The sequence below is a fragment of the Pongo pygmaeus genome, chromosome 15 (genome assembly GCF_028885625.2).
Source record: "Pongo pygmaeus isolate AG05252 chromosome 15, NHGRI_mPonPyg2-v2.0_pri, whole genome shotgun sequence".
Taxonomy (NCBI): domain Eukaryota; kingdom Metazoa; phylum Chordata; class Mammalia; order Primates; family Hominidae; genus Pongo; species Pongo pygmaeus.
In genome coordinates, this window is record NC_072388.2 from 26790253 (window position 1) to 26862341 (window position 72089).

The 72089-nt window shown below is 34.9% G+C and overlaps 1 long non-coding RNA gene across 1 annotated transcript; it reads left to right on the forward strand.

Moving 5' to 3' along the window:
- The first annotated feature begins 11583 nt into the window (after positions 1-11583).
- On the forward strand, positions 11584-47905 carry LOC134738104 (uncharacterized). Its single transcript, XR_010123646.1, has 3 exons — positions 11584-11838; positions 42168-42290; positions 47316-47905. It is a non-coding gene; the product is annotated as an uncharacterized LOC134738104 (long non-coding RNA).
- The last annotated feature ends 24184 nt before the right edge of the window (positions 47906-72089 follow it).

Genomic DNA, 72089 nt, shown 5'->3' on the forward strand with positions numbered 1-72089 from the left:
GTCACACAGAGGGCTACCCTCCCAGGTCCCTTCTCATTGTTGAGAGCTTTTCTGTTGCTCAATAACATTTTTCTCTGCCTTCCTCATACTCCAGTGTCTGAGTACTTCATTCTTCTTGATTGTGGGACAAGAACCCAGACCTGAGGGAACAGCAGGTGTGAAAAGAGCTTTAACACTGTAACCCTCCCTCCTGCTCACCAAGCAGCGGGGGAGGAAAAAAAAACTGGTGGGCACCATAAGCCCTCATTCACTGACCTGTGGGTAGCAGGACCAAACAATCTGTGACACACCCTGTTCGTGGAAGCTGTGGGAACAAACAAGATCTGTAACACTTGCTGGGAGCTCAGACCTCAGGACTCTTCTAGCAAAGGCTGTGACACCCCTCGGGCTCCGCAGTTGGTGGCATCTCTAAATTTCTGGGCATCGCTACGCACCCCCCTCATCCAGGCACTGGTGCCCAAGGTGGAAGCCATCTGCGGCATGTCTGGAACAGCTGTGGGCTGAGCACAGAGCTATGGAGGGTGCAGAATGTGGGCTGGTGGAGCGAGTCAAACACAGTCCCCCAGGCGGAGTGGGCAAAGAGAGACCAGAGGGCCTGAGCAAAACCTGGGCAGAGGTGCCACAAGCTGCAGAGATTTCTGGCTGGTGAAGTAACACCAAAAGAATCTTGTGTCACATGGGTTTCTAGAATTGGAGTGTGGATGGAGGATGTGGTAAGACCAAGTTATAAAGCAAATTAAAATATAAAATTTCATTAAAAAATAAGTAAATAGGCCAAGTGCATCATTTATGCCTGTAATCTCAGCACTCTGGGAGTTTGAGGCAGAAAGATCACTGGAGCCCAGGAGTAGTGAGACCCCAATCCTATTATTTAAAATATAAATAAATTAATTAAAAGTAAATAAATACATCTTTAGAAAAAGTTTATATGACTTTATCACATTCAGATATTTTGAATATGTTTATTACATATGTTGTTAAAAACTAATTATATCAAACAAAAAAGAAATAATTAATGTTTGAATACATCATCTTTATTTTCCTTTTAAGTTGTACTTTACCTTTGAGTGCAGAGGCTGCAGCATTCATGGTCTGCCTTCCAACCTGGAAAAAGAGAAGCTATGCTTTAGTCATTTGCCCACTGAAATGCCCTAAATGGTCCTTTGTGCATGATTATCTCTTCTTGAATATATTTTTAATCAACTTCACTTAATAATATGTATATAATGCCAGCTGAGTAGGCATAGCTTTAGGACCTGAGGATAAAGAAATAAATAAAATAAGTAGAGATCCACTAGAATAAAATAAATACAAATAAAACTGAATAAAGAGGCAGTAGATAATCCAAAATAAGTAAAATAAAAACCAAATAAAAAAATAAAATTACCCAAATGATTTTTAGAAAAGATAGATATAGAAAACATTTCTGAATAAGTTGGTATTACTGAAAAGACACAATAAATAAAAGAAAACATACTGCTAAACAAAAGAGAAGAAAACTTTCCTGAAACAAAACCTAAGTCTGCCAATAGAAAAAAATACCATCTTATTGGAAAAATTAGCACAAAATGATTAATACCAAGCTCTAACTTATGTGATGTTATGTGATGTTCTAGAAACATGTAAGCATCCAAGTAATAACATAAACTTACTTATAAAGAGGACAAGGAGAGAAAAATTTTATTGTCCTATGACATTTCCAGAGACAGCTTTAATACTAGAAGATAGGTATCAATGTCTACAAGTTCTGATGATGAGGATACAACCCACAAATGTAATGTGCAGCCAAGTAATGTTGCAATTATAAAACCAGCGGAAAGATAACCTTAAACACACAAGAACTGCAGGAATATGTCCCTTCATAAAACAAAACAAAAATAAACATTCAAATAATAACCAAAACCACTTACTGAAATCTAGTCAAACAATAAAGATTCAATATACGGAATGCAAGAATAGAGAAACTATGCCTAAATGATTGGAGACAAAAATTAAATCAGGTTAAGAATTGATTTATATCTAGATAAAATGAAATCGACTGTGATAATTATAGTTTCACAACCAAAGGCAAGCAGTAAAGAAGTTCTTAAAAGAAACTGCAGATTAAAATGGCTAAAATTTAACAATCTGACAGTTCTGAATGCTGGAAAGCATGCAGAGCAGCATGATTTATCATTCATTTTGGGAGAAGGTACAAAATGGTACAGTCGCTTTAAGATACGGTTTGGCAATTGCTTACAAAGCTAGATACAGTCTTACATGATCCATCAATCACACTCCTAGTTATTTTCTTGAATTGGAAGTTCTGTCCACAAAAAAAAATCTACACAAGAATAGTTATAGCAATTTTATTTATAATTGCCAACACTGGAAACAACTGAGACATTCTTCAATAGGGGAATGTATAATCAAATACTATTTAGTGAAATAAATAAATGAACTATCAAGGCACAAATATACATGGAGAAATCTTAAATGCATATTGCTAAGTGAAAAAAAGCCAGTGTGGAAAGGATACATACTTTATGATTCCAATTATATGACACTCTGGAAAAGGCAAAATTATAGAGACAGTAAAAAGAGAAGTGGTTTTGGGAGCTTAGGGAAGAGGGGAGGGATGAAGAGGAGAAATATGGGGCATTTTAGGGCAGTGAAACATTTATGTAAGATACCATAAAAGTAGATATATGACATTATTTTTGGTCAAAACCTATAGAATTTTACAACACAAAGAGTGAAACTTAATGTATGCAAAGTGAAAAATAAATAATTTCGAAAGTCAGGGCATCAAAAGAAGGACCATGTTATGAGAATCTAACTGTATTACAAGTGTATAAAACAACTCACTGAAGACAGTGAGGAAAAAGGGCTGACCTAATTAACTTGGTGTATGAATGTAGTCTGTAAGACTGAAGGACAAAGAAACTCCCTGTAAGTCCTACACTTCAATCAATAAAATTTGTTTTTCACATGGATATCATTTAATAATTCTGATATTGCTATAGGTCTATGCCAGAATTGAATAATTAAGTAAATGCATGGCAGATGGTAGGAGCCAAACTTCTCACTCTTGGAATTTACAAGTAAGCAAGGGGGAGAAAACTAGAATGACTTGTGTGGTAATGGATTAAAATTGAAGAAGAATATGAACAAGAACTCATGTTTAACTTAATATAGATAGATGCTTACATAAAGAAATAGTTACAGATGTGTCTATATACATGGGTTACTACACACATATATATTTATTTGTTCTGTTACCTGAGAGGCCCTAAAAGAAACATCTCAGTAGCAAAAAGCAAAACTAGCATCCAGATAATGGGTTTAATACCATTCTTCAATTAAAAACATTCAGAAGGGTTTGGAGAAATAACTGATTCTAACACTGGACAGATATTATAACAACATAAACCTATACAAATAATATATTTGATAAAGGATTAATGTGCAAAATATATAAGGAACTCCAATAATTCAATAGCCATAGAAACAAGTAACCTGATTTTAAAATAGCCAAAAGACCTGAATAAACATTTCTCCAAAGAAGATATACGAATGTTCAACAGATACAGGAAAATGTGCTCAACATCACAAATCATCAATAAAATGCACATCAAAACCACAATGACATATCACCTCACACCTGTAAGGATGGTGGCTGGGCGCAGTGGCTCACGCCTGTAATCCCAGCACTTTGGGAGGCCGAAGCGAGCGGATCACCTGAGGTCAGGAGTTCAAGACCAGCCTGACCAACATGGAGAAATCCCGTCTCTACTAAAAATACAAAATTAGCTGGGTGTGGTGGTGCATGCCTGTAATCCCAGCTACTCAGGAGGCTGAGGCAGGAGAATAGCTTGAACCCAGGAGGCAGAGGTTGCAGGGAGCCAAGATAATGCCATTGCACTCCAGCGTGAGCAACAAGAGCAAAACTGCGTCTCAAAAAAAAAATTACTAAAAATAGCATGTGCTGTTGAGTATGTGGAGAAAAGGAAACTCTTGTGTACCATTGGTGGAAATGTAAATAAATATAGCCATTATAGAAAACTGTATAGAGCTTCCTAAAAAATTTAAAATAGAACCATCGTACGATACCAGCAATCCTACTTCCGGGTATATACCAAAAATAATTGAAATCAGTATCATAAAAAGATTTTCTGCATTTCTGTGTTCATTAGAGCATTATTTATAAAAAGAAAGACATGGAAACAACTAAGATATTCATTGACAGATGAACGAATAGAGAAAATGTCATGTGTATTTAAAATGGAATAGTATTAAGACTTAAAACGGAAGAAAATCCTTTCATTTGTTACAACAAAGAGGCACTTGGGAGACATTAACGCTAGGTGAAACAAAACAGAAAAAGCAGAGAAAATAGCAAATGATCCAAGTTGTATTAGAAATTTAACATAGTCAATTTCATAGAAGCAGACGGTAGAATGGTGGTTACCAGTAAGTGGGAAGAGAGGGAATCTGAGAGATTTTGTTCAGAATATATAGTTTCAGCTATGCAAAATGAGTAAGTCCTAGAGAGCTACCGTACAGCATGGTGTATACAGTTGACAATACTGATTGTGTACTTCAAAAGTGTTAATAGGCAATACGTATACATTAAATATGTACAGCTTTTTTGTATGTTATTTTTGTTTTAATTTTTTAAAGCTAGGCATGAAACATCTTTCAGTGCCAGCAGTTAAGGAGACATGAAAAGAAATTCACACGCATGTTAATGAGAGTATGTCAAAAGGGCACAGGAGCCAACGAGGAGCTCCCAACAGCCTAAACTGGAATGATTTCAGCAACAAAATAATGTAAGTAGTATTGGATTAAAATCTGAAATACAAAATAAATATCGAGTCTATATTGATATAAATAAATGATTGAATAAATTAATAAATGGAGAAGAGACAAATCTCCCATGCAGAGGAATTCCAAATAAATTATATAGAGACTCCACCCTACAGAGAGCAGGGAGCATAATTTCCCGCTTCTTAAAAATTACACTGCAAGAAGTTACTTTCTTCCAAAGAGTAGGACATAGGAGTAACTTTACAGTAAAGAAGCCTAACAACCTGTTCTTCAACAAGGCCAACATCAACAATCAGAAATCAAGTTGATAGTATGATTGTATTTCATGCAACATGATGAAGATGGCTTTATCTCTGGGATTTTCCTCCTGAAAACCCATAACCCCAATCTAGTTATAAAAAAAAGTTTTTTAGTAGAACGACATCCTACAATACACATGACCAGTACTCTTTATAATTCTAAAGGAAGTTCATTAAAAACAAGAAAACAGGAATATCTGAGAAACTCTCAGTCAAGAAGAGCCCAAGGAGGCACGATAAATAAATGTAGTATGGAATCCTGGATGGAATGAAGGAACAGAAAAAGAACATTAAAACTAAAAATCAGAGTCAGTTGTAGATTTTAGTTAATGACATAGCAATATTGGTTTATGATTATAACATATGTACCATACTAATCATATTCATGTAAGATGTTGATAATTAGAAAACAGTATGTGTCTGGGGGTAGTTAATGTGGTTGCTCTTTACTATCCACTCAATTTTTCTGTGTTACAAACTCATTATAAAAATAGTCTATTAATAAAAATGAAAGGTAAATATCTCAAGGCAAATGATCACAGGTTGGAAGAATAGTTTACTGTAGAATTCTGTGGAATACTGAGGGCTCTTGGGCTCAAAGAACTATAATTTGGCATTGTCAGAGAATGAGGGTTTCCTGATAGTTGCATAATTATTGTAATGTATCACCTATACATGAATTATTCATTTTTTATCAAAGTCTCTATATTTAATTAAAAATTCAATGAATTTTAAAATACCAATAATTAGCATAGCTGCCACCTTTGAGTATAGTTTCTGTTACTTACAGCTGGACTCCACACATACAAGGTACTGGACCCTTCCTTTGAATCCACCGCTGTTACCCCTGGAAGTGGGATGTTTCTGCTGGCATTCTTCCCAGCATGGACTCTGTGCAGAAGTTGCTTCCTATGGTTTGAATGTGTTCCCCATAGTTCATGTGTTGGGAACTTAATGACTAATGCAACAGTGGTGAGAGGTAAGTCCTCCCTTTAAGAGGTGATGCGGTAATGAGGGCTCTGCCTTCATGAATCGATTAATGTTGTTATCATGGACATGGGTATATTATCTCAAGAGTGGATTTGTTATAAAAGTGAGGTAAGCCCTTTCTTGCTCCCTCTTGCTCTTGTGCTCTGTTGCCCTTCCACCTCTCACCATGGAGTGAAGCAGAAAGAAGGCCCTCACTAGGTCCCAGCATCAGGCTCTTGAACTTCCTAGCCTCCAGAACTGTGAGTCAAATAAACTTCTATTGTTCACAAACTACCAAGTTTCAGGTATTCTGTTACAGCAACACAAAACACACTAAGACACTGCCTATTTGAGTCATCACCTTCTGAATTAAGTACTTTCCAATTAGTGGAACCTAGGTCACATAACTGTGCTCTAGCTATAGAGGAAACTAAGACTTTTTTCTGACTTCCACAAAAAGAAGCTGGGCCTCTAATAAAAAAGAATTTTTTTAACACAAGTAGAACATTTAAAGATGCAGGAAGGTTATAAACTGACTATTCAGATGGTTACTAAGAAGAAAACTTCCTATTAAACGAGAGTAATAACTACTAGATATCTTGAGTTTACCATTTGAAATACATTTTTATATGAATTTTGGAAAGCCTGGAGCTGGTCATTTAAGATGATGCTTTTCTAGTATATGCAGTGATAGGAGGCACATCACCTCTGCCAAGGAGGCATTCATAACATTTTGCATTCTCTGTAATGTGAATTGTCATGAGATGAATCATTATTATGTGACAAATTGGTAATCATATTTTTTGCATCACCAAACTTGTTTAGCTCACTAGTTGGAAGTTGTTTCATAGTACAAAAAATCCATTTTCTCAACCCTAGACACCTTGCACTGCTATAACCGAACAATTCACTGCGGCATAAATCTGCCCAAGTCTATAATGGAAAATAACTGGAAGAACAAGCATCAAAGTAAGAAAATCAAGAATGATATATTGTGTATGACTCTATAGAGTATATGAATAATAAGAACAAAGGTGATTTACATAAAAAGGAATACTCCCCTCATCTCCCTGCCTCTCCCCTCCTCTCTCTCTCTCTAACACACATGCGCGCACACACACACACACACACACACACACACACCAAGCTTGACACTTTTGAGGGTTTTGGAAAACCTCCAAAAAAAGATTTTGGAAAACAGTATTGTCCGATATTGTATTGTCTTATAGTCTATTCTGCCAGCCAGTTCCTTGGAGTCACACCTGAGTCCTAGAGAAAAGGGACTCCCCAGATTCCCCTGGGATCTGTAGGAAAGAGAATGTGATTTCTATCTCGTCTTCTGTTACTTCAATGTCTTTTTTTTATTTCAACTTTTAGGTTTTGTCAGTGTATATGCAGATTTCTTACACGGGTATAATGTGTGATGCTGATGTTTGGGGTATGAATGAGCCCATCACCCAGGTACTGAGCATAGTACCCAATAGGGAATTTTTCAACCCTCACTATCCTCCTTCCCTCCCAGTTCTGCTAGTCCACAGTGTTAATTGTTCCCATGTTTATATGCATGTGTACTCAATTTTTAGCTCTCACTTATAAGTGAGAAAATGTGGTATCTGGTTTTCTGTTCTTGTGTTAATTTGCCTAGGATAATGGCCTACAACTGCATCCATATTGCTGCAAATGACATACTTTCATACTTTATATTGCTGGGTAGTGTTCCATGGTGTGTATGTACCATTTTCTTTATACAATCCACCATCAACGGGCATCTAAGTTGATTCTGTGTCTTTGCTGTTGTGGATAGTGCTGTGGTGAACATTTGAGTGCATGTGTCTTTTGGGTAGAACAATTTATTTTCCTTTGGGTATATACCCAATAACAGGATTTGAATGGTAATTCTGTTTCAAGGTCTTTGAGAAATCTCTAAACTGCTTTCCAGTGACCGAACTAATTTACCTTCCCACTAACAGTGTATAAACATTCCCTTTTCTCTGCAACCTCAACAGCATCTGTTATTCTTTGACTTTTTTCATTTCAACCAAGGTCGTGGCCCCTGTCTGATCTTGACCTAAATTATTCCCATAAAAGAAAAAAAAACCCAGAAAATTAAATAAGTCCATCTCATCTCTTCTTAGGACTTTGATATTACGACATGTCAAGGTTGTTTTCTTATTAGTAAAATTAAAACATAATCTTACTCTCATAGGGTAACCATGCAAATTAAATAAAATAATGCCTCTAAAGGGCATGGTCAAGAATTTGGTACTTCACATCCTGCTCCTTTCACCTGGAACCTGATTCACAATGCTGGAATCATTAGTTTAGTTGTTTCGAGTACTATTTTCAATTTTGTTCTTGTCGTACCTTTGTTTCCAACTTGCTTCCCTCCTTCCTTGAACATCCCTTTCCTTCATCAAAATGACATTTCTGTTTCTGTTTAAGTTTCTGTTTCTTTATGCTTAATCAGTGAGTAATTGTCTATTGAAGGCTCAATTTATTGGGTGCTATTGGATGATTTTTAAATGCCATGAAGAGCTAAAATCATTTTTACTATGATCGTTTTCCCTTTAGTATGTCTATTATCTCACAAACTATGCTTAAAATATTTGCATTTGTACCCCTGAACTTAAAATATAAGTTTAAAAGGCATGTTAAGTGAAGATAATTTCTTCACAATGTGACACTAGAAGAGTTGCTGAGAGCCCATAGTCTGATTCTTCTTATTTTAAGCTAAAATTGAACTGTGTGCCAAGTCCTTTCATAAAAATTTTAGGAAGTTATAATAACTTTTTGATTCTCACAGTAATATAAGTATTTGTTGTTGTCATCATCATCATCCATATTGTTTTCCCAGTTGTGAAACTGAAATTTTTAGTGTAAGCAATGTGCCACAGAACACACAATAACTAATGCAACTGGCTTTCAAACATGCACGTATGTGAAAATAAAGCCCACCACACTATACAGTCTCAAAGATGAAGTCACAAAACTAGGCCTACAGCTGTCTGCTCTCGTCAGGAAACTTTTCGCAAGAATGTAGAACAAAAAAAAAAGACAGTACTGAGAATTCTAGGATCAATTTAAAAATAATGCCACCCATCTCACTAAGTGGCTGCTTTCACAACATATAGCTAATGGTATGGCCATTACAGCAGCAGAGACAGAAAGAGCCAGCAGTAAATCTTTCCTTTTTACAGTTGGTTCTGGTTTAGGAAGATTTACTTTTATATTAGCTGTGAAGATTTCTACCTTATCAGCCTCTATTCCCTTAATACCTTTCTCCCAAACCTTTTTTACAGCCTCTTTTAGTAATGACAGGTCCTGAGGGTCACAACTAGAAGTGCTTTCTTTGTAACTCTAAATGTGTTTGATTTTGACAAATTACTTTTATTGTCTTTGCTCAGTTTTGGAATATCCTTGATTTTACTTTGGAAAGATTTCATGAAGTGAAATTAAAGTGACTTTATTTTTTTCTTTTGGCTATAAATCTCTAATTTCCTTATTGGTCCTCTTGTCTACATCAATTCAAGTCCCCTTGCTTGCACAGTCTGAATTCATATGTCATGTGGATCTTATCCAGGCCAAGAAATTTGAATAACACCTTAATGAGAGATTAATTCTGATTCCGTAATTTGAGCTGGAGCAGATTTTTTTCCCTCTACATAAGTGCCACTGTGACACTTCATTTAGAGACATATTTGTTAAAAAAATATATATATATATTCTTCCAGGAAAAAAAAAAGACCACACAAAAAAAACTTCCAAATAGAGAAGTTAAAAGTTTCATACCTTTAAGTAGTTTGCTAAAGCATAAAGGGGGGATGAAGAGGTGAAAGCCAACCAGGAGAAACTAGAAGAGAGACCCCACTTTTCACTGCATGTCAAAGTAGGTACGCTATGTGTTAAAGACGTGCCCTGTTGGTCTGATGTCTTGGAGAAATAATTGAACTATTCTTCTCAATGGGTCTATTGAGTACAGACTTTGTTTTTACTGAAAGCAGTCAGGATAGAAGGGATAGAAGGCACAGGAGAGCCTAGTCGTGTTCAGAGTGAGCAGGGGTTTAGCACACCAATCATGGCCAGATATTCAGGGACTGGAGCTCCACAGTAAACATAAACTACTAATCCTTTTCTAACACGTAGCATGAAACCCTACACCCACATACATTTTGACCCATACATGAGTAATACATGCAAATGGCTATATTAAATAATCAAATTGCTTCAAATCTATGGCCTATAATCCTTACGTACCTTAGGAGGCAGTCTGGTAACTAAAGAATTACTTTCCCATTACAAAGTGCTGTCTCCGTGGGAAAGCATATTCCAAAGGAAGGAGATTGTCTCAAGGACAACTTAGCAAGACCCCGAGCATTAACAAACATGTGGTTGATTGTTTGTTAGTATTTATTTTCTACTCTCTCTTATTAAAAATCTAAAACATCCCTTGGTTGTTAATATTTTTTGTTAAACATACAGAAGAGACTGGAACAACACAATATAATGTACCAGGAGGTTCTAAACAATGATGGAATTGTGTATACTAATTTTACAATGACCAGCATAAAAATAACACTGTAACCTCCCAATTTTTAAACATTAAAAACAAATAATAAATCTAGGCAAAAATTTGATGAATATACTATTTAGACAATATTATTTCTTTGGCTCCATTCCATGAAATACTCCATTTAAGAGTAGGTTGTATTCATGAAATACAAATTTCAAATGTATGGGCTTTTCTGAATTTAAATGAAGGCAAGCTACTCTTTTTTTCAAAGTTCTCAATTATAAAAGTTAATATGAATGTCTAACTACTTAATCTGACACTTAAATCAGTGACTTAGTTAATATTCATAAATCACTTGGAAGACCTACTTTGTTTAATGCTTTAATTTATAATTGTATATTTGAGCCTGGTGGTCAATATTCAGTGGGAAAGCTTTCACTTCCTTAATTCTAGGAATTATGAGGTAGAGAGGAAACAAAAATATATCATGTTTCAGGCAAAATTATGTAGGAGATGATATTTACTGTCAGCAGTCATTCTAGAAAGATATTCGTGTTGCTCAGACTTTGCCTGGAATCAACCCCACATAGATGCCTCTGAAGACATTGTCCATTTTATCAAATATCTTTCTACAACACATCTGTGCCATTCACACAATATACTGATTGCCTAGGATTTTCTGCAAGCCATCCACTTTCTTTGTTTAGTAGACTCTGGTACATCTGCCATAATCCCACCCATTCATTACCTTTTCTGTGAGTCTTTCTTGACAGCATTGAACACTCCCTTTTCTACACTGCCTCAATACTTTCCACATGAGTCTTGTAAGATACATCAATAATACTTACTGATTCAGTCTGTCTTATTATAGCATCTGCTGTTAATAATTAACATAATTTGGATGTTTTGAGGGTAAAGTCTGTAACTGAAATAGGAATGTAATGAGTTTGCTATGAACCAAGACATGCTAAACATTTTATGATGATTACTTCCTTTAATCCTCACAACAAACCCATGATGTTAGTAATGACATAATTTGCTCCTTTCAGATCAGGAAACAAGTTTATACGGTATGAGACAAGGCTTTCAGGTATATCTGATTGCAAAGTCAGTACCATTTTCCAGTGGTGTGCTGAATAACATTTAGCAACTGTTTTCTGCCATTTCTGAGAAGAAAACAAGAACGAGAAAAACATCTTCATATTTGTAACTCTGCCTCCTCTGCAGGACTTGTACTGTGTCTGGAATCAGGTAGGTACTCAAAAATACTTTTGAAGAAATGAATACATTTATTTATATTTATAAATTACCAAAAATGTAGTTAATGTACAAACATCTTTGTAAAATAATTTCCTGTATTTTGATATTTTTAAGCCCTGAAAAGAAACTACTGAGAGTTAATAATTTGGTGGTGTAAACAAATAGCATTTTAAAAATAGAGTAAGACACACTTTAAGCAATAATTATTTAAAAATATTGAAAACATTTTCCTTCAGATTTTGTGCATTCAGGCATGTTCATATTTTCAGTTTAAGAGAAAATTATTTTTTGGCTTAGTTTTGGATAAAGTAAATGTTGAAATCCCTTAAGGAAAAAGCATTTTTTGTTAAAAATTTTACAAATTTAAATAGAATTTTATTTAACTTTCAGATTACTTTTGTTATAAATATAGAAATTACAATGATATTAAAAGGTTCTTATTTCCTAAGAGTGGGAGCTTGATCTGTATGATCCACTTTTTGTAGGCATTTATATTTACCTAAATAATTTCGATATTATAGAAAATGCTTTAATTATGATGATGAAAATAGTATGAAGGTTCAACGGATTTACTGTATTTGTATATATTGGCAAAATTTCCATAAGTATAAAGAAATATGAAGGACAACAGGGATGTTTTAACTAATATATGAATATTGTTAGTTAACATTTATTGAATTATCTGATAAATTATGAAAACCTTCAGTTAATTTGAGTCTTTAACAAGTTGTAGTCTTTTGCTGGTAAAGGGTTTTTTCTCAGTGTTGATGGCTGCTGACTAATCAGGGAATTGATTGCTGAAGTTTGAGGTGGCTGTAGCAATTTGGTAAAATAAGACAAGAATGAAGTTTTTCTTATCAATTTGAAATGGGAAAAGTTCCCTTATCGCCATCACAGGATGTGTGATGGGGGTGTGGCTGGCTTCTTGGGTGGCCGGCTGCTCATACCCCTGGGGGAGCATGCAGACAGGCAGGCAGTTCGCAGGGAACACCGACCCCATGGCAGCATCTGGGATTGAGCCCCAGTGTGCATGTGTTACAATGTGCTCTTTCAGTTTTGCCCTCTGCAGATGGCTTGTGTTAATCAGCTTAATTAGACTTTCTGCTTTATCGCAAGGACAAAGGACTTTCTGCATCCCGGGTTCTTGCCTTAGGGTACCGGAAAAATCAAATCACACGTGGGCTTGGAGAATGAGTGCAAGGTTTTATTGAGTGGAAATAGCTCTCAGTAGGTGGATGGGGAACCAGAAGGGGGATGGAGTGGGACGGTGGTTTTCCCTTGGCGTGGGGCCACTCAGTCACTGAATTATCCTCCAACCATCCCAACCAATTTCCCCAAGCCTCTGCCTTGTTCCACTGGTCGATGGCCTGCTGGCATCTTCTGGTGTCTGCCGGTGTGTTCTTCTGCTCCTCTGCATGTCCAGCTGCCTGTATGCTCTTCTGCCCATGCATTTTTCTTGACATCCAGACAGTTGTATCTGTGCCTGCTGGGTCTTGGGTTTTTATAGGCACAGGATGGCAGGGGTGGGGGGACAGGGTGGTCTTGGAAAATGCAACATTTGGGCATGAAAACAGAAATGCCCATCCTCACCTAGGTCCATGGGCACAGACCCAGGGGTGGAGCCCTGGTCAGAGACCATGCCCTTCTCTACCCAGCACTTCCCTGCTCCCCTCTCATATCAAATTGACTCTTACTTTCATGAAAGATTTTTCTATAACATGAGACACTATTGGATAGCATTTTACCCACATAACTTCTTTCAAAATTTGAATCAATCCCGTTAAACCTTGTCTCTGCTTTATCATATAAGTTTATGTGATGTGCTAAATTCTTCATTGTCATTGCAACAATATTGACCTCTTCCCATGAAGCACAAATGTTCTGCATGTTATCTAGAGTGGGAAGAATACTTTCCAGAAGGTTTTCAATTAATTTACTTTGCCCAGATTCATCAGAGGAATCACTTTCTATGGCAACTATAGCTTTATGAAATGCATTTCTTAAAGAATAAGACTTGAAAGTCAAAATTTATTGTTGATCAATGGGCTGCAGAATGAATATTGTGTTACCAGCTATGTAAACAACAGTAACCTCTCTGTACATCTCCATCAGAGCTCTTGGGTCAGTAGGTGCATTGTCAATGAGTAGTAATATTTTGAAATATTTTTCTGAGCAGCAGGTCTCAACAGTGGGCTTAAAATAATCAGTAAACCATGCTGTTCACGGATATACCGTCATCTAGTCTTTGTTGTTCCATTTATAGAGCACAAGCAGAGTAGATTTTGCATATTTCTTTAGGGCTCAAGATTTTCAGGATGTAAATGAGCATTGGCTTCAACTTAAATTCACCAGCTGCATTAGCCCCTAGCAAGAGTCAGCCTGTCCTTTGAAGCTTGAATGTAGGCAGTGACTTCTCCTCTTCAGCTTTGAAAGTACTAGATGGCATCCTTTTCCCATAGAAGGCTGTTTTGTCTACAGTGAAAATATATTAGTTAATGTAGCCACATGTATCAGTTATCTTAGATAAATCTTCTGGAGAACTTGCTGCAGCTTCCACATCAGCACTTGCTGCTTCACCTTGCACATTTATGATATAGAGATGGCTTCTTTCCTTAAATCTTAAGAACCAAACTCTTCTGGCTTCCAACTTTTCCTTTGCATCTTCCTTCCCTCTCTCAGCTTTCATAGAATTCAAGAGAGTTAGGGCCTTGTTCTGGATTAGGCTTTGGTCTAGGAGAATGTTGTGGCTGGAGTGATCTTCTATCCACACCACTAAAACTTTCTCCACAGGAGCAACACAGCTGCTTTGATTTCTTCTCACTCATATGTTCACTAGAATTGTACTTTTTATTTTCTTCAAGAACTTTTCTTTTGCATCCACTATTTAGTTAACTGACTGGTGCAAGATGCCTAGCTTTCAACCTACCTCAGATTTCAACATGCTTTCCTCACCAACCTTAATCATTTCTAGCTTTTGATTTAAAGTGAGAGATTTGTGACTGTTCCTTTTATTTGAACACTTAGAGGTCATTGCAGAGTTATTAATTTGGTCATTTGCAGGGAATAAGGAGGCCCAAGGAGAGGCAGAGAGATGAGGGAATGGCCAGTTGTTTGAGCAGTCAGATCACACTCAACATTTACTGATAAAATTTGACATCTGATATGGGCATGGTTTATCGTGCTCAAAACAGTTATAATAGTAACATCAAAGATCACTGATCATGGACCACCATAACAGATATAATATTAATGACACATTTGAAATATTCCAAGAATTACCAAAATATGTCACAGAGACACAAAATGAGCACATGCTGTTGGAAAAGTGGTGCTGATAGACTTGCTTGATGCAGGGTTGCCACAAACCTTCAATTTGTAAAATAACACAATAAAGCCAAGTGTAACTTGTTGCTAAAGTTAAAATTATCACACTTTTTAACGGTTTGTCTTTCTTTATATTCTATTTATGTTAATTAATTGGTTTAATATTTCTATTGATTCTTTAAAGATACTCCACAACATTCATTACTACATGGCCCTAGAGCATTAATAAGTAACAAAGGTTAACCCACAACGGTGCCTTAGTCTTAATCCAAAGGAATAATCTAGGAACATAAGAAAATGAGTTGCCTTTAGCTGAATTCTATAGCTTTGACTGGACTGCAGTACTAAGGGGAGCCATAATTCATGGTGTGACAAGGACATTAACATGGGAAACAAATACCGTAGAATGATGGACAAGATGACCAGGTAACTGTCTTCCTAGACTAAGCTGTGTAATCCCATAGACTGACACTATAATTACATGGAAGTAATTGTCATGTATTTGCCAAGAAATTACATGGTTGACAGTACTCTGAAAATTGTTCTGCATTTCTAGTGCCAACAGCTATGTTAACAGAAAATGAAATTAGAAACAACCACATGAGGTGTTTTCTACTCATTTAGAAAACTATTTCATTTGAAAAGTAAAATTTAATTTACAAGTAAATATTATAAAACTAAAAATAAAATGGAATGACTTAGAAATGTTTCTAAGAGTTATTGTTATTTGGCGTAATGTTGGCTTTATGGAAAAAACAAAGTCATTTACTACATCTCAAGCTAATTATATTTTCTATTTTGCAAGTGCCAGTGCTATACAGCCATATTTCCCAGGTTATTTCTTACAAACAAATGAATGTCAGATTCCAATAGGCCAAAATAGGAGTAACTATATTTTTTAATCCAACAAGTTTTTCCAAAATAATATAAAAGCTATCTTTTATGTATTACAAAACCTAAATTGTAAGATAAGAATAGTTTTCCAATGTAAAATTATGTCCAAATTAGCAAATGAGAAGTTTTATGTCCTCACATTTTGTGGCATAAATGTGAAACTCTTAGAGATCAAAATCACCAGCTTAAACCAAGAAACCTTACAAATGATCATTATGCTAAAAACTACTGACTCTCTTATTTGGCAAGAAGCTTGACTGATGAATCACACAAATTTTGTGAAAATAAATACTATGAGAACTGATCTCTTACTAAATGTATCTGATCTCTTAATAAAGTTTAGCACTACTCTAAAGTCTTGTCTACATGACAAAATCTAAAACCAAAAAAAGATTCATTTAAACACATTTTTAAGAATTCATTTTAAAGTTATGTAATAAATTATTTTCTCTAACTGTGCATTTAACAAATATAAAATTTTGTAATGTGACCTATACATATACATATTTCATTTGCTGGTTAAGCCAAAATGTGAAATTTAGGCTACCAGAGAAGATAATCAATGTCAAAGGAATCAAATTCTCTTCTCATTTTCTATTTTACATTTTACTAAGGAAGTTAGTTTTATGGCAGATATTAAGATTTAAATGTTCTGTACTGTGGGGGAAAAAAGCAGTATATATATATTAGTATTTATAGTAACTAACATTTGTTAAAGAAAACAGATATACAGAATAATATACATAAAAAATACTTCCACATAAATAAAATATCAGAAAGGTTACATAAAAAATTAGTAATGCTGATTACATCGGGGAAGAATTACTGAGTGTTAAAATCTATGAAATATCTTTGTAACTTTTTGACTTCATCTTGTTTTTATAAATTGTCTATTCAAAAATCAATTTTAAAAAGCAAAAAATAAATATGACCTTTTCTTTGATGAAAGGACTACAGAACTGGGACTATAGGCTGAAAGTAGAAGACTAGAACTATAACATAGAAGAAAATCATTCCCTGGATTATAGAGAAAGTTACTACTTCTCATTTGGCAGAGTATAATAAAGAGCAAAGTTTATTGAAAGAGGGTTTGGCTCTGTTGCCCAGGCTGCAGTGCAGTGGCATGATCACGACTCACTGCAGCCCGGACTTTCCAGCCTCAAGCAATCCTCCAACCTCAGGCTCCTGAGTACAGGCTCGGACTATAGGTTCATGCCACCATGCTCGGCTATTTTTTTGTAGAGATGGTATTTCTCCATGTTATCGAAGCTGGTCTCGAACTCCTAGGTTCAAGGGATCCTCCCTCCTCCACCTCCCAAAGTGCTGATATTACAGGCACAAGCCAGTGCACTTAGTCCAAGAAAAGCAAATCTTCTAAGAATACATAAGCAGTTTGAAAATGGGGGCCTTACATAAGAGTCATACAATGGATTTTAGAGACTCAGGAGGAAAGGTGGGAGGGAAGTGAGTGTTAAAAGACTATATATTGGGTATAGTGTATACCACTCAGCTGATGCGTGTACCAGAATCTCAGAAATCACCCCTAAATAAGTTATCCATATAACCAAACACCACTTGTTCCCCCAAAACCTACTGAAATATATTAAAAAGAAAAATAAAAGAAAATGGGAGCCTTGGAAAAAATAATGTGTCATGTAAGTCCAGAGCCATATGGGACAAAGATGAACATGGGACAAAAAGAAAGAGGATGAGTAGCACATGCATAACTCAAGAAAATGAAGAAACAAAGCTAACCTTCCTCTATACTCAGATACACAACGTACACACACAGACACACACTTTCTATTCTATGCCCTTCTGGGACGTTGGCTGGGTCATAATGATCCTATTGGCTAATCCCCTAGCAGGACTCAGTGTTCAGTAGCCAATTTTTACTATTTGTCACCAATTCTTTGAAATAGCCTGATTAAAACTTAATCTGATTCTTTGGCCAGGAAATGTCAGCTTCCAAAAGACTAGTTGTACATTGTTTGCCCTTGATTTCTGTGAAATAGTCCTGAATAAAGCCTGTAATGTACTCTAGGCCTTCCTTAACTGGGATTCCATGAAAAATTAGGCCTCTACCAAATGCACTAAGGCCTCCATTTTATGTATGAATTAACTTATTTTCCTATGCATCTAGAATGAAATTGATATGTGTTATCCTTCAGAGAACTGTGAAAAGAGTCATGAAGACTATTTTCTGTTTTCTGTGATTCACGGGGGAAGAATCCCATTGGGATTACGTTACACAAAAGAAGCACCATTTTTAGACCAAAGAGTAAACTCAAGATAACTCAAATCTCTATTTCAAATTCTCAAACACTTTGTAAGAGGATCTGCAGACCACAAAAATATTTCTTTGAAATTATGCCATCTTTTCCAGTGCTTTGTTCCACACTATAGTTGCTTCACATTTCTTTTATCTCAAAACTATTCTGAAATATTTCTCTTCCTCTCCACACAATTCCATCCTGTCTCCCAAGCCAGAGGTGGCTAGTGGGATACTTATTTATACCGCTGCAGCAGTGCCGTACTTTTAAGATTGCCAAAGAACCAGGTAATGTGAGTCTCCAGGTGCACAGAGTCATCAGGAATTGTGGTAATTCTATTACTGTAAATACTTTTTTCATGAGAATTGGAGGATGTATTTTTGTTCTGTCCCCATCCATTTCTTCCTTTCAATTTTGGTCCTATAGCTTCTGAAATATGAATATAAATTGTTTTGCTTGATTGGATTCATTTCTGTTACTGACAACAAAAGTTCTATCTAATATACTTTATATATTTTCTAAAACCTTTGCTCTAAAATATTTCAATATTTTCAGTATTTATGTTTTTTGTGTACATGCAAAAAAACAAAAAACTAAATTAACTTTTCCTGAATGTTAAATAACTTTTTTAGAAAATTTGATGAGTTAACTAGATGAACAAATGCATAGCATTTATGGGAAATAAACAGAGCATATACATTATTTTCAAACACCAGAAAAAGTATTTATAACAAAAAGTTTTATGCCTAAAAATGAAGCTAACATCGTGAAAGTAGAAATCCAGCAGATCATATTTCTTGTTTAACTTTTAGTTTAGGTTCAGGGGTACATATGCAGGTATTTATGTGGGTGAATTGTGTATCACAGGGGTTTGGTATACAAATAGTTTCATCACCCAGGTAATAAGCATAGTGCCTGACAGGTAGCATTTCAGTCCTTACCCTTTTCCCACCCTCCCCTCAAGTAGACCCCAGTGTCTTTTACTTTCTTTGTGTCCATATGTACACAATATTTAGATCCAACTTATAAGTCAGAAAGTGCAGTATTTGGTTTACTGTTGCTGTGTTAGTTTGCTTAGGATAATGGCCTGCAGCGCCATCCATGATTTTCTTCTTTTATGGTGGTGCAGTGTTCCATAGTGTACATTTACTACATTTATTTTATCCAGTCTACCATTGCTGGGCTAAATTAGGTTGATTCCACATCTTTGCTATCATGAATAGTGCTGCAATGAACATATGCATGCATGTATCTTTATGGTAGAATGTTTTATACTCCTTTGGGTATGTGTACCCAGTAATGGGATTGTTGGTTCTAAGTTATTTGAGAAATCTCCTAACTGCTTTCCACAATGGCTAAACTAATGTACATTCCCACCATCAGTGTACAAGCATTCCCTTTTCTCTGAAACCTCACCAGTATCTGTTATTTTTAACTTTTTAATATAGCCATTCTGACTGGTGTGAGATGGCATCTCACTGTGGTTTTGATTTGCATTTTCTAATGATTAGTGACATTAAGCGTTTCTTCATATGCTTGTTGGCTGCATGTATGTCTTCTTTTGAAAAGTATCAGTTTGTGTTTTTTGCCTATTTCTTAAAGGGGTTGTTTTTTGCTTGTTAATTTGTTTCTGTTTGTTATTGATTCCGGATATTAAACCTTTGTTGGATGCATCGTTTGCGAATATTTTCTTCCAATCTGTAGTTTGTCTGCTTACTCTGTTGATAGTTTTTGTTTTTTTTTTTTTTTTTTTGCTGTGCAGAAGCTATTTAGTTTAATTAGGTCCCATTTTTCAATTTTTGTTTTTGTTGCAACTGATTTTGGCATTTTCATCATGAAATCTTTGCCCCCCCAGTCCTATGTCCAGAATGGTATTTCCTAAGTTATCTTCCAGGGGTTTTATAGAAATAAATTAACTTTTAATATTAGTTAATACAATTTAAGAAAATAAATGGCAATACATATTTATATTACGTGGGTTTAGTCACTCTCAACTAATATTTCACATACGTCCGTAAAATCTTGAGTGTAACATTGCTGTTAGATGAGCATATTCTGATTATTGCTTTTTGCTGACTTTTTTCACTGGGCAAAATCATTTTGTACCAATGGCTTATTTCTCTTTATTACTGAGTACTAGTCCATTGTATAGATATATTACCATTTGTTTATCAATTCATATGCTGAAGGACTTTTCAACTTTACCTATTAAAAATAGCAATTAAAAATAAACTTTTTAAAATTTTATGAATATTCATATATGTTTTTTCGTGGACATAGGCTTTCACATCCTAATGACAAATGACTAGGAATAAAATGCCTGCATCACATGTTAGGTATGTGTTTCACTTTTAAAAAAAAATTGTGGGTAGGTGTATATATTTATGGTGTAACTGAGATGTTCTGATACAGGCATGCAATGTGAAATAAGCACATTGTGAAGATGTTTAACATCTTAAGACATTGCCAAAGTGGTTGTACCATTTTTTTTTTGCAACCAGCAGTGTAAGAAATGCCCTTTCCTCCACATCCTTGCCAATATTCGATATGATCAATCTTCATAATTATAGCCTATCAATAATTATGTAGTGGTATCTCATCTTGATTTTGATTTGCATTTCCCTAATGACTAAATGATATTGAGCATCTCATTTTTGCTTATTGCCATCTCTATATCATCATCTTTGATGACAAGCATGCTCATATATTTTGCCCATTTTTATTCAGTTGTTTCGTATTGAGTTTTGACGGATCTTTATATATTCTGTTAGACATATCTTATTCTATTTATATATATTCTATTAGACAGATATTTATATACTCTATTAGACACATATTTTTCAAATATTTTCTCCCAGTCCATAGCTTGTCCTTTTTGTTTTCTTTTCTTTTGTCAAACTTTATTTTAGTATCAGGGGTACATGTGCAGGTTGTTTATATAGGTATATTGCATGATGCTGAGGTTTGGAGTATGAATGAGTCTGTCACCCAAGTAATGAGCATAGTACCCAATAGGTACTTTTTTTCAACCCTTACCCTGTTCCCTCTGTCCTCTCTCCTGTATTTCCCAGTGTCATTGTCTCTTGTTCCCATTTGTATGACCATGTCTACTCAATGTTTAGCTCCCACTTATAAGTGACAACATTTGGTATCTGGAGTTCTGTTTCTGTGTTAGTCCACTTAGGATAATGGTTTCCAGCAGCATCCATGTTGCTGCAAAGAACATGATTTTGTTCTTTTTATGGCTGCATAGTACTCCGTGGTGCATATGTACCACATTTGCTGTATCCAATTTCCCACTGATGGGCACCTGGGTTAATTCCATGCCTTTGCTATTGTAGCTTGTTTTTCATTCTCCTCACAGTATGTTCCAAATACCACAAGCTTTTACATTTTGATAAAGCCAAATTTATTAACTTTTCCTTTTGTGATTGTGCCTTTGGCTGTTGTGTCTCAGAAATCTTGACCTTATACAAGGTCACAAAATTTTTCTCCTGTGATTTCTTCTACAAGTTTTGTTGCATTCAGACTTATTTCTAGGTCTGTAATCCATTTTGGGCTTACTTTTGCATATGCTGCAAGGCATCAATCAAAGTGCATTGTGTGAATGTTTATATCCAGTTGTTGCCAAATCACTTGTTCTTTAAGACTATCATTTTTCCACAGAATTATTTTTCACTTTTGCTAAAAATCAATTGTACATGTTTGTATATGTCTACTTCTAAGTTATCTGTTCTGTTCCATTGATGTATTTCTCTATATTAATGTCAACAGCATACAGTCTTGATGACTAAGCTTTGTAGTCAATCTTGCAATAAAGGTACATCTACTGTTTGTTCTCCTTTTTCCCATATATTCTTTTTCCTATTTTTCAGACAATGTTGGATTATCTTAGTATTTTTTATAATTCAATTTAGATCCTTTGTTGGCTAATAGTATAAGAACTTTACAGTAATCTATCTCCTTCTAGCTTTTGTTATTATTTTCATCCATTATATTTATATACATATTATAATAATATCTTGTTATTTTGTTTACTTAAACAGTTCACATCTTTTTCACAGCTTGAAATATAATTCATATATACAATTAACCAATTTAAAACATCTAATTCAGTATTTTTAGTGTATTTACGCGGTTGTGTAACTATTATCACAATCTCATTTTAGAATATTTTAGTTCCTCCTTAAAAAAAAAGAAAAGAAAAACATGCCCATTAGTTATCACCTCCCATTTCTCAAGGTTGTCAAGGTTCATCCACGTTGTAGCATGCATTGGTACTTCATTTTTTATTGCCAAATAGTATTCAACTATGTGTTATGCAATATGTTATATTTGAACAGTTACTTCTATCCTTCAATTATTATGATTAAACCTACTATGAACATTTGTGTAGAAGTGTTTTGTGGATATATGTTTTTACTTCTCTTAGTAGAAGTGGAAATGCTTGGTAATAAGATATCTTCACGTTTAATCTTCTGACTGTTTACTAAGCTGTTTTCCAAAATGGCTACACCAACTTACATTTTCACCAACAATGCATTAGGGTCCAGTTTCTCCACATCCTTGACAATGATTATTATCTCTTTTCTTGATCATAGCCATTTTAGTGGATGTGAAGTGGTAGTTTTGATTTTTATTTATCTAAAAAATGACAAATGATGCTCAACATCTTTATTATCATTATTATTATTATTATTGCTCATTGGCCATTTGTATATCTTTTTTGAAGAAATGCATATTCAAATTCTTTGCTCATTTAAAATTGTTTTTATTGTTCAGTTATAGGCATTCTTTATGGCTTCTGAATAGAAATCTCTGATCAGATACAGATTTGAAAATTAATTTCTGTAAAAAAGCCAGCTGGAGTTTTGATAGACACTGCATTGTCTATAGTTCAATTTAGAGTACTGACATCTTAACAGTATTAACTCTTCCAATCCATGAGCACAAGATGTTCTTTCACTTTTGTAGATCTTTTTTAATTCTGTGAAATTAGGTTTTATGGTTTTCAGTGTATAAGTTTTACACTTCTATTAAATGTATAACTAAATATTATTTTTGATGCTATTATAAATGGAATTATTTTCTTAATGTTATTTTTACAATGTTTATTGACAATATATTAAAAGCAGTTGATTTTTGTGTATTGATCTAATGTTCTGCACCCTTAATGAACTCATTTATTAGTTCCAATAGTCGTATGTGTGAGTACATGTGTTTCTCAGGATATGAGGAAACATACAAGACCATTAAATCTGCCATTAAAGACAGTTCTATTTCTTTCTTGACTAACTGGATGACCTTTGTTTCTTTATCTTGCCTAATTACCCCATCTGGGATCTCCAGCACAATGTTAAATACAAGTGGCAAGAGCAGATATCCTTGTCTTGCTCCTGACCTTAGAAGTAAAGCATTCAGCCTCCCGCTATCAAATATAAGGTTATCCATGGGTTTCTTGTGTATGGCCTACACCAAGCTAAGGAGGTAGTTTTCTGTTCCTAGTTTGTTGAGTGTTTTTATCATGAAATGGTATTGTATTTTTTAATGTTTGCTGCCTGTATTGAGATGATGTTATGAAGTTTATCCTTTCTTCTATTAATATGGTTTATTATACTAATTGATTTTCAGATATTAAACAAACTTTGCATTTCTAAGATAAATCCCACTTGGTCATGTTGTATGTGGTATAACTTTTTTCTTTTTTACTGAGACAGAGTCTCACTTTGTCACACAGGCTGGAGCACAGTGATGAGATCACAGATCACCGCAGCCTGATACTTTCCAAACTCAAGCGATCCCTCCACCTCCTGAGTGGCTGGAATCACAGAAATCTGCCACCACACCTAGAAATAAAATTTTTTTGTAGAGACAGGGTCTCACTATGTTGTCCAAGCTGGTCTCAAACTATTGTGCTCAAACAATCCTCCCACCTCAGCTTCCTAAAGTGCTGGGATTACAGGTGTTAGCCACCGCACCCAGCCTGTATGCACGCTTTTTATAAGTTGCAGGATTCAGTCTGACAGTATTTTGTTGAGGAGTTATTTTGTATATTAATATCCTAATATTCAGCTGGTTTATTGATCTGTAGTTTTCTGTAATGTGTTTGGTTTTGGTACTAGAATAAACGTGACATTTAGACTGAGTTAAGAAATGTTCCCTCCTTCTGCATATTTTGGAAGAGTACAGGAGAGATACTGATCTCTGAATGTTTGGTAGATTCACATTGAAACCATCTGGGCCTGGGTTTTTCTTCGTGGAAAGTTTTCAAGTTACTATATTGATATATTTACTTGTTTTCATTCTCTTAATATTTTTAATCGAGACAATTGAAGAGGAAATATGCAATTATTTTGCCTTTTGTAATTATCTTTATATTACCTTTATGTTAATTATGTTTTTACATGTGGACTCAAATTATTGTCTAACGTCTTTATTTTCAGTGTGATAAATTTCCATTTGCATTTCTGTAAGGCATGTCTTCTAGCAATAAATTCTCTGTTTCTCTTTTTTATTTTTGAAATGTCTTTATCTTCATTTTTGAAAAATAGGTTTTCTGATATAAGCTTCATCTTACTGGTTGTTTGTTTTTATTTTGTTTTAACTTCATCACTTTGTCATCTCATTGCCTCTGGCCTCTATTATTTTCAGAATAATTTACTATTAATCTTATTGTGATTTTCCTGTACATGATGGATTGTTTTTCTCTTAGAGCTTTAAAGATACTCTCTTTCTTTTTGACTTTTAATATTTTGGCTGTAGTGTATATAGTTATGATTTTGTTTTTTGCATTTATTCTACTTGGAGTTATTTAGCTTCTTGGATATGTAGATTAATAGTTTTCCTCACATTCAGGAAGTTTTTAGCCATTTTTTCGTAGAATGTTTTCTTCTGTCCCTTTCATGCTCTCTCTTTTGGTACTCTCGTTACGCATATATGGATGGACTTAATGGTCCATCCCACATTTCTCTGAATCTCTGGTGGGTTTTTTGCAAATTTCTTCTTTATTTTTTAACTTCTATTTTAGGTTCAGGAGTACATGTGCACGTTTGTTATACAGGTCAATTGTGCATCACAAGGGTTTGCTGTACAGATTATTACCCAAGTGATGAGCATAGTACCTGATAGGTAGTTTTTCGATCCTCACCCTTCTCCCAGCGTCCACCCTCAAGTAGGCCCCACTATCTGTTGTTCCCTTCTTTGTGTCCACATGTACTCAATGTTTAGCTTGCAATTACAAGTGAGGACATGCAGTATTTGGTTTACTGTTCCTATGTTAGTTCACTTGGAATAATGATCTCTAGTTCCATTCATGTTGCTGCAAAGGACATGATCTCATTCATTTCTTTGGCTGCATAGTATACCATGATGTACAGGTACCACCTTATCTTTATCCAGTCTACTGCTGATGGGCATTTAGGTTGATTCTCTGTCTTTTCTATGGTGAATAGTGCTGTCACCAACATGCATGTGCATATGTCTTTATGGTAGAATGATTGTATCCCTGTGAACAAGTTTTCATTATTTTTTCTCTCTGCTATGCACATGGCATCATTTCTAATCATTTATCCTCAAGTTCACTAATTCTTTCTTTAATGCTAAAACCTACTATTGAGGTCATCTAGTGATTTTCTAATCACTCTTATTTCACTTTTCAATTTCAAAACTTTCACTTGGTTCTTTCTAACAATTTCTGTCTCTTTGTTGACATTTTTTATGTGATGATATATCGTCATCATACTTCCCTGGGACTAGGGCAGGAGGAGATGGGGGGTTGTTATTTAACAGACATAGAGTTTCAGTATTGCGAGATAAAACAGTTCCAGATATTGGATTGCACAATAATGTGAATATATTTAACACTACTGAACTACACACTAAAAATGGTTAAGATGATAAATGTTGTATATATTTTACCACAACTTTTAAAAATTTAAAGGCTAAACATATCTTTCATGATCAGACCTATTTGTTTTCTTTAGCTTCACTTCTAACCACCTCTGGGACCCTTATCTGAACCCTATGTGCCAGCCATCTGGAGCTACTTACCAGTTACTAAACTCTCCGTGCTTTCTGAGATTTCTCCCTCCAGATACAGTGCTCTCACTCATCTGGACTTGCAAGCCTACTTGTTTTTCAGAACAACTTTATTGAGATATATTTCACATGATGTATAATTCATCCATTTAAACTACATAATTCAATGGTTTTTAGTATATTTACCGATAAGTTCAACCATCACGACAGTCAATTTTAGAACTTCATAATCACTACAAAGTGAAACTCTGTACTCATTAGCTGTCACTTACCAATCTCCCCATACTCCTTACAGCTCAGTTCTATGCAACTGTTAATCAACTTTCTGTCTCTATAGATTTGTCTCTTCTGGACATTTCATATAAGTGGAATCATATAATATGTGGTTTCTGTGACTAAATTCTTGCGGCATATTCATACCATGGAATATAATTTGACCACAAAAAGGAATGAAATACCGACATGCGTTTCTGCACAGATTAACCTTGAACCCCTATTTGCATTTCATGCCAAAGATTTGTAGTCTCTTTCCCCAGGAAGTATTCACTGACACCACCAAGATTTGGACAAGTGATCTTTCCAAAAAACGTATTTACCTCTACTGTAGTCTTTAATTAGCTAGTGTACCTCCAATAGATTTGAAACTCTTTTTGACAACCATAAAATGTTACACAAATATATGTGAAGATATTTTATTAACTGTTTCTCATAAGATCTCATTGATATAAGGAGAGATGGCTCCAGTTAGCCCAATTTAGAAACAGAAAAGTGAAGATAATTATTTCTCAACCCTGGCTTCACAATGTAATGACCAAAAGACCTCTTAGAAAATCAATGCCTGTTCCATTATTCACAACAGTAAAGACTTGGAACCAACCCAAATGTCCAACAATGATAGACTGGATTAAGAAAATGTGGCATGTATACACCATGGAATACTATGCAGCCATAAAAAATGGTGAGTTCATGTCCTTTATAGGGACATGGATGAAGTTTGAAATCATCATTCTCAGTAAACTATCGCAAGAACAAAAAACCAAACACCGCATATTCTCACTCATAGGTGGGAATTGAACAACGAGAACACATGGACACAGGAAGGGGAACATCACACTTCGGGGACTATTGTGGGGGTGGGGGGAGAGGGGAGGGATAGCATTGGGAGATATACCTAATGCTAGATGACGAGTTAGTGGGTGCAGCGCACCAGCATGGCACATGTATACATATGTAACTTACCTGCACATTGTGCACATGTACCATAAAACCTAAAGTATAATAATAATAGTAATAATAATAAAAAGAAAAAAAGAAAAATGAATATCAAAGTTTTTTCTAAAGACTTTCTTTATTAAATATAAGGGCAACAATGCTTGACAAGGATCTGGGAATTTAGAGTATACTCTGACTATGATTCAATCCAAACTGAATATATATGCTGAGGATCATAATTGTGGAAAGAAAATACTTCTTCATACACAAGATCTGCTCCCCACTTCTGGAAAGAAATCTTTCCCTTGACACAAAGTGTTCTGCATTCTCTAAAGAATGGACTTTTTCTCAAAGCCCAAGTTAGTGCCCACATCATTCCAAGTGCCAGATATTCATATAGTCAGGCAAGTGGGTTTCACTTAAATTTTTATTTGTATATGCTCTGCACACCTCACCCCATTTTCATAAGGTTCAAAAACAAATGCACGTGAAGGATCTGAAGATTCCTTTCTCTCTACAAGTGCTGTTCTTTATTATTTTACTCAAAACAAGGAGTCCGTACTGGGAACTGTAAAAGTCAGACATCCTGTCCTCTATTTTAATTTCTATTTTTGTAATAACTTTTAATACCACCATCTAGAAGACACGGTGATAGGTGCTGGTGTGTTCAGAGATGATATGACCAGTAGTAAATATTTATTGTTGCAAGCACTTAGCTGCATTGTACGTATAAGTGTGGGGCCCACAGTTTGTTCTCTTGCACTGTTCCCTGTCCTGGATTGGCTGCATAGTCCTTCACTGGCAAACCTTGTTGATATCAGTGAGTCTGATTTCTTAAAGTCTTTTCAATACCTTGTTTATAAAGAGTTGCCTTATTTCTGTTGGCAGTTGATTGGTGGGATTGCTGGCAGTATACCACTATCCTATGGCATTTTAAATATTATATCCATTAACTATTGTAGCTCTTTTCTATTTCCTCTGGGAAGTACTCTACTTTATGATTTTAGGGTAATTGGTAATACAGTGTATTCCTTCAGTTAACAATAATCTTTTTTAAAAAATCACTTCAGAGCATTTTCTTTCTAGAACCAGTAAATCAAATTAAACAAAACCACTTAATTTTAAGTTCTTAATTTTTAATCTTAAAATATGTCAGTTTTCATAGATTGTAAATTAACACGGGAGGACATGCCATAAACAAACAAATCAAAATTTAGTAGCTTGAAACAGTTCCCTGTTCTTTATAAGAAATATCTTTGTGTTAACATTTTCCTTTTGCTCAAAAAACTAAGAAATTTTTATTTTTGGTAATGACTCCTTTTTGAAATGTACTTTAAAATAATTGATCACCAGGACATCTATAAAACATGACCTACTAACCTACTTTTATTAGGTGATTTTGAAGGACTAACCCTGTTTCTCTTGATCCCAGACTTATGCTGACAATCAAAGTAATGATACAGAGTTTTGTCTTTCATAAATAAAATGACTACACAAAACTATCTCAAGATTAACAAAGTATTCCTATGAAATTTTCAGTTAAACATGGCAATAAAATCACTTGCTTCTTTAAAAAAAAAAAAAAAGAAAAGAAAATCAATGCCTGTTCACCTACAGAATGGGAGAAAATTTTTGCAGTCTATCCATCTGACAAAGGGCTAATATCCAGAATCTACAAAGAACTTACACAAATTTACAAAAAAGGCAAACAACCCCATCAAAAAGTGGGCAAAGGATATGAACAGATGCTTCTCAAAAGAAGACATTTATGCAGCCCACAGACACATGAAAAAATGCTGATCATCATGGGTCATCAGAGAAATGCAAATCAAAACCACAGTGAAATACCATCTCACACTAGTTAGAATGGCAATCATTAAAAAGTGAGGAAACAACAGATGCCAGAGAGGATGTGGAGAAATAGGAACACTTTTACACTGTTGGTGGGAATGTAAATTAGTTCAACCACAGTGTGGTGATTCCTCAAGGATCTAGAACTAGAGATACCATTTGACCCAGTGATCCCATTACTAGGTATATACCCAAAGGATTATAAATCTTGCTACTATAAAGACACACTCACATGTATATTTATTGTGGCACTATTCACAATAGCAAAGACTTGGAAACAACCCAAATGCCCATCAGTGATAGACTGGATAAAGAAAATATTTCACATATACACCATGGACTACTATGCAGCCATAAAAAAAGGATGAGTCCATGTCCTTTACAGGGACATGGATGAAGCTGAAAACCATCATTCTCAGCAAACTATCACAAGGACAGAAAATGAAACACTGCATGTTATCACTCATAGGTGGGAATTGAAGAATGAGAACACTTGGACACAGGGCAGGGAACATCACATACCGGGGGCCTGTCATGGGGTGGGGGACTAGGGGAGGGATAGCATTAGGAGAAATACCTAATGTAAATGACGAGTTGTTGGGTGCAGCAAACCAACATGGCACATGTTTACCTATGTAACAAACCTGCACGTTGTGCACATGTATGCTAGAACTTAAAGTATAATAAAAAAAAAAAGAAAGAAAATCAATGCCTGTTCAAGTCTTCGCCCACTTTTTTATGGGGCTGTTTTTTCTTGAAAATGTGTTTAAGTTCCTTACAGATGCTGGATATTAGACCTTTGTTGGATGCACATGACACAAGTTTAACTAGGTAAAGAAACTGTACATGTACCCATGAACTTAAAATAAAAGTTCAAAAAAAAATTAATGCCTGGACCCCACCTCAGGTCAATTGTATGACAATCCGTGAGTGGGAGAGTGGGGATACAGGAGCTAGGCACCAAGATATCAGTATTGTTTAAAAGTTTCTCAGCTGATACACAGTCAGAATTTGAAACTACTGAATTTAAACAACTACAGAATCTAAAAAGTCTTTACTCATCCACTATAATATGTTGCATGTGTAATTACACAGTACTGTAGTCATTAGGTCATGATTTTATTATTTTTAATATATCTACTCTGAATATTATAAAATAACACTGATAAGATAAAATGTACTATGTCCAGAATTGTATAAACTACATCAATTTTTCTGAACACTTTTAATTTTCTGACCTCAAAGCAGGAATTTATAGCAAATACATAATTGCCCTGAAATCAACCACTGTTTTGGCCCTCTAAATGGATGGAACACTTGCATATCTCTCATCTATTTATATTAGTTTTCTCTTCCTTTTTGTATATCTGTTAAATTTTTACACTTCCTTGAGTGCAAAGAGTATGACAAAATATTCTCATTATAAACTATAATGCCATTTACCCACTAGAGTTTTTGGATAATACAAATTCTGTCAAATCTGGTACTGCATATAGACTATGTTGAAAGATGTTTCTCTAGTTTTTCTGATTATAAGAAAGGGCAAGCAAGGAAGACAAAATTTTATTTATTTATTTATTTATTTATCTATTTATTTTATTTGTTTGTTTGTTTGTTTATTTAGTTTGAGACAGAGTTTCACTCTTGTCACCCAGGCCGGAGTGCAGTGGCGTGATCTCAGCTCACTGCAACCTCTGCCTCCCAGGTTCAAGCAATTCTCCTGCCTCAGCTTACCAAGTAGCTGGGATTACAGGCACCCGCCACCACACCCATCTAATGTTTGTATTTTTAGTAGAGAAGGGGTTTCACCATGTTGGCCAGGCTGGTCTGACACTTCTGACCTCAAATTATCCGCCCACCTCAGCCTCCCAAAGTGCTGGAATTACAGGCGTGAGCCACCACACCTGGCCAACAAAATTTTTTAAACTTCTTGGATGTTTCCGATAGCATTTTACCCAGTTGATATCTTTGACAAGAATATATCTACAGTACTCTAAACTAACTTGTGTCCTTCTCATTATGAAATTTGAAAATCTTATTTAGAGGGAAATTATCATACAAAAAATCAAATAAATTAATGAATACAAAACATCTCCAACAAACACATTTGAAGATTATAAATGAGCTAGAAGACTGGTTTCTCTATATTAAGATATAACAAAATGATGTTTTATCCTTATAATGACAAAGGCTTTTTAGGTTAAGGATTGGCTAAATATCCAGAGGATGACAGAGACAACAGAGAAAGGAGAATGACACACATATACTCAATTTTGTTAATAAATTTAAGTAAGAAAGTATAAAGAGTACAGACAGGAAGGATATTTTTAGTAATAACATCTATAACAATCTGTCTTTAAAACAACCAATGTTTATAACCACACATTAAACTTTTCTTATAACAAAGAGGCAGATTTATTATTATAGTACCGATATCTCCTTCTACCTTAAGAAAAAATAAAATTACCCCCTAATGACATACAGTATAATCTTTAAACCTGGGGCATATTCTGTCAAAAAAAAAAGTATTTTCCCCTTGATTTCAAGTGATAAATATTCACAAAAGCCTAGTCTTACTTGGTATTGGGTATATGGAGTGCCCCTAGGCATGAACATTATAATATTGGAGTCTCTTTCCATCTTTCTTTCTTCAGTTCAGCATTTAAAAAAAACTCCGATTGAGTTAATTTATACAAGATTTGTTGATGTTAGAAAAATGAAAACTGTTTAAATCTATTACACACTCCTTACCTTGAAAATCTCTTTATGAAGGTTTCCAAATTATCTCCAGTGAAAGGCATGTAACAATGTTTACATCTCCTCTAGATTTTCTTTTATTTTAGCCTTTGGTGTGCTCTGTCTTTTTGACATTAATAGTTACAAAGAAGAACAAAAAATTGATCCAGAATCCAATATATTTTCTGTTTCCTAAGCTGTATACCTTTCCAAATAGCTAGTGTTATGCAGCCCAAGTGAAGCAGAGCTGGACCCTAAACAGGTGGACACATCTGTTGTAGTCCATCAGACTTACACTGACTGTGTTCTGTAATCATTATGGTTTTTATCCCAAATTACAGTGTCAATCTGTTCAGAATTAATATGCATTACTCTACCGCTTGTTACAAAATTTTCAGTTTATTTATTGGACCACATCCTGTCCTAATCACTTAGGCACAATTCCCACTGAAAACCTAAAAGAGAGACTGTGTCCAGAGGTTATGTTTTCACCTCATGTGAAAAGATATTTTTGCATAAGTGAATAATACTGCTAATCCCAATGTGGATTCCTTATGTATCAATAGTGGTAATTTGTTTGAAATTTTAGGGCACTGATTTGAGTCATTTGTAATCACTTTTCCAACACATGTTATATCCTAGTATGGTTACATTCAGTATGAAGAGGAGGTTGACAAATTATTTACTTCACTTAGAATGAAGCTTATATTGTTAATCCTTGGGAAATTATAGTTTTAGTTCCCTTTTATCTTTTGTGTTGGGTAGTTTTAAAGACTGCGGGTCCTTGAAGCCACAATTCTGTTTTATTATAACATGATGAAGCACTTGTGATAGTTAATACTGTCAACTTAATTGGATTGAAGGATGCAAAGTATTGTCCCTGGGTGTGTCTTTGAGGGTGTTGCCAAAGGAGATTAACCTTTGAGTCAGTGGACTGGGAGAGGCAGACCCACCCTCAAACTGGGTGGGCACAATCTCTAGTCAGCTGCCAGCATAGCTAGAATAAAGCAGACAGAACGTGGAAGGGCTAGACTGGCTGAGTCTTCCGGCCTTCATCTTTCTCCCATGCTGGATGCTTCCTGCCCTTGAACATCAGACTCCAAGTTCTTTAGCTTTTGGACTCTTGGACCTATACAGTGGTTTACCAGGGTCTCTCGGGCCTTTGGCCACAGACAGAAGGCTGCACTGTTGGTTTTCCTACTTTTGAGGTTTGGGGGGACTTGGGCTGGCTTCATTGCTCCTCAGATGGCAGATGGCCTATTGTGAGACTTCACCTCGTGACTGTGTCAGTCAATACTCCTTAATAAACTCCCTTTCATATATATGTCTATCTTATTAGTCTTGTCCTTCTAGAGAACCATGGCTAATACATCACTTCAGTGTCATTTTCTCTTTCCTCTTCTATGTTCTCTGAAGCTCACTAAATATGTGGATTTTATGGAAGAGAAACTTTACTAATTCATAATTATTATGTAAAGGTTAATCTGGCTAACATCCTCCAAATAATTTTCCCAACACCTGGTGATTTTCTTCTACTTTTGTTTTCCTGGTTGATTTGGAGATAGATGAGCCTCAGAAGCTGATGAAAATTAAAAGCAAAATATTTTTTCAAAGGTTAGTCCAGAAACGTGATAGAAGAAAAAGACACTAAGTAATATACTCCATGAATGTATATGTTAAGTTTTCAAAACCACAGAAAATAAAAAGGACAAACAACAGCCGATACTAGTGAGTATAATAACAAAATCATGAATGCATTTCCCTTCCACTCCAAGGTTAATTTAGAAAGAAGAGGAAGTTGCATTATCACGTTTCTAATCAGCAACTCCACTTCCCTAATATAGCATATGAAATGGCAATAGTGCCTATGGCAATACAAATCCTATTAACTTGAGGCATCAAATATGAAGAAATTAAGACACAAGTTGAAAACAAGATCAGAGAAGAATGATCAGAATTCCCCTTATAAAAAAAAGATCCCTCTTCTCTGTGCCTTTTTTAACTTCTTCTTGGTTGCAACACAAAGGAAATGTTCTCCTCAGGTGTTACTGATTGAATGCCAGGCACTGCCCAATAACTCACTTCAGAGTCAATCATGCTAAGTATGCAAATCCTGACTAAATTATTTGAATAAACTGCATCGCAATTATTAGACATGTTATGAGAAAATGTGAACAGCTCGACCAGCAAATTTCCAATATATTTCCCCCCTCAGGCAAGCCTAAAACTTAAAGATAAGACTCCAGAGACTCTGACATTCTTCTCATCACATAACACATACCGGCAGAGAATAAAAAGGAAAAAGAAAAAGACATGAATATTTGAAAAGGCCTTTTGAATCTTGCAGGCATAAAGTAGAAGTATATATCATTTTCTCAGACCCGGAGTCCATGCAGATACACATTGAAAGACATGCTTTGTACCATCATCCTCAGCTGATATGTCAAAGGAAAAGAATTCATTCTCACCTTTTCAGAGTGCCTGTCATTAGGTACATTAATATGGATGAACTACCACAAAATCAAAAAGCAGTAAGAGTGGTGAGTTTAAAGGAAGAAAGACCTTAAACTATATTTAAGTTGCTCTTAAATTTGAGAACGAAACTTGGGGTTTCCATAATTACCTTTTTTTCTCTACTTACCTTAGAAGAAAAAACATTACTAATTAGACTTTCTCTTGAAGTCTATTTGCCAGCATTTCACTAAACATTCCTCAAGCTTCCCTATAAATGAAGGAATGGAACTGATGTGGACAAGTTGAGGAAGATTTGTTTTTTCTGTCATAACATCCCTTATTTGAATGCATCACATTTGACAGTAGAACACAGAAGTATTTGCTTTTCCAATTCATTCTATAACACAAATAATGTTAATTCACGATCAGTCAAGTAGCAACCCAAATGCATTTTATTAACAAAAATTCTTACCAAAAATGTCAATAAGCATAGACATTTCTATAACATTGAATATTCAAAATAAGTTTCTGTTAATTCATATCCCACTCCTATATATGATCTCTACAACACCTAGTTCAATATTTAAGTCATAATTGCACTGGATTACTGTGTATATAATATCATTACTTGGGAAAGAGTTTGTCATTAATACACTAACAATGTATTTACTATCCAGACAATAAATTTGATACCAATTATTGAAGGCAAAGAAAAAATGAGAGAACAATATAATGTTATTGATAGGGCAACAGCACATAACTTGAGATTTTATTTAAAATTTTTCTTACTTGTCAACCAAGGTATTATCTGTCACTGCTGAAATTTTAAGGTGAAATTTTTCTATCAAACCACTACAGAATTTATGTTTTGCTGACCCCAAAATTACTTTAAGAAAGAGAAAAGAACTTTATATTTGTTTACTTCTTGCTAATTTTTGAATCTACCAAGTAGTTTTCAACTTTTATATTTCTTTTTTTTTTTTTTTTTTTTTTGAGATGGAGTCTTGCTCTGTCGCCCAGGCTGTAGTGCAGTGGGGTTATCTCTGCTCACCAGAAGCTCTGCCTCCTGGGTTCACACCATTCTCCTGCCTCAGCCTACCCAGTAGCTGGGACTACAGGTGGCTGCCACCATGCCCGGTTGTTTATTGTTTTTTTTTGTTTTTTGGGTTTTTTTTTTTTTGTATTTTTAATAGAGACGGGGTTTCACCATGTTAGCCCAGAAGGTCTCGATCTCCTGACCTCGTGATCCGCCCACCTCAGCCTCCCAAAGTGCTGGGACCACAGGCGTAAGCCACCGTGCCCAGCCTCAACTTTTACATTTCATAATTAATATAATGTCTCAGTGTTAATTTTAAGGTTTCAATCTGAAAAATGAGTTCATTTTAATGTCTGATCCCAACAGCTAATTTTAGCAAGAATTAGAGAATCACTCAGAAATGTCTAGTAAATTATATTTTTAATACAATTGCATCTGATACACTAAATATTGAACAGATGTACAAATATTACATTTCTCTTTCTCTCTCCTTGATTAGGGGTTTTAGAGTATTTTATCTGAATCAAATCCAAAATTTATTTTAGACAATTTTCTTGTGTTAATCGCAGTTTTAAAGGTGGTCGAGGTGGACGGTTTGGCCCTAAGGGTGTGGCTATTAACATGGTGACAGAAGAAGACAAGAGGACTCTTCGAGATATGGAGACCTTCTCCTCCATCGAGGAGATGCCCCTCAATGTTGCTGATCTCATCTGAGGGGCTGGGGGCTGTCCTGCTACCTAGCCACATCCAGAGTTCAATCTTGGGGTGGGTTGAGGTACAGCATGAGGTAGAGAGAAGGAAGCTAAGGGATGAACATCTTATCATTTCTTTTTCTTTCAATAAACGTCACTTTTTGAGGCCAAAAGAAATTTCTTTATAAATAATTTATAAAGAAAAGAGGCTTAATTGGCTCATGGTTCTGCAGGCAGTACAGGAAGCATAGGGGCATTTCCTTGGCTTCTGGAGAAGCCTCAGGAAACTTACAAGCATGTTGGAAGGCAAAGGGGGAACAGGCATCTCACATGGTCAGAGCAAGAGGAAGTGGAGGGATGTTACACACTTTTAAACAAACAGATCTTGCAGGAACTCACTGGCCATCATGAGGACAGCATTAAGGGGTTGGTGCTAAGCCATTTTTGAGAACCCACCCCTATGATACAATGACCTCCCACCAGGCCCTGCCTCTAACATTGAGGATTACCAATACAATTCAATATGAGATTAAGGTAGGGGCACAGATCTAAACTACATCAATAGTATTCATCACCTTCCAACACAAAATAAAATGCATTTATTCACTATACTTATTGTTTATTGTCTGCCTCACCCCAAGAGGGCTGTACTTTTTGTATTTTTTCATTCATGTATTCTAGAAACCTAAAATGAAGACTTGCCTGTCATAATCACTTAGTTAATATGTGTTTATTTGAAGTGTTGAATTACAATTTTTATTTGCAGTGAGTCTAAAGTAGTTTATGCTAAGTAACACAGACCTTTAATATTTTAGTAAACTTTTAATGAGGAATAATTTCAGATTATTATTTTTGATAATATGGAGAATAGACATATATATTTTACCCAGCTTTCTTTAATATTAACATTTTACCTAACTATGGTACACTTGTCAAAATGAAGAAATTAACATCGGCTCAATGCCACTAAATGACAGACTTCATTCAGATTTTACCAATGCTTTCATTAATGTCCCTTCTGTCTTCCGGGATCTAGTCCAGTATATCACATTGTCCTTCGCCATATGTATGTCACTCTGCCTTCTCAACTCTCTAACAGTTTCTCAGTCTTTCCTTATCTTTCACAACCTTGGCACTTTTGAAGAATTCTGGCCAGAGAGAATGTCACTCAATTTGAGTTTGTCTGTTTTCTCATTCTTAAACTGGCTGATAGGGTGTTCGGGAAGAACACCACAGAGGTGTGACACTCTTCTTGCATCAAAACAAGGGGTGGATGATATCAACATGATTTATCACTGGTGATATTAACCTCGATCTCTTGGTTCACATGGTGTCTTCCAGGTTTCTACACCATAAAGTCATTGTTTACCCTTTCCATACTCTATGTTTTGTAAGCAATTTCTTAAGTCTAGTTCACACTCAAAAGACATGAAATTAAGCTCTACCTCCTGGATATGAGCATCTACACATATTTTTTGGAATGCACTTATAAGGAAGACTGGTTTCTTCTCCTTCACTTATTCACTTATTATTTATGTAAGTATGAATTTATCTGTATTTATCATATTCTTTGGATTATAATTCTATATAATCACTATTTACTTTGTTGCAAAAATAATTCCACCTTCTGCCATTGGGATAGTCTTTTGAGTTTGCTTCTGTTCATTAAAATATTAATAATTTTTTTCACATACTCTACAATATTTCTGAAAATTTCCATAAGATTTTATCAGAAAATAGTCACTCTTCTTCTTAAATTCCCCACAATACTTATCACAAAACACTGTGTCTAGTACATCTTTCCTGAGGCTTCAGTAGTGGAGTAAATCACTGCACAGTACAGAAGGTAACTTAAGATGGGTTATACACACTCATGTTTCAAAATAAGATCCCCTCTATCACAGTCAGTGTGACTACTTTCTGTCTTAACATTCTGCAGTCTCCTGTGGCCTCTTGATCCCTCATGAGTTTTCTCACAGTTGTCCTCCTCTTGTGAACCTTGCTATCCTCAAATATACAATTTGTTTTTTAGATAGTCAGTTCAGCTTTCTCATGGTTTGCGGCGAACTTACAGATAATTCCATGGGGCTTTATATTTTGCAATAAACACAAACTACCAATGTATGTTGCTATAGAATTCAGTTTTCTTCCATGGGGGTAGAAGATGTTGCTTGTTGCAGGTTCAAATTTTTTTCTCTCATTTATATTTTGAAATATTCAGTGAAAAGAAGTTTAAAGAGTCTCCAGCAAGAGGCCAAAGACCTATGGCTTCCTAAAAAGATTTTTTTAAAGGAAATATATATATAGTTTAGTCTTCTTTTAGCTCGATGCTAAAGAGATAGCTTAGCAGAAGTACATGGTAGAATGTGTTGGAAATTAGTTTTCACAGTAATTTCTTTGGATATATAAAAGACTATCACTGGATTTTTTACATATCTGTGGCCTTTTCCTAATTTTCGATTCTTAGCTCTGCAGCGAAGTAGCATGGAGTAAGGAGCTTACATACACCTCAGTGAGGCCTAAATCTTTCCAAATCACATTTCCTATTTAATTCAATAGATTTTTCCCATAAGATGGACTGAAAGCACAGCCTAGTGGGAATATATGATGGGACAAGCTTAGGAAAAAGTGCAGACTGAGCAACTTTCAAAGATTGATGAAGTAATTCTTGGAGTGGATTATACTTTAAGATCTATTGCAAGCCAAACTGGCAAAAGGAAAGTAGGTCTGGGAGAGATGCCAAGCAGAGTGAGTACTAAGGTGAATTTGGGGTCAACTCACAAATAAGGGAAATATAGGCCAGAATGTAAAGACTTTGCATTTTTAAAGTACTTGGCAAGAATGCAGGAGATGGATTTGGAATTAGATTTCCTTTATGAACTATTTTGGAAAGACTGTAGAGAAAAGCATCCATAACCAACAAAAACTATTTAGCAGAACCACGAATCCATAGCAACATCCTACTAGCAGTATCTAAGGCAGCCTATACAACTTCCAACGAAAGTGCCTATAAAGATTCAGTAAATCATGAAAACTCACACACAATTAAAAAGTAAGACTGAGAAGCAGCCTAAAGACATTGATTCAGATTGAAAAAAAAATCCATCTGATTTCATTTAATGAAAAGTAATGACGATCTAGAAAAATGAAGAAAGCTGGTTCTTATTCCTTCAATGACCTGCCTTTCATACAGAAAGCAAGGGTCTACACACAAAAGGTCTTCCAGAAACCATGTGAGCAGAAGACGAAAATGACTCTTGGAAATGCATTATGTGCTGAGATGTGTAGCTCATATTAAAGTGGATCAGGAGATTTTAGGAGAGTCTAAATCCCATAGCAAAGAGCCAAACAAAAAAGGAAATGAAGTTTTCTTGACTACCTGCTAAACATCCCAAAGGTTTGTATGTGCTTCTAAACACTTAAGAACTATGGCAAGCAAAGTATTATGATACTTAGAAAGTATTAATAGTACTGGAAACAACTGTGGCTGTAACTGTTTTACAGACCTCCTTGAGTTACCTAGTATGTTGTGCAGGGATGAAGGGGAAGGGCTGACACCTGTTTAAATTTGGAGCCTACCGGAAAATTCCCCTCACTTTTTGGAGCAACAGAGACATATTTACCACGTGGCTAATAATACTGCAGTTACAGGACCCTTTACTCTTTTGGGTCATTTCCAAACCCCCATGCCAAACTTTATATTAATAAATTTACATTACTTTTTATAAAGGACTGCCAAAATTGTATAAGCCTGAACCTTCACAAAACTTTGATCTGCTCCTGGGAGCAGAGGAGAAAGTTTAAGGCCGTATGTCATGGCCCTACCATTGAACAAACACACAGAAATCCTCCCCCTCTCACTATATTAGAGTTCATTACTATGTTGGATTTTAACCCAAACTCCAAAGCAAAGGTCTCTCTATTTTGTAAGAAGTAAAATTTAAGCGTATTTCTCCTACAGACTTCTATGACTTATCACAGCCCCTTCCCATGTGTCTTTTTATTATTCACACAGAGGCCTATGCATGTTATGTGGATATTAGTATGTTTATTTTAATAATACTTTTCTTATTATGAATAAAGGGATAGATACATGACCAACAGAGAAAAATTCAAGCAGAAAAATGCAAAAATCATACCATAATTTCACTTCTCTGAGATAGCCACTACTAAAATGTATCTTTCCAGTTATTATTTGGATTTACATTTTTAATTGAATTATATTTTGTATACAATTTGGTATACTGTAATTTTTACTTAGCATTGATTTAGCTTTAAATATTTTTACTTTAAATACTTTACTTAGCATTGATCTGCTTTAAATATAATTTTTACATACTGAAAAAATATTCTTTCACATGGATATAGTCTAATTTACTTAGCCAGCCCCTTACTGTTGATTATCTAGGTTGTTTCCACTTTTTCCCTTTTATAAATAAAGCTCTGTTAAGCATGCCTAATTGAAATTTTTGTTCTAATTATTCTCTATGAATACATTCCTGAGTCAAAAGTTATTAATTTATTTAACTTTTATTCTAGAAATATGCCAATTCAGCTCCCAAAACAGTAAGAATTTACACATGGTAGTGTGTATTTATTACTACTGAGTATTAATCTTTAATTATTTATTTGAATACATACAATTGTATCTGTGGTTTTTGCATCCATATTTATTCAATTCCTGGAAAAATTAAACATATAATTAAGTTTTGGACTGTTTATTGTCTTATAAATTGGTTGAGCATATTCTTTCATATTCTAACAGAACCTTCATATTTTCATATTAATGTTTTGACAGCTCCATAAATTAACTTGATTCTTCTCATATCTCACATGTTCTCATATGTGCTCCTAATTTTCCCTTTGCATTATCACTTTATGATCTTCTTTGACTTTTTAAAAATGTCTCCATAGTCAAATCTGTCTACCTCTTTATAGATTCTTTATATGTCAATGCAAGATATAAGGTCTTTGGAAAAATTCAATGGTGAAATTCACTATAACTTTCCTGAAATCCAGCCCTTCTCAAAAAATTATTCAGTGTATGCTATGGCTTAGCTGGTTGCCCTCCAAAATGAGGTTGAAACCTAATCCCCAGCAAAACAGTATTAAGAGGTAGGGTCTTTAGAAAATGATTAGGTCATAAAGGCTCCACTGTCATTGATAGGATTAGAATCTTTTAAAAGAGCTTGAGAGGGCAAATCCATCTCTTCCATCCCTTCATCATGTGAGAGCACAACGTTCATCCCCTCCAGAGAACACAGCAACAGGGCTCCATCTTAAAGCAGAAAGCAGTGCTTGCCAGACATTGACCCTGCTGGCTTTAATTCATCCTGAATCTTGGAACTCTCAGCCTCCAGAACTGCGAGAAATAAATTTCTATTGTTTGCAAATTACCCAGTTTCAGCTATTTTATTACAGCAGCACAAATGGACTAAGACAGTGCATCTAGTATTTGAGAGTATCTTATGGGGATGATATGTATTCATTGTTTCCTATTTTATGACATGTAACAAGATAATAAATTAACATATCTGAATCATAACTCAGGATTGCACATATTTCAGAGTGAATTAATTTTAAGCTTTAAGTTTTATTTTTAATAATCTCATTTCTTTAGAATAGTTTGGGATTTAAGAAAATGTTGCAAAGACAGAACAGAGAGTTCCCATATACCCCACACCCAATCTTACATTAGCCTCTTGCATTTGTTATGATTAGCTCATCAATATTGACATACTGTTATTAATTAAAGTGCATACTTTATTCAGATTTTCTTATTTTTTACCTAATATTCTCCTTCTATTCCAGGATTCTATCAGGATGAGACACTGTATTTAGTCATTATGACTCCTTCATCACCTCCTGCTTTGACACTTTCTGAGACTTTCTTCATTTTAGATGACCTTGGCAGTTTTTAGGAGTGCTGGTCAGGTATTTTGTAAAATGTTTCTCATTTTGGATTTGTCTGATTTTTTCTCGTGATTAGACTGAAGTTAAGAGTAAGAAGAAGACAACAGAGGTAAAGTGCCATTCTTATCACATCATATTAAGGATGCATATGACATCAGGGTTGTGTTTTCATCTTAACCCCCTGGAAGAGGCAGTGTTTATCAGGTTTTTCCACTATAAAGTTACTATTTTTTCTGCCTTTCCATACTGCATTCTTTGGAAGGAAGCCACTTAATCCAATCCATAAGAAAAGAATGTAAGCTTATGTTCCACCTCCCTGAGAGCAGAATATCTACATAAATTATCTGGAATTTCCTATGCAAGAGTATATTTGTGTATTCTTCTCCATGAACCTATTTATCCAGTCATTTGTTTATATCAGGATAAGCTTATAAGTATTTATTTGATACTCTGGGATATGATTAAATATGTTCATGATTGTTCAACATGTTCTAGATTTTGCCATTTTAAGAGCTTTCGGAAAGCTCAAATGTCCCTTTGACATACCCCATACCCTAATTATTGGGTGAGTGATCATGTATGTATATGGGTCTTTGGATACTTCCTTAAATTTTGGCACCACAAGATGCTCCAGGATTATATTATATATTTCCTGCCCAATAACCAGTCATTTCTTCAGGAAGCCATGGTTCTTTTCATTGGAGGTTGGTTTTAGAAACAAGGTCTAGATCCCATATATGCTTGTTGCTGCTGGAATATCTTTGTTTCTTGGCCCTCTCAGAGTAAAAGAATATATGTGTGTATACTAACCAGTATACTAACCAGTATACACACATATATTTATAAATATTTCTATATGTATCTATTTTAATCTATATTGAGCTAAACATAATTCATACTGATATTTCCAACTCTAATTCATTACCTACCTTATAGGTAGGTGATGCATCCATGCTTCTCCCCTTGTTTGTTTGTAACCTCCCACTTCAAAAGTGAGAAAACTGGCTCTCACCTTCAGCCGTCTATTACTTAATTTTTCAATTCCAGGATTCATGTATAGTTGGTTCAAAATAGTTAATCCATATTCCCGTGGAAAACAACTTTATCAACTAGAATATAGTTTTCATCAGCTCATAGAGTGCTTATAGGGCTTTTGCCATCAGTCTTAGTTTCCATTCCTTTCCAAAGTTGCTTGGAGTGGCACCCTTTTCCCACAGTGCCTTTTCATTAGGTTTTCCCGAAATTTGTAATAGCCCTCAAATTTCCTAGAGGACCAACACAAGAAATGTTTATTTGAACAATTATATATCTTGCTTCTTTATAAACATGAAATAAACACCTTCCTAATTCAATAACAGATTAAAAAATTCAACACCCAGAAGAATATGTGTGCTTAATTTTATCTTTAAAGGTATTTTCTCAGAATAAAGTAACTACATATCTAACTACTATTCTTGTTTTACCTTACTTTCTGAACCAAAGCTAAATTTGAATCTCAAGCACAGTAATTCATTCTGCAGTGTCCAACAGTAGCTATCCCAGCTTCTTTTCATTGGTTCTGATTTCTCTTCAATTTAGTAAATCATCTTGTTTATATCCTATTTATTTTTAAGATGCCTCGGTAATTTTCATGAATTAGCAGCATTAAAATCATAAATAAATAATCTGAATTATTGAGTCTCCAAAGTTCTGAACATACTGAAGTCTTCATGTGCATATGTATCTAAAATATGTACTACATGAAAACACAAACACCATGAAAAAATAAATTTTCCAAAATTATACACTGTGTGCTTACTCTGGGTAAAGTATGCACTGTGGGATATATATAATAATCAATCCTCGAGTTCCTACAATTTAGTTAAGAAAAATAATATTAAAATGAAAAAAGAATTTAGGGGGGCACGGTGGCTCACACCTGTAATCCCAGCACTTTGGGGGGCCGAGGCGGGCAGATCACGAGGTCAGGAGATCGAGACCATCCTGGCTAACATGGTGAAAACCCATCTCTACTAAAAATACAAAAAATTAGCCGGGCGTGGTGGCAGGCGCCTATAGTCCCAGCTACTCAGGAGGCTGAGGAAGGAAAATGGCGTGAACCCCAGAGGCGGAGCTTGCAGTGAGCCGAGATCGTGCCACTGCACTCCAGCCTGGGCGACAGAGCGAGACTCCTGTTAAAAAAAAAAAAAAAGAATTTAGAGCCAGGTGTGGTTGCTCATGCCACCAGTGACTTGAGAGGCTGAGGCAGGAGGATTGCTTGAGCACAGGAGTGTGAGGCTGCAATGAGCTATGATAGCCACTGTACTCCACCGAGGCAACAGAGTGAGACCCCAACTCTAAAAATAAAAATTAAAAAAAGAACTAAGTCTACATGTGTATTAGTTAGTTTTTATGCTACTAATAAAGACATACCCAAGACTGGGTTATATATAAAGGAAAAGAGGTTTAATTGACTCATAGTTCCACATGGCTGGGGAGGCCTCACAATCACCGTGGAAGGCAAATGAAGAGCAAATTCTCATCTTACATGGGGGCAGGCAAGAAAGCATGTGCAGGGGAACTCTCCTTTATAAAACCATCAGATCTTGTGAGACTTATTCACTATCAGTAGAACAGCACAAGAAAGACCCAACCCCATGATTCAATTACCTTCCACAAGTCCCTCCCATGACACATGGGAATTATGGGAGCCACAATTCAAGATGAAATTTGGGTGGGGACACAGCCAAACCGTATCAAGATGGCTATATGAAAAGGTAATGAAAAAAGTGAACGGCTATATGAAAGCTAATAGAATGATATTTGGAATGGGGGAAAGTGGTATTGATTGGGTGTATTCTGGAAAGTTTCATTGTGAAAATCCATTTGTTCATTTATTTTACAAGTATTCATTAAGTACTTTTGACATGCCAGAAACTATACTAAATGTCAGCAATCTAAAGTTAAATGAGATACAGTCCTTTACTTAAGTAACTTAAGTCTAGACCAGATTTTCTCATAGATCTGACATTAAAAGTTTGGTAAAATTGAAGGAGGTATAAAGGCAGGAGAAAGAGCTTGAGACATTTTATAGATACCTGATTACAAAATAATAGCTGAAGAACAGTAAGCAGACCCACCTGCAAAATGTCAAAAGTATCAAAATACAGAAAATGTGTAACTATAGGTTGAACTCTAGGCTGAATATAGAAAACTCAATAAGAAGTTCAAATTTGTACTAGACTTTTAAAAATGAGTAGGGTTAACAGACACAGCCAAGAGTGTCAGGATAATTACAGAGAAAGAATTATGTATATATAGATAAAGGTATGAAGGCAAAATGCATTGATTAAGTAAATGGGATACTCTGTCTGAAGTGAAGAAACTAAAATATATTTTAGGATTAGAAAAATAAGCTGAAGCCAAAATGAAGATAACCTTAAATATCCTGATGAAAGTTGTAGAAAAACTGGTTGGCTACACTTGTCTACTAGTTGTCTGATGTACAGAATGATATTTGAAAGAGGAGGGTAGAGGCTGGGGGTGTAAGAACCAGACTATACTCTGTAGTTAAATTTTGAAGATATAACTTCAAATTTTAAGTTCAAGTTATAGCTCCAAATTTTAGCTACAGAGGAGCCATTTGGAGTCATCTGTCACACCTTAAAAACTCTAAACTCAAAAAAGCTTATTAAGACCCTCAAGCAACTGATAAAGAAGGCTGGACAAATCAGGACCCCACTGAAAGGACTACAGTTTGATATAGTTCATGTTTAATGCAAAAATGCATGGCTAAATTTAATTGCCTAGAATTTGATAGACATGGATAGAAACATTTTATTATTAAGCCAGTCATTTCAAGCCATATTGCCAAAGGCTTGCAGTTTCTAAAGGAAAACTACATGTTTCAAATCCGTTTAATCTAAAATACTCTCCGGCCTTGCTAATTATTTTTTAGTTTCTTATTTTCTGTTTAAATAAAACAGGATAATAAAGTATTGTATCTTAAATTCTTATAAAAGTCATAATACTATATCTTCTTTTTTTGTCAGTGGATCATTTCAATACTGGCAAGTAGGTCATATAAATGTCATATATCTGGCCAATATCTAAAGTTATTTTTAATATTTCCAATTGCTAAAGAAAATTCTATCTGAAGAATTGTTATTGATAGAAATTTTGCCCTCTACCAATACTAAATTGTGTCATCGATGTATAACTACTGCTTTTCTTTAAAATAAAAATTTTAATAGTTGCCAGTTCTTATTTGTTGTTCTTTTACATAAGCTATGAGTAATTATTTTACCTGAATATTTTAATCTTATTTTTACTCCTAAATTTTACCCAGTTAATAATGCATGTATAGTCATTTTAATTCGTATGGTTTGTAATTATGCATATTCAGATTAAACAAGACAAATGGCAGGACTCTTAATGGCATCATATTAAAAATATAATACGTTTAAAATATATTTAAAAGTATAATTATAAAAAAGAGTGAGAGCTATTTTAAAATGTTTTCTAGATATAAATAATCACATTTACTAAAGGATATTACAGAAATCCCATAAGCAAAAGATATTACAAACGATTACTTAGAGAAACAATTGGAACTCAGACTTCTTAATAACTGCTTGCTACTGCTGACCAAATACAAAATGAGTGTAATCTACCATGATTAATTGCTTGTGTTTTTTTCAAAACTGTATAACTGAGAAACAGTGTAATCAATGATATAAATGGAACTCTAATGTATCTTTTATACACAACTCTAATGGCTTTTATTCTAACTTTTCCTATACATAAGAGCAAACTGTATTTGCAAAAGATCAGTTTCTTTTATTGCCCTGATCCCAGATAAATTGTAACTGATTTTTTTATCACATAAAGCATAGAAATATGTATTAAGATGGAAAATTAAAACATGTCTTATTTGATAGTCTGACTGAATTGAGGTGGCAAATGGGCTCTAAAATATAACACACTAAACAAATATAAGAAGTTGTTATTATATCTTAATAAAAGCCCAAAATAAATAAATGACCTGATTTCCTGTACTTTGTGCAGTGTCTGAACTACTACAGAAAAGAACTGGTGAGGGAGTTGACTTCTGCCTGGCTGATTGATGCACCCCAATCTACATCATCCTTCAGAATGAGCTTAGTAGCCCACCTGGAGTACTACTCAGGAGCCATTGACATCCGGTTCAATGACCTTCATCACCTCGAGTCCTCTCTTAAAATTTCCATTAAAAGAGGTCAAATGCTGCCTCGCAGCCTGTTAGTAGTTCCCACCTTAAAGTCACCCAATTTTCATTTATGGTTTGTTAGCTATTTATGATGTATTCTTCATCAGAGCTTTTACTATAGCTTCCAATTCCTTTAGTGTCTTTTCTTCACCTGCTCAAAGAACTTCTGATTGAAAAAATTAACTTGATACCAAGGAAAATTGAATTTACTTCTACCTTTATCCTTTAAGATTTCTTTTCTTTCTGGGTGATAGGTAATAAAACTGGATTTCCAACAACTACAAAGCTTCCCTTTCTGTGACTGATAAATTTAATATTATCCCAGAATACTTGTTTAAATTTAAAAAGCTAACAGAAATCTATGCTATCAGAAAAGATCCCTCAAGTAAACACCTTTTTTCGAAATAAACCTGTGTGTTTTTATCTTTTGTACTCTGATTACCATAAAAACAGACAATCATACATACAGAATTATTTCAAAATATTAATGCTTTCTTATTCCAGGGCAAGCAGAGAAAGCTATAAGAACATCACATAGAGACTGGTATATAGATTATTATTGCAAACAATTTTTATACTGATCTAAGATTCATTACTGAAGCATCTAGCATAAAAATGTTTACAAAATAAAAGAGCTCCCTCTCTGCATAAAAATGATCTCCGTATTTATGCCAGCAAAGATAAAATTTATGATGGCTCTCAATTGTAAGGCTCTGAAGCCGGCACTCAGAGTCAGTTGCACTTTTCAACCAATGATCTCCAAGTGCTTTGCCAATAAGCGTTGTTGAAAGTGTTTCACACAAGAGCAAATACAGATGACCTATCAAAATCATGGAGCAAATTTCAAACCAGCTCATGAACTAAACACTATATAATGTATGTGTATTTATTTGTTTTAATGTTCACATTATCGTGTCTACTCCCTCGTTTTTGAAAAATTGAAGACTACTTGTATTAACAAGCACCACAAAATTATAGCATATGGTTACGTATTCGTTTTAAAGGACACAAATATTACATATAAGGCTCATTATTTCAGATTAGCATGTCATTAAGATATGTACGAGTTTGTTTCAATATACAGGGAGTGAAAATCAGTTGTGAAATATAGTGAATTCTCAAATATCTGTTTGAATGGAGAAAAGAAAGTACATGAGTTGTCTAAATTGGCTGTTTTAACTATTTATATTTCCCCCAAATACTTTTAACTACATTTTTGTGTTTGGATGTGAAAATATTTTCATCCCAGAAAAACATAATTGGTCAAACTGAACTGTAAAAACACATCATAAATATATGATGCGAGAATAGCAAAACACTGGTTAAGCTTCTCTGTGCACTCCTCTTTCCGAGTTCCATCCCAAACCCTCTTCTGGCCAGAAAGGAATAATCTCTCAGACAAAGGAAGCACACTCACACTCTTTCTTTCTAAGCTTGAATTTTTCCTAGCTTATCCTGTCCCCACAGAGAAAATGATTTTTACATATTTTTGGTAGTAAGTTAATCTTTAATTGAAATATTTTAGGCTAATAACTATGATCGAGCTAAATGCCACTGTTCCAATTCCACCACAGTTCAGGTAATACTGCACTATTGCAGGTAGAGTCATATTCATTTCTGCATCTTTGTGAGAAGGAACTGTGATCTCTTTCCCGCCGTTATGCTCAGTGTCACGTACTGTGCCTAGTGTAAGGTGGCACTCAGTGAGAGTTTGAAAATACATAAAAGAACAAATAGAATAAGGTATAATCAAAATTGACATTGGCTCATCATGTCTGCTTTGACTTTGTTTTCCACAATAACACTTCCAAAGATGGCAAAGAATAGAAAAGCTATCTCTGCTGCTTAATCCACATATATTAGAAGCAGCAGCTTAATGTACCACTAATATGTATGCTACTTCTATAACAAAATGCCAAGCAAAAACAAATAGTAAAGCTGCAACCAGTGTAGTTGTTTTATCTAGTACAACGTTTGATAAAAAGAAAACTTCACATTTATTTATACAAAAACCTGGTGTGTGTGTGTGTGTATATATATATATATTTACACATATATAGTTATGATTCCATTTAGTTACAGTACAAGTACATGTATGTTTTGCTTTTTCTTATTCTTTTTCTCCTGCAGTTGAGGGAACTCTTCCCTCTATCCTTCTACAGGGATACCAGTAAGCAGACAACCCCAGAATCACATTTCATAACACAACTCCAGGAACCCAGTGGCCACAGAAAAGCCTTCTTTCATTGTGACTAGTTTTAGGACCTCTGGGATATTAATTCATCATTGTGCCCTCTCATCACTTCATCCATTATGCCTGTCTATAGCTCACGGAGAGCAAAGAATGACGCAGACGCCTACTGAAGCAATAGCGTGAGATTACCAACACAATGACTTTCAGCGTGGGTAGGGAATTGACGATACCGGCAGAAATGACTACAATCTGCTTTAGAAATATCCGTGTTGGTTTGGCCTTTTAAGGCTGCTACATAAGTGAGATTAGTAATATTAATCTATTCTTCAGCGAGGACAGTTATTGTATGTGGAAAATTAAATAGGACCATCCATTTTAGAATTGAAATGCTAAGCTAAAACCTTCTTCTGCAGCCTCATCCTTTTTCTAGAGAGTGGTACATGTGTCAGTGTTACAGGAAAGCATCCTTGCTCTCTTCCTTTGTTTGGATCCGGTTTTACAAACAACCGTAGTATCCATTTCCTCGGCTTACAAAACCTGTGAACAAGCACAGCCGAGAACCAGCCATTTTATTCTTCCTTCAAAATGCATGAAAATGTCAACTGCCTTTTCCATGCTTCCCCATAAAACATCAATGGACTGATAAAAAGCGAATGAGTGTGCCTAGTTAACCAATAAATGTAGGATTTTTTTTCATCTTCCTGTGAGTTAACTTGCAAAATTCCGAGAATAGCAACTAGTCTTTGAATGAACTAGAAACATAATTTTGTCTCTCACAAATGTAGACGCTTTGTGCTAACAAAGATTTTTCTCTGAACACTGTTTTTCACTCCTTGAAATGAATGGTAATAAGTAGGGGCTGAAAAACATGGAACTCACTTCCTTTTGAGACGGAAGCTGAGCGCCATCTCGTGGTGACAGGCCTCTATGACTCTCCTAGCGTTGTAACTCAGAGGAGGAAAAAAAGGGCTGTAAGGCTTTCCTGTGTTGTTCTTTTTAGCAGCAAAGACCAGTCTTGACTTTTGTAAGGAAAACTTTTGAACACTCACATCATATCTGAGGGAAGCAACACACTAATGCAATAATCCCAAGGTAAAGCAGATTTCTAGGTCAATGAATTGATTGTAATCTTTTTTAGACATTTACAAGTTATATTTGCTTAACTATAGTTCTATGCATTTCCTTAGAAGAGTAGGTCATTGGGGTACAGGAGGATGAAAAAAAAACATTTAATTAGCCTCCTTGCTCTGCATGTGGATATTAATAGCTCTTATATTTGAAACCCAGTTTTCACAAATTCTTTTATCTATTTAACTTTTTAAATAAATTACTAAAATGTTATCACTCTATCGATAAAAAAATTGGAATACAGTCTTACTACTTACTGATACTTACTAGTACATTTGTCTTTATTTAGTATTTTATTCTATTACCTATTTAGTCAACTTGGACTGAGTCCAGCTATAGATTTGTGCACCAAATTAGCACTTTCAATATTTTTCCTACAGTAAAATTCTACTCTTCATCTCTAGCAAAGCAGCTGTACGACTGTCTTGCTTATCCCACATTACTCACATGGGAGTATGGTTACAAAGACAAACTGTATAAATTGAAATCTATTTGTTACTCCATTCCTTATGTTAGCAAAAAATAAAAACATTCTAGTCATGTCAACATATTAAGGATCAGAAATTAAGCAGATGGGTATCTTTTAAATAAGCATGAAAAAGAAAAGTTATGATTTGTTTTTCAGTTGCCTTACCAAATGAGACTTCTATAGATTAAAAAAAAAGTAAAGCTTTAGATCTCAACAAGAAAATCCATTCTTACAGTGGATTTACCTTGCTATCATTCTAGAGTCCAAGCCCGTCATAATAAGTGCAACCATAAATCCTTGGTCAGTGACTCTGAACCTATTGGCTTCACAAGGAAGCATTTCCCAACCATAAATATAAGCTGATTGAAAACCAAGGTCATGTCTTCATGATGATTTACAGAGCTATTTAGGGAAACTGTCTAGGACTTAATCCAAATGAACAGGAACAATTTCCACAAATGTAAAAGTGTGTTATATGGAAATATTCAAATAAATAGACACATAATAGAATTTTTAAACTATGTTCTCTTCATTTTGTGGACAAAAGGCAGTGGAAAAAAAGATAAATAACTAATTGTAAATACCACCAGAGAAAGGCTGGAGAAATGAAAAAAATAGCAATGTTTAAGGAGAAAGCTGGAGTATATTTCTGGGCATACATTATCATACTGTGGGAGCTCACTCATCCCTGTCCTCTTCAGCCCTGAAATTCCTTGTGATATTATCCCTATCACTATTCCTTCATGGAAATCTCAACTGACCTCTCTGACTAGGTCAAATTGCCCTATTATGTACTTCATAGCACATGTATCTCAACTTCATAGCTTTTTTCACAAATGCAGTTTTATGTGATTATTTGATTAATTTCTGACTCATATTGAACAGTACACTTCATAAGGATATCATTATATTGTGAGTGACACAGATATGCATGGTGTTTAGGATAGAGATTGGCCTCAATGAATAAATGTTCACTACATAAATGAATAAAAGAATCAACGAAAAAAAGTAAAGAATTTGACAGTGATTCAAGTTTATATCTTATTTTGGATTTGTATCTGTATGTATTATATGTGAAGCCTTTGTTCAATCTACAAATAAAAAACCTAGCAATAACAAATGGAGTTGAGCAAAATTCTCAAGAATGTAAGATACCCATCTGAAATTAATTGGGTTCTTGAGGAAGCCTTGTAAACAACGTTAGGTCATTAAGTCAGTAGCATTCCAATATTCTCATAGACTGCATCTTGTCCCTTTCAATCCTTTCCCTTTTTGCAATATGTCAGATGTCTGACCAACTTTTTTGTTGTTTGCATGCTAACATTAACAAAGATAATGAAGTTTCTATTTTATATAAAATGCACTGCTAAGCTAAACTCAATACTCTAAACAGATGAGTGACATTGACATTTGCAGAAAATATTGCTTTCATAGTCCTGAGGCAGAGGCTGAAATATTTTAAAGCAGCTAAGGGTTAGCAGCATTGTTTCAAAGCTGAAACAGAATAGAATTAAACAGATAAAAAAAAAAGGGCTTGTTGAGTAGCAACTATTGCATGAAGTGTCTTCCCAGATATATTCTTGTATGTGTGTGCTCATGCACTGGTGAGGATGTAAAATATATTATTCCCTTAGGATAATCAAAATATGTGAAAGCCATTGTGCTTGAGCAGAGGCTACCAAAAATTTTTCCCTAAAAAGCAGATATTAGAAAATTTAGGTTTCATGGCCATATACTCTCTGTTGCAACAACCCAACTTTGCTTTTCTAGCATGAAAGCATCCATGGGCAGTACACTAACAAACACATGCATCTGTGTTGCAATAACATTTTTTTTTTTTTTTTTTTTTTTTTTACAAAAACAGGCATCCAGTGGGCTTGGCCCACATGCTCCAGGATCAAAAGAAGTGAGGGTCTTCTCATTTAGAATTTCTACAAATAAGAAAACTATGTATTAATTTGGCATCAAAAAACTCCAGTGTCAGTGACAACGTGATTCTCATTTGAACAAAGGGACAGGATATGACATTTTTACAGTGTCCTAACATGCTCTCTGATGGCCACCTTCCATTTTACTTTTATTGACACAATGTTTCACACTAGCCTCCAAAAGATTTATAAAATAATTTCTACTTTTACCTATTGAGAGCCATTTGGATGAATAATTTCCAATTAATTCTCTTAATCTACTTCATATGCTTTTTTGAAAGTCTAATACGTTTACCTTCTTTCTCTTTCAACTGATTCTCTTCAGCATTTCACAGGCAGTGATATTGCCTTGACTGGGCCCTCAGTACTTTTATGTGTTAGATTCATCAGCTTATTTACCAGACATCATTCATTCTCTGGTAGAGTATATGACTCAGGGACTTCTCAATCCACTGTGGAAAAAAAATATGATAATAAATTCACAAACATGAAATCTTGGCTTTTCCATGTCTCTCTTTTCCAGTTGAGACCTTGATAGTTGAGAGCCCTGTATCTGCATAAATTCAATAGGCTCCAGAGAGGCCATTAACCTGGTATGATTCTCTAGCAAATTACAGTCACACATCAAAGATAATCTGTGACACTATTTCATGGATCTTTGAAGAGTCACTTGATTTTGTGTCAATGTCTTTTCTGGGGCTTTAGTAATGAGGTCTTATAAAGGACCCTAGAAAGACCACAAAAGAGAGACAAGAAATAACTCCTTCTGGAAACCCTTTAGAAAATGGCTGTTTTGGAAAAGGAATCAAGAAACTAAGCTTATCTTATGAAAATTAGATGGTCTGTGAAAACACGGCTTCGTAGACTTAGAAGGGTTGATAAAGGATCTAAGTGTAATCTGTTCCTCATATTTAGAAGACCAAAACTAAAGAACCAATGTAAGAGTAAGCAAGGAAAAGTCTGTGTGTCTCAAGATGCATCTCCAGAAATCTTGTCCAGAGAAGACTTAATCAGAAAGTCATTTCAGACAAAACCTAATTTCTATCAAATTAATTTATACACATTTCTACTAATTTTCTACTTTTAAAAGACTAATTTATAGTAGCTCATTTCTGCTATTTACATTCTACTGAGAACTGGAATATGTCTAACAACAAACTTGAGATCATTTTGATATTTAAATAAAGAATCCCAGCTTTCCCAACACATAAAAGAAGTCCTTTGTAACTATGATCTAACATTTCTTCAAAACACTTAGACCAAAGCCCACTAGCTAGGAAGGAACTAAACCTGAGGGTTATGATTGGTTTTGTGATTATAGACCTGGTTTCTAGAATGGTTGTATATTAGTCAGCTATTTCTATAATGATGCTGTGTAACAACCTTAAAATCTCAGTAGTTTACAAAAAGCAAGTGCACATATCTTACTCATGTTTCTGCAGATGTTCTCAGCAGCTCTGCTTCTAGAGGTCCAGTTCAGGTCAGCTCCAAGTGTCTCTCATTCCAGGAGCCTGGTCAAAAGAACATGATGACCTGGGACATGCTCTTATGGTGCAGGACAGGAGCACAGAACAACGAGAAGAAACACTCATTGCATCTGAAAGTCTGCACTCCTCACTGTCACACTGAACTTCTCCCTATATTTCACTGGACAATGTAAGCCACATGGTCAGGATTCAGGTCAGTGGATTGAGGAAGTATGCTCCACCTACAAGGAAGCTTCAGCAAGGGTGTGGAATAGTTACAGACAACAAACACCATTTACCGCTCACTGCATCAAAAATCTATTAAAATAGACTTTGTATAAGCTCTTAAAGTCAATATCCAGTGTTTACAAAAGACTTTTGTGGCAAGAAAATATAAAAGCAAGTGAAAGAAAGGCACCCACATGACGAATTGCCATGAAAGCCAGGCAAAGACTTTTGTATTTGGTAATGACAACTCTAAGCACAGAGAGCAGAGAGTTATTGCAGCATGTAATTCTTTCAGCCTGAGCTAGTGTGTAGAGAAGAGAGAAGAAATGTAATTTTCATTTCACTGGGAAACTTTATGACAGATTTGTTTTTCAAAAAAGAGGAAAGAAACAAAAATGTTTTCAAGATGCATTAGAGTGATGACAAATTAGGAGAGCCATTTGGGCACACAAAAAGATGGCAAGTTCAATTTGGGACACATAGAATTTGAGGCAATGTCAGCTCATAGGAATCAGAAATCTAGATATGATCATTAAAGCTGTAGGCATAAAGGGTGTCATCAAAGAGTATGGAAAACGAGGGAAGAGTGCAGAGCCATAGACAGAGGTCTGAGTGACATCCAGTCTTAAAAGGGGGAACAAAGGAAGACGATAAACATGAGAAAGGGAAGAAATCTTTCAAGTGTGTCCTAGAAGAAGGTATTTATGAGACAGCCTAGGAAATGGGATCAAGCCAACTGTGGCATCAGAGAGACCTGAGCGATGAATCCTAACACTGACTACCCAGGAAACACTGGAGAAGTAACCTCACTGAGCTTCAGTTTCCGCATGCCGAACAGCATCTGCCGAACAGTGAGGTTTAGAGATATATCAACTTTTAACTAATATCATAGTGCTAGATTGTGAAGGTAGAAAAACAAGACTTCATTCCAACCCTCCAGTAGGACCTTAATACAAAGGGAAGTGAATGCCAGTTAAATGATTATTAATAATCAAGTATCACAGTTCCTTTTACTGATGTGATAGACTGTCTGCCTTTTTCCTAATTCCTGCTCATTCTTTAGGCATCAGTTGAATTGAAAGCCTTCCCTAATGCTCAGTCTGAATTATGCAACCTGCTATTCTCTTTCAAAGTACCTTATTCTCCTCCATAGCACTTATATTTCTTTATCTATTTGTATGTTTCCATAACGTCTCTTCCCTCTTAGTCAACAGTAAAAGTCATGCCATTTTTTGATACTGCCTCCCCTTCAGGATAAATCATGTCTCTTACTTCAGAAAAAAATCAATGCTATCAGAGGCAAAGCCTTTCAAGTTTTCATTTTACTGTACTACTTACATTTTTACCTTCTTTCATCTTATAGAAAGTGCATTTCCTCTGAATCAAAGTTAATTATTTGCAGTTCTCACATGTGCTGTTTTTATCCTGTAAGACTTTGTAGTCAGTCTCTCTCTCTCTCTCTCTCTCTCTCTCTCACACACACACACACACACACACATTGGCAACCTCTTCTAGATCATTTCTAGGGATTAAGAACATTCTGGCATGACTAGTCTTTGTCATCTTAAAATAATTTCTCCTCACAATTTACTTCTCTCCAGTCATATGCTCTTCCTTTTGTTGCTTCTATAGCTCTACTCCTCTCTAGAGCACTCCATGGTTACTGTGTCTACTTTCTTGTTATTCATCCTTCCTCAGGCCACTACAATGAGGTTCCATCCACAATAGTTTAACAAAATTGCTGCAGCAAATACCACCCATGATTTCTTGATTAAAACAAAAACATATAATTAATCTTTATTTTAACTTTTATTTTAAGTTCAGGGGCACAAGAGCAGGTTTGTTACATAAGTAAACTTCTGTCATAGTCTGTACATAGATGAAATAATCTGTACCCAGGTATTAAGCCTAGTACCTATTAGTTATTTTTCCTTATCCCCTCCCTCCTCCCACCCTCCAACCCTCTGATAGGCCCCAGTGTGTGTTGTTCCTCTCTATTGTGTTCTTATTTAGCTCCCACACCTTACAATACCATTTGACAGTTAACTGCCCCATTTTTTTAAAATTTATTTTATTTTACTTTAAGTACTTCGATACATGTGCAGAACGTGCAGGTTTGTTACATAGGTATACATGTGCCGTGGTAGTTTACTGCACCTATTAACCCATAATCTAGGTTTTAAGCCCCACATGCATTAGGTATTTGTCCTAATGCTCTCCCTCCCCTTGCCCCCCATCCCTCAACAGGACCCGGTGCATGATGTTTCCCTCCCTGTGTCCATGTGTTCTCATTATTCAACTCCGACTTATGAGTAAGGACACGCAGTGTTTGGTTTTCTGTTCCTGTGTTAGTTTGCTGAGAAGATGGCTTCCAGCTTGATCCATGTCCCTGCAAAGGACATGAACTCATTCTTTTTTGTGGCTGCATAGTATTCCATGGTTTATATGTGCCACATTTTCTTTATCCAGTCTACCATTTATGATTGCCCCATTCTTAAACTCAATTTCACCTGACTTCTGAGATACTCATCTCTCCTGTTCTCTTACACCTCTGACAGTTTCTACTTAGTTCCCTTTGCTGATTTGTGTTCTACTTGTTCTTTAATATTAGTAATTATCAGAGTTCTGTTTCTCCTTACTTTAAAGAAAAAACAAAGGCTTATTTCTGAATGACACTGTGGTTTCAGAGATGTGTCATGAAAGAGTTTCCAAGCAAGGAATGAAATTAGAGCTGCTTTCTGAAAATTGCACATACATCAACAACGTTTATTGTCTATGTGCATAATAGTTACTGAGGACATGGTATTTATTGATCATAAAAAAAACTACCACACTTGCATTTCTAAACCATGTCACTATAACTCACTATAACCTATATCTGATATATAGACCAATATTTTCAAAGTCTATTAGATATATGCCACGTTTGCCTCAAAAACAATATGTCCAAATTGAGCTCATCAAATAGCCTACCAAATTTGTTCTTTCTCCCTGTATTAGTCTGTTTTCATGCTGCAGATAAAGACATACCTGAGACTGGACAATTTTCAAAAGAAAGAGGTTTAATGGACATACAGTTCCATGTGGCTGGGGAAGCCTCACAATCATGGTGGAAGGCAAGGCAGAGCAAGTCACATCTTACATGGGTGGCAGCAGCCAAAAAGAAAAAGAGCTTGTACAGGGAAACTCCTATGTTTAAAACCATCAGTTCTCGTGAGACTTATTCACTACCATGAGAACAGCACAGGAAACCCCCACCCCCGTGATTCAATTATCTCCCACCAGTTCCCTCCCACAGCATGTGGGAATTATGTGAACTACAAGATGAAATTTGGGTGGGGACACAGAGCCGAACTATATTACTCCTGTATGCTTTCTCTCAATAAATGGACCACAACCTACCCAGGAAGCAAAGTAAAACACTTGGTAAAATATAGTCGGCTACTTCCCTCTCCTTCTATACTTCTAATCAGTCAGAAATCTAGTTAATTAGATTTCCTTAATATCTCTTATATTTCACTATGCTGGACATGGGCTATTTTTGCTTATCCAACCAATATGTAAGAACCATCACCTTAGATAGTAAGGAAGCCATGAGTTACAAGTTTTACACTTTGTGCTAACAAGAAGACATTGGGTTTGGCAGAAGATGATCAATAAAAATAAATATTTAACTTATTCATGGAATCAGATTCCATGAGTGAATTTTGCCAGATTCAGCTAACAGTGAATGCAGTGAGCATAAACCACATTTCTGTGGCAAAGAGTATCTTTGTAAGTAAAGGAAGTTGGTGGTCCCTGAAGTCGCATAAAATGAAGAAACTTGATTATATTTCATTTTGTATACAAGAATGAAATAATATTAGTGACTAATTCCCATTTTAGGTTTTTAAAATCCTATTCCAAATACAATTTTCCTATTAGGATCACATGTAAATAAAATTTGTAAATGCTAATTTATTCAGATTTAGAATGTATAATTATGGTTAAATACAAACTGTAAAGTTCAGATTAATGTATTCTCTGAAACATTTCTAGAGTTTGCTAATAAGTGAATCCAATTGCTGCTGTTATTAGTCTAGCACTTATTATAAGTGAGGCATTTTGCTATGTACTATCTATGGATTATTTTCCTTATTCCCTATAAAACCTTGTGAGTTAGATACTGTTTTATCAATATTATTCTCTAATACAGATGAGGAAACTTAGGCTTAGAGAGAAAGCTAGAGCTTCCCTAAATATGTACAATCTGAAGTTCTAACAATCCTATATCTACCACATTGCTCATCTCTATTTTGATATTTTCACTTATCTAACTCATTTTATATTGGCATTTCCATTTGGGTATAATAAAATAGCATTCATTTTTGAACTATTCATAGTTCTTGTTTTGGTTAAAATAGACTAGCTTTTATCTTCTTAATTGTCTCCTTTACATCTTCCTTGTTAACATTAGTCTAATTTTACTGTACATATTACCATGCTACTCTTCTTATTGACATCCAGCATTCAAATTTCATAGAACATAGACTCCAAATAGACAGAGACTTTATCTCCTGCAGTATACTCTAAGAAGATACAAACCTGATCCCAGAGGTATTAATATTTGTATTTAAAATTAACAGTTAAATATTTGCTTGAAGTGACTATAGCAGATAAAGATTGAAATCAATTGAGACAGATACAGAGATAATGACAGACAAAATTATCTAAAAGCATGGTGCTATCAATTAGCCCGAATTAACTAAGATAATTTTGTTTACTCAGTTTTACTTTAGATATCAACAATGATAGTAGGTTCCCTGCTAACCTTCAAACAACGAAGCAAGCATAAATATTAGCTATGATATTTTTTCATAAGCTACAAAAAGCATGATAATTCCATGTGGAACCCAATTTTAAAATCATTTTATCATCCATTCTGAGAATCTCCCACATTTCCAAACAGAACCCCCAAGCCCCTCTCACATCATTCTTTCCTGTTAAGAAAGTCATGAGCTCCTAAACACTTTAACTGGTTTTCTTCTCGAAGGACAGAGACTCATGGAGGGAAATCACCATAAGCAAAGTAGCGGAGAGTGAAACACCATTTCTCTTGCAGGTGTCAGAGCAGAGAGATTTGGGGCACTTGCCTGACTGGAGCTGCGTTGTCTGTGACAGTAAATAGCCTGGCACAGCAGTGACTACAAAGTGCAATCTGTTTTTTCTCTGTGCATTGTGTGGGTTGGGATTTTTCATTTCATACTTCATTTGCACCTGCTGAGTGATGCCACAGAATGGCAAGACTCCATCTCCTCCCACTTAGGAAGCAGCACATTACGCACAGCAGTGGCACCCACGCCAGTCATCAAGGCCCTGGCCTAATCCTTGTTGTGAGCACAGAACTATCTTCCTTTTGCAGTCCTGCATAGGAGATAAAAGAAAAGTACTAGGATTAGATTAATAAGGGTACAAAACAAAAGTAGCCTGCAATTCACTCTCTCTCTCTCTTTACTTTTTAATTATATCTGCTCACCAATGCTTGATTTCCATCAAATACTGTTTTTCAAGAAAAAGTAGTGTCCTTTAAATATAGAGTATAATTAACAGGCAGTCAGGGAGTGAGAGATGTGAATCACTTTTAAAATTTTGGGGATACCCCTGTTTTGACTTGTATGATAATTATTTTAAATCTAAATATTTGTCAAACATTTCAACATGATTTGAAAACATGCACACGTCAATGTTTAAACAACCTGTCTATACTTAGAAGGCCTACTTTTTACTGAGGACATGCTCACATTCACTAGTGGAAAAGTATGCCTGGAATACTAAACACTGATTTAAACATAAGCTTAGTGGAAAATACATATCACATTCAAATTAAGTAATTTCTGAAAGAAAATCAGAAATAAAAACAGAGAATCTGGATTTATGAAACGTTCCCTCAAAGAGACCAAAGACACATTGGACTCTTGAATGAAATTGATTAACCCATCATTTCTAAGATATATATGGAAATATATACATATATATATAATTATATTAAGGAAAACAAAACAAACACCTAAAAATAATAAGGATCTACTTAAAGCAAAAGTGTCCTATTCAGAATATTAAGTGTACTTAAAAGCATGGTAACACAGTCAGGAACTCTACTGAGTCCAATTCATCACAAGATTATACTAGAAAGAATGCTATAGAAAGAGTGTATGCAATATATGATTGTATAACAGATGATTCGCACAGTTACTAAGGGGTAGATCATTTCATAATTTAAAAGATCCTGCATGATTTTAGGAACAAGGGTGTAGAGTAGAATTAGATCTTCTGCAGACTACTCTGAGAAGAGACTAAAATGTTAGTAAATATAATATGTGAACTTTTCTTCTTGTAAATATGGTCTTTCTTTAGAGATCTTTGAACAATCTGGAAAAGTTAACTATTGTGATGTCATATACTTTGGATGTCTGCTCCAAGCAGCATGTGGAAATGTAACCCCAAGTGTTGGAGGTGGGGCCTGGTAAGAGTTGTTTGGATCATGGGGTCAGATCCTTCATGAATGACTTGGGCCATCTCCTTGATGATAAGTGAGCTCTCACTTTGATTTCACACAAGATCTGGTCAATTAAAAGTGTGTATCACTTTCCTCCCCCACTGCTCATTCTCATTCTCTCTCTCTCTCTCTCTCACTCACTCATTCTCTGTCTCTCACTCTCCCTTGCTCCCACTTTCACCCTGTGAGCTGCCTGCTCTTGCTTCGCCTTCTGCCACAATTGAAAGCTTCCTGATGCTTCACCAGAAGCCGAGCAGATGCTAGCACTGCACTTCAGAACCATGAGCCAATTAAACTTCTTTCCAACATAAATTACCCAGTCTTAGGTATTTCTTTGTAGCAATGCAAGAACAGCCTTATAAATGATGTTTAGTGATTATATAGAAGCCAATTCATTGCTAATCATGAGATTCAAGTTAAGCTTTGAAAAATGCTGATACAAAATAGCTCCTGTAAATGCAAATACCCCTTCACCATTGCTGTCTAATATTTTCCATCCTACTGAAAATTAATCGTAAGCGTATGCAGTTGAAAGTCTCATTAAAAGAGCATAGTTCTGTCACAGAAGCATTCTAGTCAACAAAAAATTAACTGTGCTGGCAAAATTTCATAAAACTCCATCAAATATCAATAACTAATATTAAGAAATTAGAATTAAATACAGTATATGGACAATTTATGACAATCGTAGTTGAAACTGCCTTTGATGATTCAGAAGTTGCCTTATCATTGTGAAAATGATTAGGAGCAGTGTTATAGGTTGTTTTGCAATGGAAAGCAATAAGGCTAGTTACTATATTGTTATAAAAATTTATTCATTTTTTCAAAACAGTATGTGAAAAGACTGCTCTATCTCATGCATTGGGCATGTGTGTGCAATAGATAACCATACTGACTCTTCCCTCACCCTCCCCTCAAGGACTTTACACTTTCACACTGAAGATAAATGAAAACCTCAATCCACGACCTAAGTTTTATAGGCATCAAGGGATGTTAACAATCTATACACCCTTCTCAAGAAGACTCAAACCAAGACATCATGACCAACACCACTTTTGATAAATGTCTGGCTATGTTGCAAAAGCAAATTGACTAGGGAGCTACTTTGAAAATAAACATCCCAGATATACTTATAGCAGGTTAATTTGTTAAGCTATTAAATTATACTTGCTATCTTGATATATTTCTCTCCATCCTTTTTGATGAGACTGTTCAATTTTGCCTGGGGATTTTTGCCAGGCTGAAAGCAGAAGCTTCTGAGACTAAACATTTCTCACTGCTTTTTACAAACATCTAAACTTCTTGAGGCGATTAGCCCAAGAGTGCTACACAGGAATGAACAAAATTTATTCTTCTGGGGACAGCGAGAGAGAAAAAAAAGATGACCCTGAAATTGGGAAATGTCCTTGAAAAGCCTGTGTCAGTAATTCAGCGAGGTGGCTGTTTTCAGTAGATGGGAGCTGTGTCATGCACACAAGGAAATTCTCCTGGTCCGGGGGGAAGAAACAATGGGAGATCTGAAGAGGCCATGTGGGCTCCGTAAGTGATGTTTCAGAAGTGACAGATGGGGACCTAAAACTGGAGGAGATTCTACCATGTTTAAGTATTTCATAGAAAACAGGGAATTTGTACAATGTTACAGGGGACAGAGAATCTCAGTAACAACTGAGGTAAAATTCCCTTCAGAAAAGATTTGAGTTGATTTAAAGAAAGTGATGTAATTTGATAGTTCTTGTTTAGCTGAGTTTGTAGGCTAAAGCTTATTCTTCGTATGGAATTATAACTCATTTCTCCTGGTTCTATTCCCCAAAAGGAATAATGCATTAACCATGCAACATTTTCAAATTTTCTATTTTAGTAGGCCATGCATATACATGGGACGACATTTAAGATGTAGCAGTAATTTAAAATAATGTTTTCCCCCAAATAAGCCCTAGTGGAAGAGGGAACTAGATCAGAGAGCAATGGAGAAGGCTCTCTTTTTTGTGATGCCAGTTTTGGAAGTATAGATAGTTGCTGACTATCTATACTTTAGTCACAGTCACACCATATATTGTGTGTGTATAGTGTTTGCTTTCTCATTATTTTATTTCTTTTTATGTATACCTAATGAGAGTATTTAGTCATTCTCTTTTGTTTTGTCATGTCAGGCAAGACAATTTCCAGACAGCTTTTCCTTTTGACAACATAGAGTTGCCAAACTTAGAAAGCCTGAAATGACCTATGACTGTATTGCAGTCAACAAAATATGCTAATATAATGGGATTCTGTGCAAAATATGTATTTCAGTAGTCATCTATTTTAAACAGTTGCTGGTAGCTTAGTAAAAATTCGAGTAACAAAGTTGGAACTATATCTAGACCATCAGTCTACATGCTACAGCTACGGATATCAGGAAATAAATTTATTGAAAAGGCAGCAGATATTGGTTGTCTGCAGAGAGGATGGGCAAATTAAATGTCCAAGTATCTATAAGTTATAAAAGCTGTCTATAAGTTATAAGTTGTCCATAACTAACTACGTAGGTTGCAATGAAATTGCATTATAAATAATTCCAAAGACATTGAGAAGAAAATATTCACTTTAGGCTATGGTTTGAAGACAACTTTTACTAGAGTTACCAAAGAGCTGGAGTTAAGTTAACAAAGAAGAGGATGACAGCAGCCAGTGCTCCCTGAAACAGTTTGGAAAAAACAGGCACTTGGCAGGGCCAAATGCTAACAGCCTGAAGTGTCCACATTAGGGGAAATGTGTATGGAATCTTCCTATATACAGTTCATACCCCCAGTCCACATCAGGATTTCTAGTTGTTACCACCATTAAATGAACCTGGAGTCAGAAAAAAAAGCCATTTAAAGACAACTTGGTCATCAGAAATGATTATGAACCCCACACCCTTGTGTCTTGAAGGGAAAGGCAGTCCTGGTTACCATCCTTTCAATGGCTTTAGTCTCAGAGAAAAGTCAAATGCAGGAATGCAGACCCTTCTCTAAGAAACCTGGTCTCGAAAACATGCCCAGCCCCAGGGTCCTGGAAAATAACTTTGGACCAAAATTATAGGTGTTACAGCAAAGTGTCTTATCACTGATTATTTCAAACATTAACTTTTAAGTCTTGCCGATTAGACCGACTTTCAGTATATAGTTTGGGAAAAAAGAGAGATGTTTCCATATGTTTATATTAAGGCCCTTGGGACAAAAATCCATGCAGGCACTGAACAACCTGATTTGGACATGCACACATGATTTCCACACACAGCGCCAATGGGAAAACTGGCAAATTCTGCAAAGAAATGTCCTACACAGTCGTGAAAGGAAAAATACAGAGGCAAGTTCACCTCTTGCCTCCTCAGTGAGCTTTTTCTTTTCCTTTACCTGGGTTGATTCATAAGAAACCTGAAAAGGATTGCTTAGTCATAATATCATTATTACTATACAAATTACAAAAAAATAAGGGCCCTCCTACTTAAATGATATGGAACAATTAGCATTTGGTAAATATATTCTGATAATTCATGAGAACATCAATACATAGTTGTAATCATTTTGACTTTCTAACTTTCACTAAGATGAAAAATGTTTACACAGAATACCTAATCTAATATATAGGAAGTTAGATATAAAATAATTAACATCAGGCCTTCTTTAAAGGATTTGAATCTAGATAAAATACCTGATAATAAAAGCTTTTGTTAAGCCCTTGGTACACATATAAGAAAAGAAATGTCATATTTATAACAAAAGTTGGATAAATTATTCTTACATTTGCTGTGAAAATTGTAGCTTCAGGAAGAGAGCTAATCTTCAGAAAAGTTCCTGCTGAATTACAATCAGCTCTATCCTTAGAAAAAAGATACTCGTGTTTTTGCTGCATAGCATTTTTGTTCAATAAATAGATTTTTTAAATCTACATTAGAAGAGGCACTGAGAAAAAAATAATGGACCTGGCCATAAATAAAACGACAAATATGTAACTTACAGAGTAGCCATTTGTGTTCCTAGTCATATGACATTCCATGTTTATATTTATATAGCATTTAATTTAGAGTTAATGAAAGAAGGATTTGCTGTATAGTCCTCGAGCATTGCAGTCTCTAGCAATAATTACTGACATACAAAAGTATTGGATAGAGATTTGAAAATTATTGCTTGAGCTGAACAGGGACAGAGGAGAAGAAAGAAAGAAGAAAGAAAATATCTAAATGTGATATTTGTAGACAATTTTTCGTCTTTCATAGGTAAAATCTCTGACTGTAATCATCAGGTATTCATCAATTCAAAGCTCTTGCTCTCTCTGTCTCTCTCTCAAAATACACACACACACACACAGACACACAGACATACACACACACACACACACACACACACAATATGCCCAATATATGTGGCCTCTGTTTGGCGTCAAATAGATTTATTAAGATTATATTTCCCATTAAAAAGGCAGTCGGCATTCAGTAGTCAGGGACATTTGTCTTTCCCTAGAAACAATTTTATTATGATTTGGTATATGATGTATAGGTCTTATAAATAAGCACTATTAAAAATGGCTAGATATACTTAATAGGTACATTGCAGCTAGAGCTAATTTTACTTGTTTTCATTTTTGTTTTGAGGATTTTCTTAAATAAAATAATTCAGACATATCCAAAAATATAAAAATAGTAAATAATCACCCATAAGCCCAAAATACAGCTTAAGAAATGTAATACCATAAGTACAGTTAAATGCTCTCTGTCCCTCTTTCCAATTATATCCTTCTTCCTCCCTAGAAGACAGCACCATTCTAAATTAAATGTTTATTATTCTCATTGTCTACCTTTATACTGTCACTACTTATATACTTCCAATTAAATATTTGGAGTAATCCTGTGTGTGTTGTTCCTCAAGAAGCTTTTTCACTCAACACATTTGGAAGATTTACTAACAATGACACAAATGGTTCTAGTATAGTTCATTCATTCTTATTACTTGAATTCTACCATACGACTTTTCCACAATTTACCTATTCATTCTGCTGATTATAGTTATTTACATTATCTCAAATATTTCCATTTCAAACAATTAACTATGAACACTCTTATGCACACCTCCTTTTTCTTTTTAAATTATTTTATTTTATTTTAAAGTTCCAAGATACATGTGCAGGACATGCAGGTTTGTTACATAGGTAAATGTGTGTCATGGTGGTTTGCTGCACCTATCAACCCATCACCTAGATATTAAGCCCCACCTGCATCTCCCTGTCCCCACAACAGGCCCCGGTGTGTGTTGTTCCCCTCCCTGTGTCCATGTGTTCTCATTGTTCAGCTCCCACTTGTAAGTGAGAACATGCAGTGTTTGGTTTTCTGTTCTTGTGTTAGTTTGCTGAGGATAATGGCTTCCAGCTCTATCCATGTCCCTGCAAAGGACATGATCTCATTCCTTTTTACGACTGCATAGTATTCCATGGTATATACGTACCACATTTTCTTTATCCAGTCTATCATTAATGGGCATTTGGGTTGATTCAATGTATTTGCTATTGTGAGTAGTGCTTCAGTGAACATACACATGCATGTATCTTTATAACAGAATAATTTATATTTCTTTGGGACTATACCCAGGAATGGGATTGCTGGATCAAACGGTATTTCTGGTTCTAGGTCTTTGAGGAATTGCCACATTGTCTTCCACAATAATTGAACTAATTTACACCAACAGTGTAAAGCATTCCTATTTCTCCACATAAGCAATATTATATACCTAGAATACATGTCTAGGAATTGCTGGGTTGAGTGTATGTCCATTGTCAGGTTTATTAGATAATAGCCACTCTCCTTAAAATTATTTTACCAAATTTTCAATCATCAATCATAATAGCACTGTGTAAAAGTTTCCTTTGCTGTATATACTTGTCAACATATTCAACTTTTCATTTCATGCTAAGCTGTGACATAAAATCTCATTGTGGCTATAATCAGCATTTGCTTAGCTATTTATGAAGTTGCATGTCATTTCATGTATGTATTGTCCAATGACATGTCTTTCACTCTTTCTATCTCCTTTGCCCATTTCCCACTGGGGTATTCGACTGTTTTACTATTGATTCATAGAAAGCATTGAAATATTCTTGGTAGTGATCCTTTGTCATCTCTATACACTGTCTCTATACACTACAAATATCTTCATCTAGTCTGTTCTCATGATTTTTCTCTTTTTCACAATGCCTCTTAATGAACAGAGGTGTTTAATTGTACTATAATTCATTTTATTAACAATACCCTAGACTGTTCTAGACTTTTGTGCTTTAAGAAATTCTTTATTATTGAAGTAATATCTTTCTTTGTTTTCTTCATAAAGCCTGAAAGTTTTGGATTTTTTAGATCTTCTATTCAAAAGAGCATTTTTGACATTATTGTTTATAATTAAAGATAAGGATATTACATGGATAGTTAATAAAATTCCATCCTTCCCCACTGATTTTAAAGGCCTCATTTCACATGTGTATAGTTGTATGTGTGTGTCTGTGTGTGCATATGTGTGCACCCATATCTATCTATGTATGTTATGTGTATATATATGTATAATATATATAAAAATATATATTTGGCTATTTGTTTTATTGGTTCATTAATCTATGTTAATACCAATACTGCCTTTTCTTAATTACTGTTACTTTAAAATGTCTTGATATATAAAAGGGATATCTCCTTGAGTTGTTCTTTTTTACAAAAGCTTTTCTAAAAAAGCTGTCTCAGCTTTTTTCCCCTTTGCTCTTCTATGTGAATGTTAGACTCATCTTGTCAGGTTCTATATAAATACTGGTAAAATTTGTATTGGAATATTGCTTTGAATTTATACATGAATTTTAAGATAATGTATATCTTTCATATTTTGAATTTTTCTATTGCATACAATATATCTCTCCTTTTATTTAGTTCTTCTTTAATGACTTTTAATAGTTTCATAATTTTCTTCATAAAAGGCTTGCACATCTTTTGTTAATTTATTCCTACTGTTTTACATTTTAGTTGCTATCGTAAAATGCTAACCTCTTAAAATTACATTTTAAATGTTTCTTACTGGACCTTACACATAATAAATATGTTGAAACCTCCTATTTTCAATAATTTAGTTGTAATTTCTCTTGAGTTACCTATTAACCTCAAATATAGAGAAAACTGGTTATTCCTTTTAACCTTCATATTTGCTTACTCCAGTTTCTGGGCTACTGGTCTGGCTGGTACGATGTAAAATGAGACATTCTTTTCTTATGATTATTTTTAATGGGAATATTCTAATGTTTCACCACTATGTGAGATGTTTGGCAAATTAAAATGTTTTTCTATTCCTACTTTTCAAGAAATTTTATCAGAAAAGATCATTAAATTTTGTTGATTTTGTTTTCTCTTTTTATTGAGATTATCCTGTGATTTCTTCTTTATTAATCTGTTAATGTGATTAATTCCTTTAATAGTTTTTTCAGTGGTGCATTATCCTTGCATTTCGGTGATAAAACTCACTTGATCACAATGCATTTTGTATACATCGTAGATTTTGTTTGCTAATTGATTCGTTTCTAATATTTTCTTATTCTAACTTGATGTAGTGGCCTGGCTTCTAATTTTCTTTTTACCAATTTTCTTTGCAGCTGTCTGATTTTAGTTAAGCTGTTCTATTAAAGAGTTGGAGAATATTCTTGCTTATTCCATTGTCTGGAACAGTGTATTCTATATATGGCAATACTGAAGTTATGTGTTACTTGAGTATTTGGTATAACTTGCCTGTAAAATCAGTTTGCCTAGATGGTGGTGGTTGTAGAGGGAGGGGAGGAGGTTGATTCATGGTAGACATTTTAAAAACTGTTTCAATTTATGAAGTAGTTACAGATCTTTCAATGTTCTCTACTCCCTAAGTCATATTTTTCAAGTTGTATTTTTTAAACAAATCATGCCTTTCATCCAAGTTCTCAAAATTATTGTCAAGAAGATGATCATATTTTTTAATGTCTGCTTTGTGTGTGATTAATTCACCTCAGTTATTGATTGTTTATTCTTGCCTTCTCTCTTTGTCAGTCTTGCTTTTTTCTACTACTTTGAATTTTTCCTGTTGTTCTCTTACTAAGTTCTTAAGTTAGTAACTGAGCTCATATTTTTCAACCTTTTTTTGCAATAATCCCATTTTGAACATTGTTTTAGTCATAGCCCATAACTTTTGATATATTGTATTTTCTTTATTTTTCAGTTATATTGTCTAATTTCCACTATGACTTCTTTTGTGAGTTAAATAGAAGTGCATTATTTCCAAATATACAAAAGTTTCTTCTCCCATAGAATGAATTTTTTTTCTGTTCAGTTCTTTTGTTGAGAATTCAGCACTTTGAGGGCACTGGCTTTAATCGAGTAGTTCAATGCAAGTCTCACCTTGTTCAATTCAAAGTACTCCTGTTTCTGTGCAGCAACCAAAATCCAATCATCTTGTGATTGGCAATGCCCAAAGCCACAGCTTTTTATTTGCTTCCCAGTTCTTTCTTCACTTTTAAGCCTTGTGGTCCTTTACTTTCTTTCAAGTTAAGTTATATATTTTAAAAATGTTTTGTAGCAGGAAGTTTTCAGACTATCCAGTTTCAACCATATTGCCAGAAACAAAAATCTGAATATAGGTGTTCATTTTCACATGGTAGCTTGGAAAAAGTGTAGGGGTGTGAAATTTTTTCCATACTTGTCCTTTTTGCTAAGTAAATATCATTCTCAAGGGAATATTAATTTGTCAAAAGGGTCTTCATGCAGGAGATTACATCCATTTCAGTGTAGATTACTGATGGTACTGATTCTTTTGGCTCTTTGGTGTATCTATCATTATATCTATAATGCCTTTAGACTCTGGGACTTGGACATCTCTCCCCAGTGCCATAGTATGTCATGTTTAAATGTCAAAATGGTATTTATTCAGGACCTATATCATTATACAAAAGAGTAAAATTACTTAGAAAATATTCATATAAGGGAATAGTAAAATAAGTAATTGAGAACAATTAGGAAAGAGGTGAGGAAGAATTGAGTAGAAAAATAATAAATCCAAGCAAAAAATTTACCATGCCAAATTAGTATCATACAGCATTGTGCAATTACTGGAGGTGAACCAAATTTGCAATTTCAAAAGAACAAAAAGCAAGAGAGAAACATTATCCATTACAAAAATCAAAATGTCCCTGGGATTAAAACAGACCAGTGGTCAATGTATGTGACCAAATATGATATTATAAAAAGGTAAAGCCATATTTTGTCCTGTGTAAATTCTAACACAGTATTATATAAGCTAAAACATGTGCCCTGGGCAAAAGCAAACAAATCCACCAGAAAGTGTTGAAGGATGCGATTGAAATGAAACTTAGGAATAGTATAGAATTTTCCCTATGTTCTGCATACAGGCTAGACAAAGTGATTTTTTTTCTTTCTCTCTCTTTTTTTTTTTTTTTTTTTGGGACAGAGTCTCTCTGTAGCCTAGGCTCAAGTGCAATGGCACAGTCTTGGCTCAGTTGAGGTGAGTTCTCAAGAGGAATGTTTCCAGCTTTTAACCATTCAATATAATGTTGGCTGTTGGTTTATCAAAGATGACTCATTATTTTGAGGTATGTTCCTTGCACGCCTAGTTTGTTGATGGTTCTTGTCATAAAGGGATGTTAGATGTTATTGAATTTTTTACTGCATCTAGTGAGAGGATCATATGCTTTTTGCTTTTAATTCTGTTTGTGTGGTAAAACACACTTATTGATATGCATAAATTGAACCACCCTTGAATCCCAGGAATAAAGCCTACTTGATCATGGTGTATTAACTTTTTGATGTGCTGCTGGATTTGGCTTGCCAGTATTTTGTTGAGGATTTTTGCATGTATGTTCATAAAGGATATTGGCCAGATGTTTTCTTTTTTTGTTGTGTTCCTGCCAGATTTTGGTATCAGGCTGATGCTGGCTTTGTAGACTGAGTTAAGAAGGAGCTCATTCTTCTCAATTTTCTGGAATAGTTTCAGCAGGATTGGTACCAGTTCTTCTTTGTTCTTGTGGAAGAATTTGGCCGTGAATCCATCTGATCCAGTGCTTTTCTTGGTTAGTGGGCTTTTTAACATTATTACTGATTCAATTTCAGAGCACAATATTTGTCTTTTCAGGACTTCAGTCTCTTGCTGGTTCAATTTGCACACATAGAGTTGTTCATAGTATTCTCTGAGAATCTTATGTATTTCTGTGGGATCGGATATAATGTCATCTTTGTCATGTTTTGTTGTACCTATTTGGATTCTCCTTTTTCTTTGTTAATCTAGCTAATGGTCAATGTTGTTTTTTTTTTTTTTTTTTTTGAATAACCAAGTCATGGTTTTGTTGATGTTTTGTATGGATATTTTGGTCTCAATTTCACTAAGTTCGGCTATGTTTTTAGTTATTTCTTTTCTTAGGCTAGCTTTGTTTTTTTTTTTTTAAGTTCCTTTATGTGCTAAATTAGATTGCTAATTTGAGATCTTTCTAACTTCTTGATGAAGGCGTGTAGTGCTACAAGCTTTCCGCTTAACACTGCTTTGACTGCATCCCAGAGATTTTGATAAGTTGTATCCCTATTTTCATTAATTTGAAAGCATTTTTAAATTTCTGCCTTAATTTCTGTCTTTAC